The sequence below is a fragment of the Euleptes europaea genome, chromosome 6 (assembly GCF_029931775.1).
Source record: "Euleptes europaea isolate rEulEur1 chromosome 6, rEulEur1.hap1, whole genome shotgun sequence".
In the NCBI taxonomy this organism is placed as follows: Eukaryota; Metazoa; Chordata; class Lepidosauria; order Squamata; family Sphaerodactylidae; genus Euleptes; species Euleptes europaea.
In genome coordinates this window covers 105,417,365-105,488,999 of record NC_079317.1, presented here as the reverse complement: position 1 = coordinate 105,488,999, position 71,635 = coordinate 105,417,365, and the positions used below count along the sequence as shown (strand labels likewise).

The window sequence follows — 71,635 nt, the reverse complement described above, 5'->3', positions numbered from 1 at the left end:
GGCAGGATACTGTGTGCTGTAAAAACTACCACCTGTTCTTTGGATCCTTGCTTGCTTTTGTTCTGGCCTCAGGCTTCTAACCCCTCTTGTCTCCTCATGAGCAGAGACTTACCCTGCCAGCTACAGCTTGATGTGGTGTGGAGTACAGTGATAGCAGCCTTGTATACCAGTTGATCCAGCAAAAGCACCATTCCTCACCCTCAGATTAAATTGGCTGGGGGGCGGGGTATCAGTCCCAGCTGTTCTAAAATCAGCTTCTGAAATTCACTACGTCCTAATCTGACATGGCTGATGTCTAACTAGCTAGGTATAGCCCGATCCTGTCAGATTTTGGAAAGGAGACCACCAAGGAAGATCCTGCAGAGGAAGGCAATGGCAAACCACTGCTGCTTCTCACTTGCCTTGATAGCCCCTTGCTGGGGTCGCCATAAGACAGTGATGACTTGATGCCACTTTATATACACGCTATTAGACCTCTGAACGTTTCTCAGGTAGGGATACAGCTAATTGAAGATGTGGTGGGGCAGCAACTTCATGTATAACTGGATGACACATTGATTCTCGACCCATTTCAGGTCACAGTCACATGGCTTTTTTGACCCAGCATGAATACTGTTGGGAAGTGGTTTTACCCCCTATTTTCCAGCAATGTGGTACTTTCATGCATCAGGCCTGGTTAGGGGATCAAGGCAACTTTGACTGCCCTGGCTGACAATCTCTGTTCACAGCACAATCAAGCAATCCATCTGTGCTGATTTTATAAGGTCTGTCAGGGTCTTATGACACAGTTGATCATTGCATTCTATTATAGTGTTTCATGGAGTTAGTGTTAAAGGGATGGACCTTTGATGGTGTCTGTCACTGAAAGGATGCAGAAAGGTTTTCCGAGAAACTGATGATACGGCAAACGGGGGTTCGTGGGGGGAGAGAGAGACCTGCAGATCGTTATTCAAGAAAACAGTTTATTCTGGCAGCTGCGACCCAGAGCACTCTACCGAGTAAAAATCTCTGAGCCCCGATCGTACTGAGGAAGGGATATTTATCCAAATTCAAAATATGACAACCCATCAACATTCAGGGTAGGCCGATAGCACTCCAGACATCGAGGCGGCGCAGTAGCTCAGTTCTATCCAGTTTCTCCTATCAATGTTTACAGTTCACTCTGACTCTCCATGACTCTTAACCCACTTCCTTAGCACGCAGACATACAGGGATATTCTGCCCAGCAACAAGCCATTCCCTGGCTGCCCTAATACAGTTGACAGAAAGGAAAAGAGATTATTACAAATTGCTAAATCAGTGGAGCTTCCATAGTCAGGGGAAGTCTACCTGCTGTCACACTGACAATGCAATCCTAAACAGAGTTAAACTCGTATAAGTCCATTGAGGGCAATGGTTTTAGAATGGTGAGGCACCTGTTCCCCCGCCACCAGCCGCCGCCTGCACGAGGGCGGCCCCGCCATGCCCGGTGGCCCTCGGGGGCCTGGGTCTGCCTCTGGAACGGGCGGGGTGGGGGGAGTCGGAGACCCCTGGGGCAGGCGAGGGCGGCGCGTGGTCCGCGGGGCTCTGGCGGGGATGCGGCGGGAGACTCGGGCCCGGCCGGCCGCGAACCCGCCTTCCCAGGCGTTGCGTGCCGGGGCCGAGAGGCCGGTCGGGAAGAGCGACGGTCTGGTGGGCGGAGGACGGCGCCTGGCGTCTCGCCGCCACACGCCCCGCCAGGCCCAGATCCCTCCGCCAGGCCGTCCCGGCAGCCGGCCACCACCAGGCGCCGCCGCCATTGTCGGGCCTAGTGCCGGCGGTTGGACAAGGCCGCGGCGGCAGGAGGGCGCCGCTCTCGCGCGTCCCGCGTCTTTTTCAGGCGCAGAAACGGCTCTGAAGGGGGTCGCGGGAGAAGTCTCGTTTGTTTTCTCTTCCCCCCCCCGCTCTCGCGTGGAGTGTGACGTCACGGCCCCCCCCCCGCAGACACGGGAAGTCCTCGAGGAGGCGGCATGTGCGGCGGCTGCGTGAAGACGAAGTACCCGGCTCGGGTAAGAAGGCCGGAGGGTTCCTCTCAGGAGGAGCCATGAATGCTGCCGCCCCTCCCCCCCCAACCGTCGTCACTCGGTTGGGTGCTCCGAAACAATCAGCAACGCCCCCCCTCCCCCTCCCCCTCCCCCTCCCCCTCCCCCTCCCCCTCCCCCTCCCCATCTTTACTTACCGCCCTTCCTCAGTAGTAGAAAAGGGCCAGAGTCCAGTAGCACCTTAAAGACCAGCAAAAATATTTTCTGGCAGGGTCTGAGCTTTCGTGAGCCACAGCTCACTTCTTCAGATACAGCTTAGAAAGTGAATCCATCTGTCTTTAAGTAGAGGAGAGTGAATTCAGACAAGCATTCGTGTGTAAGTGTTAACAGTATGTAAATGTGAATAGCAGGCGTGATGGGGTTAGGGGTGGTATGCAGGAGAGTCTGATGTCCAGGGGAGAGATGGGGGTGGAGAAATCAGCATTGGTAGTGAGCCATGAATGCAAGGTCTTCATTCAGCCCGGGTAAATGCATTGACTTTAAAATATTGTCGAAGGCTTTCACGGTCAGAGTTCGTTGGTTCTCGTAGGTTATCCGGGCTGTGTGACCGTGGTCTTGGTATTTTCTTTCCTGGCGTTTCGCCAGCAGCCGTGGCCGGCATCTTCAGAGGAGTAACACTGAAGGACATTGACTTTAGTTTGAATATCAACTGTAATTCAGCAGTTTCTCTGTTGATATTCAAACTAAAGTCAATGCATTTACCCAGGCTGAATGAAGACCGTGCATTCATGGCTCATTACCAATGCTGATTTCTCCACCCCCATCTCTCCCCTGGACATCACAGACTCTCCTGCATACCACACCTAACCCCATCACGCCTACTATTCACATTTACATACTTTAACACTTACACACTAATGCTTGTCTGAATTCACTCTCCTCTACTTAAAGACAGATGGAGTCACATTCTAGCTGTATCTGAAGAAGTGAGCTGTGGCTCACGAAAGCTCATAACCGACCAGAAAATATTTTTGTTAGTCTTTAAGGTGCTACTGGACTCTTGCCCTTTTCTACTACTGCAGACAGACTAACACGGCTACCCACTGTGAACGCCCTTCCTCAGTTTGGCTCCTTTGTGGTGTTTTAAACTGGAGATTTTTGTTTGTTTGTTTCCAAATCGGGCCTGGGACTGCGTCATAAGTGGGAGAGTAGAGTAGGTGTGGAGTTGGTGACGCTTATCCTCAAGGATGGGCAGCTAAGCCGTAGCGTGGACCGGGTTGGGGTGAACCCCCCCCCCATTGTCTCGCCGACGGAGCACAGTAATTGGCCCTCTGTGATGTGTCCTTCTAAACTGATTCGCCCCAGCAGGAACACTGATTCATTCACCCTCCTTAGGAGGTAATACGTTTGTGATCATTATGTGATACTGGGAAAATTGATAAATTGCCCTAAAATTTGGGTTTGCCAGTGACAGGCCAATTTTTAAACAAATATATTCATATAATCTCTATTTTGTAAATTGTATTTTAACTTGTGTTTTGTTATTTTATAGTTGTGTGCAGCTAAATTATGGTTGATTTGAGCCATGACTAAATTGGAAAGGTGGCATATTTTTAAATTTTAATTTTTAAAACAGGACTGTTAGGTAAGCCAGTATTATCAGCTCTATATTACAGGGAAGTTGGCACAAATTGTAGCTGAGAGGTGGTGACTTGCCTAAGAAAAAGCATTCAGTTTTCATGGGTGGTTTGAAATTTAAACCAAGCTCGTGCTTTTAGCAAGTTTTACATCAGCTCTTAACGATTCTGTTCTATGAAAAGGGTGCTGTTAATGTAAACATATATTTTCTTTTCTGACTATTTTAGGGTAACATCTGCTTGGAGAATGGGTCTTATTTGCTGAACTATCTGGGCTGCATTGAATGTAAAAAGAGGGATTTTGTGATGATAATTAACAGAACATCAGAAGAAGAGGATGGAGAAGAAATTATCACTTATGATCGTAAGGAGATTAAATTCTTTTGCTGATTAAGGGAGGAGCAATGATGGTAACACCAGTAGGACATGGTTGGGTAGGGGCATCTCTAAGGAATCGATTGCCAAGCGTCTTCCTTTGTCTACTATCACTTTGAATCTGTGAATAACTTTGAAAGCACAAATTTGACTTGGAACGTTCTCTTGACTGGACTTCTAAGTGGTATTGCCTTCCATGCCTTTCTAAATCTCTTGCTTTTCATTTCAGATGTGTGTAAGACCTGTCACCATGTGATAGCCAGACATGAATATTCTTTCAGTGTAGTGGATGATTACCAGGTACAGACCCCTTGTAACATCTCTAAAGAGTTTCTTTATTAATGATGTCCACTGAAAACTCTAATTGTTGTAGCATTAAATTCCCATGTTTTGAAAGACTCTAAAGGCCATGTGTGCATATTTGATGTCACCTTTGAGTGAAAGTATGAAGGTGGTTTCTGTATTACATATTGTAGCTGTTAACGCTACTTAAAATTCAGTGTTTAGTGTGTGAAAGGTGAATGTGTGCCTTATTTACTTCATTTATGTCCTACTTTTCTCCCTAGTGGGGACCCAAAGTGGTTTACATCGTTCTTATCTCCTCCATTTTGTCCTTAAGATGACACTGTGAGGCAGGGGCTGAGCGTGTGTCACTGGCCCAAGGTCACCCAGCAAGCTTCAGTGGCTGAGTGGAGATAAGAACCTGGGTCTCCCAGATCCTGGTCCCACACTGTAACCAAAATGCCACATTGGCTCTCATAAAATAGTATCTAATTTGATACTTAAAGTACAATGAAGTCAAGTGAGAGAGAACGTTCAGCTTTCATCAGAGTTTTTCTTTAGAGTCAGTAGGCCCCATTCATGAGATAATTTGGGAATACACAAGGATAATCTGGGATGTAACTGGACCTTTGGACAAGTTTTAGATGATAAGCTTTGATTTTTCATCTTTCAAAAGTTCGTAAGTGTAAAAGACTGCAAAATACTTTACTCAACATATTGTAGAAATTATTAATCTGTAGTAATAATGCAATGTCAGTGTTGATGCAGAGCCGATCTGGCTTTACTATATTAGCCAAACTGAATACTGAAGCATTGTTTTAGGGCTTTCAGAGCTCATGTGGCTTTGTTGACTCTGATGTTCTGAATGGGTACTTTAAAAAGCTGAAGATGAAAATTCAAAATAAATTTGGAATTGTCCTGTTAGTTTCCATAGAACTTACTTCTAAGTGAGTATACTTTTAAACATTGCAGTCTCCCTATCTAAATTCTGTTGTTGGCATGAAAAACGGGTGGCTTTGTTGCTCCTTGTGAACAACAGGGGGATATAAAGAGCTTTTACACTTGATAGCAGAAGCTGTTCACTTTGTTCATGCAACACCTTTTAAGGCATTTGCTGCTCATTAAAAACACTACATGCTTGTTTGTCCCTTTAAACTGTGAAGGATTATAACTGCTAGAATAGCTCTGTATGCATTAGAACTAAGCTAAACCAAACTTATGAAGGTCATGGCCACAAGTATCATGGCGCAACTTTGTCTTGGGTTGTGTTGTGTAGGGGGTTGTGTTTTCCAGGCACTTTGAGGGGCTGGCTGATTTTCCACACCATTCTGAGACTGTGTCTAAGATATAGGTTTCTATGTGTGAGAGTATAGTTCAGTTTTCTCATTGTGCTCTGAAGCTCCTGAGAGCCTTTGTGCAGATCACACTCTCAGCCTAACGTGCCTCACAGGGATGTTGCAAAAGAGACGGGAACTGTAAAGCTTCATGTACACAGAAAAGAAATGATACCAACTTCAGTGAAGGATTTTGCATACTATGTCCCCAAGTACTTTACTTGTAGCTGTTGCTGCCCGGATCTGGCTTATGGAGGGTAGAGAAAGCAGCACCAGTCAATCCAGTAGGTATTTCTGTGAGAGCTAGGCACTGTGGTGGTTCATGCAGTAAAACTGGTGACAATTCAAAAGAGCAAAGGAACATGCAGTGTGTTTTCTGCCAGTGCCTCTTCCCTGGTGGTAAGCTGGCATTGTCAGATTGTGCTCCAGTCAGTTACTGAGAGACAAATGTTAGCTTTGCTGCTGCTGTTCACTTACCCATTGGGTCTGTAGGTCCTGCAGAACCCAGTTTCTCCAGGAATGAGAATGTAAAGGGACTAAATATAATCTAGCCTCAGTTCCAGATACGTGCTGTACGAGGCCTTGCTATAGTCTCTAGAAGCCTTACTGTAGTCTCTAGAAGCTTCTGTAATATAATGTAAATAGCTAGTTATAAATGTTTTATACTCTGCGCATCATGTAAGTGGTAATAAATTGGCGGCGGCTGGAATTTTGCCTTGATGGCATTGGCCAGTAGGGCTGTATTCTTTTGGTTAATTATGTTGAATGTTTGTCATAAATGTGTGTAAACAGGAGGGGGAACACAAGCAGAGTTCCGATTCTGCATACTATGCATGGCAGAATCTCGTATACAGCACAGTGTTGTTTCTTAGGCTCTTTGTTTCTAGCCCCGACTGTAAAAAAAAGTAAGGAAAATGTACCATAGCTGAAGACTTGGAAATTAAAGGGGATTGGGTGAGAGCTTCTCTGTCCTACTGTTTCACTGTTCTTTGCTTTTTGTGTATGTTGTTATTTCATCATTACTCTGAAAGCTGCATTGAGGCTATTTAGGTGGTTCTGTTCACAATTTCTTAGTCTTTTCGGGGTATAGATTTCCTTGGTGTATAATGTGGATTGAAAAGAGGAGGAGGTAGAGTAAGCATTGCCCTGAATTTAGGCAGCTATTTAGGGGCTGGTGTTGTCTCTCAGAGACTTTATATTTATTTATGTATTTATGCATGACATTTATTTCTGCCATTGTACTCAAAGTGGTTTATTTACAAACCAGAATAATTGCCTATAATATATACAATATAGAAGGATATAGGACAATTTGAGCTCAGGCGTCAACTATTACACTATATAATGTTGTCTATCTAAATCATGTGATTGTCATTGTAATAGTGATAAGTGGCCATCCAGATTAAAAAAAATCTGCAAGCAGGCACCACCCAGGTGTATGTTTCTGAAGTCGCAAATACACAGAAAAAAAATGCAAAAAGATTAAAAAGTGGGGAACACGCAACCAAGGTCCCCCTCTTGTCTCTTCTAATAGTAAAGCCTCTTTGCAATGATTAGTCTGGATGTATATCAGTCCAAATGGTCCATGGAGGTGCAGTCAAACCTAAGAAAATTAGGGTTTTCACCCCAGGATCTATTGACACTGAGTGGAGATCAGTTCAAAAAAGTAGTAAGGCAGAGAGTGGAAGACACTGAGAGACAGCATGACCTCGCAAGGTCGCCTGGTTTCATAGCCTCACAGAAGTTCAGACACCTGATGATGGTAGCCCCATATCTGATGACACTGGAGGTGAACAAATTTAGAAGGGCTTTTACGTTAGCCAGATGTGGGGCTTTGCCTTCGGCCGTCCTAGAAGGCAGATATAAAAAAACTCCTCTTTCCGAGAGAGTCTGCCCGTGCAAGGGTGAAGAAATTGAGACCCGCGAACACGTCTTTTTATACTGCCCTCTCTATCATGAGTTAAGATCTAAGACTATCCAAGAAATTTTAAGAAATAATATAGGGCTGCCTAATAAAACTTGTATCCCAACGACTACTGGAAGATAGTAACCCACAAACTTCGAGATGTGTGGCCAGATTTTGTGTTGCTGTATATATTTTATTTTGTGGACTCTTTGACTGATACTGTTTTTATTACAAATTTATGTTATTTCTGATTAGATGTGTTCTATTTTTTTGGTCAAATGACCATAAAATAAACTAATAGTAAAGTTGTGGCCTTTGCCAATCATGAAAACAGTAAAACTAGGTCACTGAGGGAGTTTGTGTGTGCTCTGGGTGGGAATTACCCAGATATTTGAAAAACATGACTTTGTAAATTAAGAACATCCCTCCCCCCAATAAAAGCCCGATGGGGGATGCAAATACAGTATTTTTCAGTGGAGGCTGTTTTGATGCTGATCAGGTTTTGAGGAATCAAGTAATGTGACATCATCTGCATGGGCATGTATGCTGGAGAGGCCTACTTCCTCCCTCCAGCCAAGGCTTAGTGCTTGTAAGCATCCATGCCTGGAAATAATTTCTACAGGAATTGGTGCACTTAATTTTAAGAAAATGGGGTGAAGATCAGAGTACCACAATTTGAGGACCTCTGTTTTTAGAAGAGGATCCTCTGTTGGTAAGCTGTTCCAGTGTCTAAACAATGTTCACTTTAATTGCAGTAATAAGGGCTAGAAACGTGCTTATTTGAAAGAGACCTGAGATTCTTGAGGTGCTGAATTTCATGTCCAGCACCATGTTCTTGGTGTGTCAGTAGACTAGACATTCTTGTTTTTCAACCAAGCATGACTAAAAGTTAACTGGCTGCAGCCCCATATGTAGGAAACAAGGCCCATCTTGAATACATGAAACACACTAACTTTTCCTGTGCTTTAGCCATCTTTACCTTTAAGCACCTTGCCAAGTCCTAGCATTCATTGGGCAGCTAGAAGTTTTAGCTAGGTGCAGCCAGTGCTGTGGCTGCATTAACTGCACATGTAACATGCTGTGGGGTTTACTGCATATTGCAGCAAAGAAAGTATGTGTATCTCCCAAGACACAATGTAAATGTGTTTTGTGTTTTGTTTCAGGAGTATACCATGCTGTGCCTGCTCTGTGGCAAAGCAGAAGATTCTATCAGTGTCTTGCCTGATGATCCTCATCTGATGACTCCATTGTTCTGAAGCTTTTTAAAAATCAGTTTTAAAACACTGCTTTGCTCCCAGGAAAAGATTGTTATTAAACAGATACATTTAAAAAATCACAACCACTCCATGTTTAGAGTGAAGTGGTATAATCCACCAGCAAGATTTTTAGGTTAAAACGTATTTATTTATTTACTTCATTTATATCCCACCTTTCTTCCCAATGGGAGAACCTAAAGTGGCTTTCATCATTCTCCTCTCCTCCGTTTTGTCCTCACAATAACCCTGTAAGGTTTGTTAGTTTGGGCTGAGTGTGGCTGGCCAAGGTCACCCAACAGACTTCCACAGCAGAGCAGCGATTTGAACCAGGGTCTCCCAGATCTGTGCTTGCTTACTTATCCATCCATATATTGTTCCCTGAACTTTCAGGTGGCATAAAAGGTGGCTGGCAGAGATAGCTATAGGGCATTATTGGTTCTTTTCCTGACAATGCTATTTGACCAATGTCTTAGCAAAGGAGAGTATCCATATTGCTTTATAATTAGCTTATTCACAAATGATGGAAGTAAGTGACGGCTAATGAAATTAACCATCAGGAGGAAAATGAGGAAGGAAGAATCGTGCAGATTCTTTGATAGTTAGCCACAGGAAGGTCCTGATTGACATGTGTGTTTTAATAAATTGCAGCAAGTATGGCAGTGAGTTAACTGTGAAATTAAAATTCTGTGCTGACCCTCTTTGACCTAGCAGCTTTCTATGGTTCAGTCATAGTAACATAATTTATGATTTAGTCATATGTGGTACAAGACCATTTCTGTCTGATTAGGAGGTCATTTACCACTGAACAAAGTTTGGCAAAGTATGCATCAGATGCAAAACCAAGGGAAGTGTGAACATTCACTCTTCAAGAATGGAGTCATGCACCCCTAACTACTAGGCTACTGTAAGAACACATACAGAGAAGTATGGTGCACTGGAGACAGCAGCTCCTTCGGAAGAATTTCCTATTGGATTCTGCTCTTCAAAGGAAACTCTCTGTTCTGACTGTCTGGAGTTTCTTAGACTTGTTATCTTAAACCGGTGTATTGATTTTTAGCTCCTGGAATGCCTGACAAAATGAAATCTTTTTACAGATTCATAGGGTGCTTTTTTAGATTAAAAGATCTGCTGTGAGCTAGTGTTCTGCCTGCACTCCTTATGCACATGTTTCTTTCCTCTTACATTTTAGAATTTCAAGGCCAACCATTCAATATGGCAAAAAAACAGAGAAAGATCTCATTCTGCAATTTCATGCCCTTCCCACTAAAAGGTTTGGCATTAAAACATGGCATGGTAAATGGGCCTGGGGTGTATGCGTAGGATGGCTGCATAAGTCACCACATTAATTCAGCAATGCACAGAGTGCATTGAAAGTAATGAGCCTGAAAAGAAATGGTGCTTATGCTTGGTACGCCCCTTCTATACCATGAGCATGGATTATAACACGGTTTATGTCCTTATTTTGCTTTTACCACTGTCTGACATGCAATGCCAAAAGAGCAGCAACTCTCCCACAGTTATACAGTTGGCTAGTAGTAGGGCCAGGAGAGAGATCCAACTCCCTTTTCAGCTCTCCAGCAATATGACTCCTTTACGAGTGGGCCATGTTGTCAAGGGGAGTCACGTTGCTGAATGGCTGACCCAATTTGAAAAAGCTGTCTTCACCATGCTAATATAGATCCCTACATGCAGGAAAAAGTGGGAATAGAAAAATAGTGCTCTGGGAGAAGTTTACTTTATGCAAGTGGTCTTTCTGCTATTTTACTCCCCATGGTATCTGTTATTCAAATCGAATAAATTATTTTCAAATTATTTAATGGAACTTTCGGACCCAGGGTAAAGGAGAGCATTTACTACGGCACATTTCCAAACGATGCCTTCAGCATTCACCCATGGTAGATATAAAAAAATTACTCATAACCTAACCTATGTCCCTGCTCCTCAGGTTCAATAGAGGATCTCCCACATATTCTGTTTAGTTGCCCATTTTACAACTCCGTTCGTTTTAAATTAACCCAGCATATCCCAGATGTTTAGATACAGTTGAGGGCAGAGTTAGATTTTTAATGGCAGACGTTAATTCAAAGATCACGCTTAGTGTGGCCTTTTATATCATGTTAGCTTCTAAGCTAAGGAAGAAATTTGTTGAAAATCAGACCCCGAAGTTGACACAGAATAATTTAGGAGAATTATAACATTCAATCAATATGTATATATGTGGCTGTCTGTAACATTTTAAAATTTTTATTCATGTAACCCTGGGTGTTGTGGGTTACACATTTTGTATGGTTTTAATCTGAACATTGTTAAGGTCTGTGACTAAAACATTAATAAATTGAGGGGGGGAAAGTTCTGCTATTTGCTGTCTACTCTGGCTGTAATGTGTTAAAGCTTTTAGGTAGTGATTGTAAAAATACGGGAACTGTGTTACATTCCTCTAGCTCTGAATCATGGGTTTATTGAGCAAGCTGGGAATTTATACAAAGACTAGGAGAAAAGGTGCTAGGCTGCTGGCACTGAGGAACTTCACTGAAATGGGATTTCCCTGTGAAAATGTCATTATGAGCCCCAACTATTAGGAATTCCTTTCGCAGGTCCTATAGATGCATCTATAGAAGTGAACTCTGAACAATACAAGCTTGTGCTGTAATAAATGCTGTTAACCTTGAACCTACCCTCGGTTTTCTGTTTTCTTTTGCTATAATAGATAACATGGCTACCCCTCTGCAAATGTCAGCCTAACATATTCGTAAGGAAAAGGCACCAGGTCTATGCTCAGTTTTGCTTTTTCCTTATTCATACAAAATTTGACACTTTTTTGCCAGCCTCTTGGTGCCTTCTTGTTTATCTAGACATTTGAGTATTTCAGTACTGTATCTGACGTTTTACCTGTGTGGCCTGTTCTCATTTGCTGTTTGGACAGCGTGCAGACAGCAGGGAGTGCTGCAGTCTGCCACTGTCAGATGAAGAGTTGATGATAAACAGAACTGCAGACATTTCATCTGCCTGCAGAATTCATGAAATCAGCTCAGCTTTTCTGCAGTGGCTGCCATGCAATTTGCCCTTAAATTGAAATCTTGGATTGTGGCATTTTGTTTACTACCCTAGATTAAAGATGGAATAAACAGTTCTCTTTGTGTGTGTAGGGAGAGTGGATGTCTCAGTTCGGAAACGTTAATGTTTCTAAGAATTGGATAATGGAATAGAAGAGGTTCCAAAGAGCTTGTAGTGTGACTATGAAAGTGACGGAAAATAGTAGCAACATGAGGAATAGGGCTTACCTGAGTTGAACCAGCATGATAAAAGTAGACCCAAGCAAAGTTTGAGATCATTGAGATTTTTTTTAGCATTTATGAAACCTTTAAAATTAATAAGATAGCAAACAGTTTGGGTCCTAGAATCTGAATTAGCTGTACCTTTCTCAGAACAAGAAGAATATCTGCCACTTGTATTGATCAGCTCTGATCACGAGCAAAGCTGAGTTGGTTTTAAGATAGTACTGAGGTCAAGCTGGGTTATTCCACTGGGCTTCTATCCTTGCTATGCTGGGACTCAGCATTCTCTTAAAACTGTTCACTGGAGAGAAAGTTACACTGATGCCTTCCAGCCCTCTTCAATTAGGATGATGGTACTATTGTGTTAAATAATTTTAGAATATTGTTGAAGGCTTTCACGGTCAGAGTTTATAGGTTCTTGTAGGTTATCCAGGCTGTGTGACCATGGTATTGGTATTTTCTTTTCTGACGTTTCGCCAGCAGCTGTGGCAGGCATCTTCAGAGGAGTAACACTGAAGGACAGTGTCTCTCAGTGTCAAAGTGTGTAGGAAGAGTAATTTATCCTGTGTCTCTGCATCGTAGTAGAAAAGTTAAAGAACAAAGTAAATGTGCTTTCTTGTTCCGAAGTGTTTCCAATCTCCGGGTCTGTTGAAATATTTCCTCCCCGTAGAGGCGTTCTACTACGATGCAGAGACAGAGGATAAATTACTCTTCCATCACACTTTGACACTGAGAGACACTGTCCTTCAGTGTTACTCCTCTGAAGATGCCTGCCACAGCTGCTGCCGAAACGTCAGGAAAGAAAATACCAATACCATGGTCACACAGCCTGGATAACCTACAAGAACCTATGAACTCTGGCCGTGAAAGACTTCGACAATATTTTGAACCCCTCTACGGGGAGGAAATGTTTCAACAGACCCGGAGATTGGAAGCACTTTCGAACAAGAAAGCACATTTACTTTGGTTCTTGTAGGTTATCCGGGCTGTGTAACCGTGGTCTTGGAATTCTCTTTCCTGACGTTTCGCCAGCAACTGTGGCAGGCATCTTCAGAGAAGTAACCTACAAGAACCAAGAACCAATGAACTCTGACCGTGAAAGCCTTCGACAACACATTTACTTTGTTCTTTAACTTTTATACTACGATGCAGAGACACAGGATAAATTACTCTTCCAACACACTTTGACACCGAGAGACACAGTCCTTCAGTGTTACTCCTCTGAAGATGCCTGCCACAGCTGCTGGCGAAACGTCAGGAAAGAAAATACCAAGACCACAGTCATACAGCCTGGATAACCTACAAGAACCTATAATTTTAGAATAAGTGGCGTGTAACAGTTATACATAATTCTGCTAGGCTGTGGTTTCACAACTGAAATTCTTTGGTCAGCCTGAATCTGATATAACCATTTCTAGAATTTGTTGAAAAGCTCAAATGTATCTGATGACTTTTTCCTACAAATGCCTATACCTCATTGGTCACCATCCAAGTGTCATGGGTCTTTGGTCTTTCTGCTGTGAAAGGCAAACAGCAATTCTTCTGGACTCATTTTTAAAAAAATAATGAGATACAAGATAAAAAATCTTGAGCCAACTTCAGAATGGGGTGTGTGTGCATTGGAGTGCCTGCATTTCTGTGGAACTTGAAAGTTTGGATACTGCCCCTCTAAATGAAGCTTGTTTAACAGAGATCGTTGCCTTACTGAGATACAAATAGCATGTATTTTAAAAAGTTGGCTCAGTGTAAAAATTGGTGGTATATTTGTATTTCATCCTGCATTTCTGGGGCCTGTAGTGGTTCTATGTTTGCCTCACTGGATGTAGCATGTAGACCTATTGGGGGCTTATGAATAAAAGGTACACAGGGAATTCCTGTTGAAAAGTTACTTGCTTACCCACACAACTTGTGTGGGCAATCAACTGAGTTTTCCTCCAGCTCCTGTTGACCTTTAGAAGGAATACTTGGGATCTTTTCTATTTGGTGGTTGAACGCTATGTAGTTGTTCGGAGTGAAACCTGATACCCTGCATCCCAGAGCTTTCCAGAGTTTACTACTACCTTGTAATGATCCTGCTGTAATGATATGGAAGGCAAGGCAATGTGGTCTTCAGAAGAACTATATCCCTTCAAGCTGTAAACATAGATGGTTTACCTGCTGCAGCTGCATATTAAGTTTGGAGCCATTCTACAATCTAGGTAAATATGTTGTTTAAAATTGCTTGCCAGAAGGATGGCACTTTATGTAATATTTATGTAATATTTGGGAAGTACGTATTAATAACATGTTACTGCCAAACATCTTCAAAACACTTGATATTGAGAGTTTTGTAGAAACAGATTTAGATATTAGTGGTGATGAGTAGAAAGATTTATCTCTTACATGTATTGTGTTGTTAAATACATGTGAAGGTTTTTACTGAATAATTAGCTAAAATATTCTGCCAAGGTGGCCTGTTGGTGGACAAGTGACTTTCTGTAAAAAGAGAGCATTTTCTTTCTCAATGTGCTGATGTCCCCAGCATTTGTAAATTCATGGCTAGGTAACGTCATTTGTAAAGCTGCTACCAGGGGCTGGCCCTATAAGACAAGCTGGAAGCTTCAAAGTCACTGAAGCACTGGGAGCACCTGTGTTGCCTACAGGGCACATTTCTAGGTGGTTGTTTTAACCTGCCAATATTTAAATGATGATTTGAGCCTTGCCTTAGATCAAATATTCCCTTTTATTTCTTTTTATGACAAGGACACTTACCCCAAAAGTGTTATTTGCATTGCTTCACAACCATATAATTTTCTGCTGGAAACAAAGTCCAGTTTTGTGCATTTTTTTGAAAGCTTCATTCGAGTTGGCTTTTGAGGGGCACTTCAAAAACTGATATGAGGTAACTTCAATTTTATAGCATTTTTATATGTTGGGAATATCTTGACCAAGTTGGCGTTATCATTCTTCCTGCGCTCTAACAATAGAAATCTTAAACTAATAAATTGCTCTGCTGTGATATCATCAAGCCTTGTTCACATTTCTTTGTATGATGTCAACACTTACTGCAAATGGAGAAAAGAGTGTCTGTGGCTTGTTAAGCCAAAACTGAGAAACAGCTAAGGTGTTCTTTTTCTATGAACTTTAAGGAGAAAAATGCCTTTTTAATGTCAGCTTAAGTGACAGAAGCCAAAATTCTCTGGATGGCCTCTACTAGCTGTTTGTTTAATTAAAAAAAACACACATACCCAATGCTTCAACTTATTTATTTCACTCATGAAACAAAAAGGACCCAGCAAACAAGGGCCAGACCAGTACCTTTACAACTTTCAGGCCCCCTCCCTTGAAATTGAGGAGAGCACCGTCACTCAGTAAAAGTCTGATGTTGGTGGTGGCAAGAGTTAGGATGAATCACCTCATACACTCAGTTGTAAAGGAAAGTGGAAGGCTTTAGGAAATGGATGTTTCTTAGGCCAGTTCTCTAGAAGGGATATTAGGGGACATTCACGATCACAGCATAATTAATTTCTGGAAACTTTTTTGACCTTCCTTGTTATGGTAGGGCTACTAACATCAGATTTTCCCTGCGACTCTTATTTGGCAAGCTTCAGGAGTCGTTGGATGTCAGGTTCGATGTTGGTGGCGAGGAATCTGGGGCTGTAGCGCTTGAAAGGCTCCCCTTCAGGCCCCACAAGGAACTTCTCGAAGTTCCAGGAGATGTCATTGCGATTTACTGGGCTCCATATGATAAACTTGGGTTCCATCATCAAGCAGGAGGGGTTGTCATCTGGGTATGGAAGTTTGTCCTTCAGGTAGGCAAAGACAGAGTGGGTGTTCTTTCCATTCACCTCACATTTCTGGCAAAGTATGAAATTGGGTTCAAATGCAGACCCAGGCCGCACATATTTCAAGCTGTTGAGGATCTCTTCATTAGTGCAGTTCTCCTATCAGAAAGACGCACAAAATATGTTGAGAAGTGGGAAGCTCTGCACAAAATACCATGCTTGGTCTGCTCCTCTTATTGACACTAATGTAATAATCTTGAAGTACATTGGGCTCACACTATCTTCAAATGGATGATGTTTGCAAAAGTGGTTTAGTTGCAGGGGCTGAACCTTATACAAGAAGAGCTGGGTTCTTCATTTCATCTACTTGTTTTTTAATTTCATATTTAATTAAAATCTGTTTTTTAACCTGATAAAGTAGGCTTAGCCAGTGATCAGGGGATATGATAACCATGTTCAAGTACTTGAAGGGCTGTCATATAGAGGAGGGTGCCGAGTTGTTTTCTGTTGCCCAAGAAGGTCGGACCAGAACCAACGGGTTGAAATTAAATCAAAAGAGTTTCCGTCTAGACATTAGGAAGAATTTTCTAACAGAGCGGTTCCTCAGTGGAACAGGCTTCCCCGGGAGGTGGTAAGCTCTCCTTCCCTGGAGGTTTTTAAGAAGAGGTTAGATGGCCATCTGTCATAGAATCATAGAGTTAGAAGGGACCACCAGGGTCATCTAGTCAAACCCCCTGCTCAATGCAGGAAATTACCAACTACTTCCCCCCACATCCCCAGTGACCCCAACCCTCCCCCTGCCATGCAGGATCCCACAATCAAAGCACTTCCGACAGATGGCCATCTAGCCTCTGCTTAAAGACCTCCAAAGACAGGGACTCCACCACCCTCCAAGGCAGCACATTCCACCCTCGAACAGTCCTCACCGTCAGCAATGCTGCTTCAGTGACTTTAGACAGATGATGAGAGGGAGGGCATCTTGGCCATCTTCTGGTCACTAGGGGTGTGTGGAGGGGAGGTTGTTGTGAATTTCCTGCATTGTGCAGGGGGTTGGACTTGATGGCCCTGGTGGTCCCTTCCAACTCTGATTCTATGATTCTATCTCATTTGCATTGTCTTCTAGTGCCAAGAAGAGTTTTTATGACTATGTGCCTTTTAATAGCTTGCCAAACTCCTATTCAGACTAGTGAACTTCCTTCCACTAAGACTCCTTGAACTGGAGGAGAGCTAAGATTGTTTGAAGGTAAGGAGGGAGCTCTGCTCATTGAAAGGGAGAAGACTCTACTTATTCCTGGGGACAGCAATGACAATTATGCCTACCTGATGACTATCTAAAGAGTTTTGACAGCAATGGTAAGGATGCCCAGAATTTATTCATATCACTGAACATGCAAGTAATTTTTATATAGTATTAGAAAAAGCATCCATGCTGGTTCTGAGTCCAGTCTCTTAATCACACTTGCCCTAATGGAAGGATGGGCCACATTTGGAGGCCACTGTATTTTTCAGGCAGTGGTTTGTGAGCCAGAATAATATTCTGTGTCCTCTTTCCACAAAGAATCCATCATGGTTGATGCCATCTGACAGCAAGTACATCATTGTTAGAGGGCAAATGCTCTTAGGCATAGTTGTGGAATTACTGGTATGTACAACATACTAAAGAGATAGCATTAAAAGTATGGACTCTTTGTTTTCCTCAGTCATGAAACTTGGTAAACATTTTACTAAATGTAGTAAGTCTGCCAGTTGGCTATCTTTGCCATATTGAACATTTATATTATGCTCTCTTAGCCTTTCCTCTTTGCCATTGGATTTCTCTGAGATCAGTTAAAGAAGCCAACACCTATTAGGGAATCCACACAGGCCTCTGGTGAAGAGACACAGAGTCTTCAGAACATGTTGGGTCTCCCTACCAAAGGCAAAGAACAGAGCTGCTGCATTGGACTGTTACCTCAGGAATTTCAGATCCAAACACTACTAAAGAAGTATCTTTTATTGGAACCAACTCCAAAGTCACATAAGTATTAGCAAACTTTTTCAACTACCCAAGTATCCCTCTGGCTGATGAAGAATTCTGGGGAACTTGAAAACTTGGCTGCCTCTTTGTCACATTTTGTATTGGTCCTAATAAAAGGGGTTTCACTCCTGTGTCTTTAGCTCAGGCCTACAGGTTTTATCTGAAACACCGTGGTTTGTCTCAGAATATTTACTGAACCAGTTTATTCGTGTGTAGATATGTCATCTAGAAGGGTATGGGAAGAGACCCCAGGTTGCAGGCATGCTTCCCAACATGTCCATTACATATTATTTAGAACAAAAGGCTTCTAGCTTGTAAATGTGTAAGATTCTGAAATAGGCTCCCAAAAGCAGCTGTGGAAACAATATCTTTTTGAAAAATGGGTGTCACTTTGTGGATGTCATGTTTTCATACCTAGAGATTAGCATCATATGTTTGTGCTACAGGGCCAAGACATGGCGGGGCGGGGGGAGGGGGCAGAAGACTGGTCAGAATAGTGGGGAGTCAGGGAAAAGTTTTTCGCCTGATGTAGTTGACAAGTACCCCCCTTTTCCTCCTGCTTTAAAGCCTGACTTTGTAGTGCATACATTCTTGCACACACTTCTAGAGTACTGTGGATTAATCTGGATGGATGGTGGATTCTATCCATGTAGAAGATTGAAGAACAATTCAACCACAAAAAACTCAATCAGAAAAGTACAGAGAGCCTCAAAGGTTGAGCTGGAAACTATAAAATCTATAACTTACTTATAAAATCTATAACAAAATAATTATATTTATTATCTGGTGTACACAATGTTTGTTAAAAACACAGGGCCCGGAATACAGGCTATATATAAACTGTTACAATAACGTCAAAATTGATAATACACTCATTATAAATGACCAATACAGGACCACAAGCGTTTCAGCCTATTGGGCCTTCCTCAGTGGTCATAAATACAAAACATGATTATTAAAGACATATCCGGAAATACACCTTACAAGGTATTTTATCTGATGTTAACTATTAAAACACACCATGGGTCTTGCAACATGAAAACTTGCTCACACAAAAATCTGGTATAAAATTACCAATTTTCCGGATGTGTGTAACATCAATTAGTGATAAAATACGTCTAGCTAGATCCTAGTGTGCAAATATGGGAGCTTCAAAGACGTTTATTGAATTGCTTCCGTTAACATAGCAAAGGGAGAAGTGTAATATACACACTGGCACCGTAGCAAAGTTTATCCCTGCACGAATGTGGGGTAGGAACCCATTCTAACAAAATACTTTCAAAGGAAAGTTACTAAATAGCTCTAATTATTTCATGTTGTTTAAAGAAAAGCCTCAGAACCAATCCACAAAATAGGGTGCAACATTCCTTGTTAGGCACAAAACAGAATGCTGAATAAAGTGTTCAAAATCGTTCAACAATTATGTTTTCTGCCCATTTAGTATCAACAGATGATTAACAGCACTGATAACACAGGGCTTGCAACAATCACCCCGCCACCCCCCTAAAAAAGGTAGGCACTGGCCTATAAGAAAATCCAAAAGGCCATGTAATATTTTATTAAGACCAACCAAACTAAAACAACAGGGTGTAAGCTTCTGCAGAAATAATAGTCAGCTAGCAGTGTTTGTGAGAGGGTTGCCAGCAGTTGCTACAAGGAAAGCTGCTGTATCTTTGAATACTGCCTGGTAGGGGGAGTAAATAGTTCTTTTTCATCAGGGTCCCACAAGGATAGAAGAAGCCACATCTGGAGAATGTCTTATTGGTGTGAAATAAATGCAGTAACATCCTTCAAGACCAGAAATTGGCAAGCGTGTTGATTAATGCTATGTCTGTTAAATAACTTTAATATAGTCAGTGTGGAGCAATGTTGGTAGGATGTTTTTCAATTAGTTTCCTTACTCCAATGCTGGACTTTATGTCCAGATTAATAACCTATATTTTAGATGGCACTTCAGATCCATGAATTCAAACTTTGTATCGATAAGTCACATTTAAACCACAAAACATGTCTGTAGAAGAGCCAATTTGAATTATATGCATGTCCCTTAATAATGCAACCAATGGAGGTGTTAATATAGCAGTTACATTATATCTATACACCACCTTTAGTTGTTTCTAGAGTACTTTGCTGCTGCTGTTTCTTCTTCCAATAATCATTCCAAATGACACTCTGGTTATCAAAAGTATTTCATAAGTGCAGAGTTCCCAAAGGGTAACGTTTGAGCCTCCTAAGTAGTTCTCAATGCTTTTAACCTGATCCATCCATCCATACCTACTGAGAAATAAGCCCTACTGAATTCAATGGGGTTTGTAATCCTTAGCCCTGAACAAGTGCATAGGGTTGCAGCTCCACTTTTTATGAACAGGCTGGAGAAAATGATCTTGCAATTGCAATGACAGGAAGGTGATCATGGAACCATCTGTTGCCAAGAAGGGAGGCTGAAAAGTTAGTGAATTAAAACACTTACCTGGTAGCCAAACTGGTTGCAAGGGAAACCCAGCACAACCAGCCGCCGAGGATATTTGCTCTGCAGCTGGTTCATGTGGGTGTAGTCCCTCACTGTTGTGCCTCAGAGGGAGGCAACGTTCTCTATCAAGACCACTCTCCCCCTGAAATTGTTGAAGTTCACTTTTTCTCCATGGAGGTCAGTGGCACTGAGGTCATAAAAGGATTTGGCTATGGGAGTCATATCTGCAGGAATGAAGAGCAGCAGCAGAGTACTGAGCACCTGGTAGGTAGAGTTACTTGCTTAAAATGCCTCCAAGGGCTCACGTGACTGTCTGCACCCAAAGGCCTTTCATCCTGGTGTGATATGCAGAAAGTGGAGCCATTGCCTGTTAGTGATCTAGCTTTTTGCTGATTCGGAACAAAGCAGCAGGTCAAGTCGGTGTGTGTGTGTGTGTTCCATTAGCAAAGTTGTAGTTCAGGAAGGATATCCAAGTCACTGTGATACTCAGGCTAGGTCTCAATTATTAATGCTGTTGAAGACAAAGGCACCTGGGCTGAGGATAAATTGAGAGGGCACGAATCAAGACTACAAGTGCCCACTACTACTGTGGTAGTTCTTACTGAGCAACTGAAGTCAGGGTCTGCTAGATTGCACACAGCAACAGGCTCAGCATTGGGTATTCCATTGTGCAAAGCATCTTGGACAGTCTGATGCAGACTCACTTACTAGATGAAAATAGAACTAGTAGTGGATTTTTTTAAAAAATATGATGGCATAGAGCAAGGAATGGGTCTTGGTTTAAACAATTTGTAGCCTGAAGCGAGAGAAAAGTGAATCTGCAAGTGTTTTGATCCCTCAACTGTAGTGCACACGTTGGCTGCAATACTCAAGGATTCAGGCAAAGCAATAAATTTTGCAGGCATGAAAAAATGAAGAAATGCTGGAGGAGCTGGCATGGGTGTGGGCCAACTGAAGCCCAGTTCTTCCATCTAAAAACCTAGGCTTTGGAGGGGTGTTTTTACATATCAAACTGAAAAAAAGTAATAGGTGTAGGTTCCACTAGCCATTCTACATGGAGAAACGGGTTAACATGACCAGTGCTGCTTTGATTTTTCTGCATATGATGAGGAAATTCTCTGATGTGAACACATGCAGGCTAAAACCTGACCTGAACCATTAATTGCATTTAAATCCTGTTGAAGGCCAATTGAGAATCTCATTTAATCCTTCCCTGTTATTTCAACTTGGAACTAAATTCTACAATTTTTCTGGTCAATCGGTTTTTCATTGCCCACCTGTTGTGAAACACACACCTAGACACATGAGTGCTTTTGCAGGAGCATTGATGTGACATGAAAGTGGAGGAAGTGCCTTTCAGAAAAATATTCACATTTCCTCCATGGTTAGCTAGCATTACCAACATATGAGCTGCCTTAAACTTTGTGATATGTATACCTCATGAACCATAATGCTGTAGCTTTTGCCTACAGTAAGGGGCATTCTTTGCTGAAAGACCTGCAGGGAGCAGGGAAATTCAATTATTTTAAACCATCATCTTATATTCTAATAGTGAAGTCAACCAAATCTTTGGATACTTAAATCCGGTGACTGGAGCTGTAAATGAGCAAGGCAGATCTTTTTACCAACTTGAAAAGGGCCCCAGGTTTGCAGAAAAATGTGAAATCTAAAAAAATAATACATGGGGGTGGGTAAAAAAAACCAAAAATGATAAATGTAGCTTTGAGCAACAGATTCCCTCAGTGGTTGTTGCTAGGCAATCACAGTATTTCAGGATGGAGTTCTGTGAGTAAAAAGGCAGGGGAAGAGGTCAGGGTCCTTTCCAGGCATATTTTGGCCTTTGAGGACTCACCGGGGTCAGGCTTGACTAGGATTGCCAGCTCCATATTGCAAAATTCCTGGAGATTTTGTGGTGGAGTCTGAGGAGTGCAGGGTTTGGGGAGGGGAGAGACCTCAGTCAAGTATAATGCCATACAACCTACCCACCCCAGAGCAGTCTCTTTCTCCAGGGGGACAGATCTCTGTTGTCAGGAGTTCAGTTGTAATTCTGGGAGATCTTCAGGTCCCACCTGGAGGTTGGCAACCCTATGCCTGGAAGCAACCTCTGGGTGACTTGATACCATCTGACTTGCATGACTCAACTAGACGTAGCTACTTGCTGCTGTTCAACAGCAGCCACCTGATGTGAATCCCCATCTTGCTGCAGAAGCTCACTGGGTGATTTTGGACCAGTCACATACTTTCAGCCTAACCAACCTCACAGGCTTGTCGTACAGATAAAAAGGAGAGGAAAAATAATGTAAGCTGCTTTGGCCCCCACTGTGGAGAAAGGTGGGGTAAAAATGAAGTAAATAAATAAATATAGCTAGATAAAAGAAAGGTTGGTAAATGGCTGAGAAGGAGAGACTGAGACAGGGTAAGGGGAGAGGATATGGGGGTTGCCAGAGGAAGGAAAGAGGAAATAGTGTGGGGAGGGGGATTGAGGGGAAAGTGAGGGGCCACGGGTACTAGGCCAGTGGGTCTGGCCCAGTGGCCGACGCCACACAACCGGGCCACAGTTTTCCTAGGCAGAGGCTGCTGGGGGGAGGAAGCAGAAGACAAAGGGGCAGATAAATGTAGGTTGGTTGTTGGGTGGGAAGGCGAGAAGAAAACAGGAAAAGGGGAGAGGCTGTGGGGGCTTTCAGGAAAGGGAAAGAGGAAATAGTGGGGGGGGGGAAATGTCCCCTGCCAGTCCTCACGGTTTCCATTTGTTTTCTTTTATAGTTTGCCTTTCTCACTGGGACCCAAGGCAGATTACAAATATGATACTGAAGTGCCGCCAATACAGGTATTTTACCTGGCACACGTTTGCAACAATGATGTACAGGCTCTTCCCTGCGTTGCTTAGGCTACAATCTGGGTGGAAAGGACCTTCAGAAACACCTCCTGACTAGAAAATGTAGTTTCTGTTGTTCCTTGAAAAGAACTCTCTGGTCAATTAGTCACTCAAAAAATTGCTGCTCTCTTGAGGCGGAGTAAAAAAAAAACCCGAACGTAAAAGGTTATTCGTGGAATCGAATCTAATTCATAAAGCCCGATGTAGCTTGGATTACTCATGAGAAAAAGGCCGCAGCATTGACAGCAGTTGTGTCTGCCCCTGACCGTTCAGCCCTCCTCCTGTCGACAAGCCCACTGTTGAGGCCCGCCCCCACCTCCGTCACAACTCCGCCCATCGCAGCTCCATAGAGGGGAGGCATCCGAAGGAGAGGGGGAAGGAGAAGTCCTATCGGGCTCCAAACCGCTCGACTCCACTTTCATGCAACCGAATGCATGGGGAGTTCTGCCTTGGATTTGCCGCTCTCTGGATGCACATTTTCCCCATCCGAATTCTCAAAACGCAACAATAAGCCCCCAATGCAGTTTTGAGAATTTGGATGGGGAAAATGTGCATCCAGAGAGAGTGGCAAATCCAAGGCAAAATCTCCCCTGCGTAAACAGCCCTTGTCTCCCTTTCTGCTTCGACTCGGCACGGTTCCCCCCCCCTTCCCTTTCAGCTTTGGATTCGTTTTCCCGTTGACTTCTGTTTTCTGCTTCTGTCCGCTTTCCTCGTTTCTCTTTTAGTCTCCCTCCCTTTTTGATGGTGTGTTCTGACTTGTTGCTTCGTCCCCCTTTGGAATAGCTCTTTTCACTGCTCCCCTCGTGATTTACGCTTGCGCTCCTTTTTTTCCTTCACCTCCATCTCTTTGTTTCCCCCTTATTTTTTCTTTCTTCATTAGTGCAGCAGCCAAAGCGCCCAAGGCCATTTATGCATGGGAGGCCGCGCATCTCTTGTAATCTTGCTGTAGAGATTTGGATTTGGTACGGCACTCAAGCGCAGATCTAGTGGCCGCGCAAAGCACACAAAAAGGGGCGGGCTTCTGGCCGGAACAAAAAAAACCCCTTGGCCAATAGTCGCCCCTGTGGGTGGGGAGATGTAGGAGAGGGAGGAGACATTTGCCGGGATGGGCGGGGAGAAGAAATCCGACTCCAGGAGTTTTTCATGGGACCCTCCGGCAGAAAGTGCGAGGCAAAGGGAAAGATCGTAGCAACACAGGTTTGAGTTGCTGCTGGTTTGCTGCGAATTTTATGGGCTACCTCGGGGCAGCTGTGAAAAATCGAAAATAAGGTCCAGACCAACAAAGCATCGAAACCGCAGCAAACAGCTATGAATAAATGACCTCTGTGTTCAGACCTAATGCATTTCTGCGTTGTTGAGTTCAGTAGCCAAGAAGTGACGATGCAGTGACAAGCTGGCCATCGCATGTTCAGAAATGTTTCAAATTGTAAAAAAAAATGTATAAAGGCGGGAGGGAACTGAACAGCAGTGTGATTCATTCTGATAGTTCAGTCTGTAGTAGTGATTCTTTCTGGTAAATTTGCCTGTAGTAGTTTTGTCTTGTGATTTTTGTCTTGCTCTTTTGAAGGCTGAAGAGACTTCCTCTCAGCGTGAACTGTTTAACTTTTGGAACCATTTGACTAATAAACTTGTTTAAAAAGGATTCCTGATCTCCAGTGCGCTATCTTAGATCGATCTACCTGGGTAGCGTTTTCTAGGCACAACAATACAAAAATGTAAGTCAGTCAGTGAGCAGATTACAAAATATAACATCAAGCAATCAGTGAGCAGACTACAAGATATGATGATATTGGAATCTAACAGCAAAAAATTCCTGATAAGACAGAATAATGTAGTTTGGCTGAGAATGTAAAAGGGGGGAGAGAGAGAGAAAAAGAACACATGCGAGCATCTCTGTTTCAGGCAACAAGACTATCAGCGTAGGGAAGACTTTATTTACTAAATAAAACTAACCTCCTGACTGCAACCATTATACCACAGCTTTACTCCTTCTACTAGATTGTATTCCTGGACAATTCTGTTTTGCACATTGAGAAACAACAGAGAAGTGTGGGGGCCCTTCCTAATAGATCAAAGTGTAAGAGCCACCAAAGAGGATGAGCATGACCGGGCAACTGCCAGTTTTATCTGTTTGTTGGCTGGCCCCTTCATAAGGCTTTGCTCAATAAGCGGAGATGTCACAATATAACATAGCAAGAGAGATAGCCCTGGCAGGTACGGGGGTCCAATGCCTTTAAGGGCTTTGTAGGTGATATAGCCAGCACAGTAGATTGAACCCAGTTAACTTCCTGGTAACTAATGAAATGTCTGCTGATGGTAGTTGGACTGACATTCTGTACCACCAGTAGTTTTTGAGTTCTCTTTAAGACTCAGGTAGAGTGCATTACAGTAGACCAGCTTTGAGTTAACCATAGCATGGATTTACATGGCCAGATCAGCAGTCAAGATAGGGAGCCCATTTTCTGGGTTAAGTGGAGTTGGTAGAATGCCTTCTTTGCAGCTTGCTTCAGCTTGCTTCTCCAGCAGCCAGGGTGGATCAAGTATCATGTCTAGCCTCTTAACTGAATTATCTGGACCCCATCAAAACTGGGGAGCACCATGTCTTTTCAGGATCTTGACCCTCCCAGTCAACATTACCTCCGTTTTGTCAGGATTGCACTTTAGCGTGTTTACCCATAGCCATCTAACTACAGCTGTCAGACACTGGTTTAGAGTACTGCATCACCCGGTGATTTGGATAAAGAAACACAGAGCTGTGTATTTTGTCCCTCATGCTATTCAATCTTTAAGGAGAAATCATTCATGGTTTTGGAATAGGGTGTCATCGGTATATATACTGATGACACCCTATTCCAAAAACCATAAATGTTTCTCCTAAGAGACTGAATAGCATGAGGGACAAGACTAACCATTGTGCAATTGCACAAGGCAGGTCCCACGTACTGAAAAACTTGTCCCCAACAGCAACCTTCTGTTGGAATGATTTGAACAATGTAGAACCACTGAGGAATAATTTGAACAATGTAGAACCACTGGTGTGGTTAGAGTGCCAGGCTAGGATTTGAGAGATGCAGGTTCAAATTCTCTTGGCCAGATGTTCACTGGATGACCATGGGCTAGTCACTCACTCTCACTCTAACCTACCTCACAGGGTTGTAGTTGTGAGGGTCTGCATGTCTGTGTCTGCTGGTCCTGGCTCCCCCTCCCTTTGAACTCGTAAAAGCAGTTCACACCGTTTGGCATTTCCTGGGTTCAGGCGCGTATCTGTTAGGCCCTGACTGGGATACCCTCCCCTCTGACTGATGACTCCCCTGCTGCGCTTTGATTCACTCCCTCTCGCCTGATTCACTCCCTCTCGCTAGATTCGGCCTTGGAGGCCAGATGGCCCTAACAAGCCCTCTGGGGTCGATTGATGTCTATATTGTACCCATTTATCTTGTAGCTTCCCATAACATAGGTGTGAACTCAGTTACCCTGTAGGGGATATAACTCTGTAGCTTTGGAATCTTGCTCACTTGCAACTTTTACCCGTGTTTGACCTGTAACTGTCTGAAGCCTTCAATAAACTCCTTGTTTCTGCATCAGCGTCTGAGCAAGTGATTTTATGGAGTTTGCACAGTTCAGTTAGGAACTCTCACAGTAGTGAGGATAAAATGGAGGACAGGCGGACAATGCTCTTGGCTTCTGTAACCTTCATCTGCTAAGTGGTTGATGAAGACAGCTCAGAGGCTCTGACAGCTACTTCAGACTGTTGTGGGGACATTGCTGCTGAAGGGCATAAATCAGCAGTGGGAATCGATACAAGCCTGCTAAACTGGACCCCTAATGGGTGCCTGCTGGACCATGGACCTTGGTGCAAGGGTTACGTAAATGTCTGGGAATTATTTCTGTGGAATGCACATTAAGGTACTGACAAGATAGTTCATTTGTTACAGTCTGTTGAAGAGATCTATAAAAGGGGTCCAGTAACAGTTGCGTTTTGACCATCTCTCTGTAACTGTATGATACAGTTAATCACTACCATGGCCTTGCTGAGACACATGATGATGAAGGACCTGCATGTCACAGATAACACAAACGCTGTTGCAGAAAGCAGCAGATTCCTCACGAACCTTTAAGGCAAAAAGAGCCATTGACATTGACAGCAAATCAGTCTCTCACAAAACATACACTTGCACCCATTCTAGCATTTGTAAACTGAACAACCAATCCATCTGAAAATAAATCACCTTTTAATTGATGCTGCTAAGGAGTCAATAACTAGCTGGAGCAAAAAAAATGATTTTTTAAATTTATTTATGAATGCTTGTTTGAAAAAGGTACAAAGTACCCACTGCATAGGAATACACATAGATCCCTGCTTATGTGACACTTTGTTGGTCTTAAAGGAACAGGTGAACTGTTTTCATGTAACAACGGAGTGAAAAAGACTGGCCCAAGGTCATCCAGCTGTTTAGGGATTTTGCACCCGGGTCTCCCATGTCCTAGTCCAATGCTCTAATCATTAGATATCACATGTGTAATTCATAATAGTAATATATTTTTGTCATTGCAGGAAAGCTGCAGATCCCTCCCACAATCATTTCATAGGCCAATGAAGCATGCACTTTTATGAGAATCATACCACAATATTGTGAAAGGGAAAGAAACAGTACCTTGTCCTAATGCTACAGTGAAACAGCCCCTTTCTCAACCCAATTCAACAATGAAAACCCTCTAATGAGAATTCTGCTCCTCCTGGCGTAAGGAGCATGCTGAATTATTAACAGATGGATCAGATTGCTAGTGAGCTCAAGCAACAGAACATAGAGCATGTAACCAGAGTACAGCAATCAGATAATTTTCTAAGGGAGAAAAGAACAGCAGAGGAGCACGTCTTAATGGCTTAGCCATAGCATTCCAAGGACACAGAACACAAAACCTTCCTATCCTCAGAATCTCCCAATTTTTCATTTCAATTACATTGACAACTACCTCCATCTCTCAGATTGAAGGTTCCCAACCAGACTAGAACTCCCTTGCCTGAATCTAATGAACACCAGCGGTCACAGGACATGACAGGTTTCAGCTACTCTATCCCTCAAGTCAGACTTCCCCTAGGTACACTCAGCTACTGCAGGGGCAGCCCAGCCTTTACCTTTCACTCCTTAGATTTTTTTTTTATTGCAAGTTTGTTTTGCTTGTTTATACGTGCCATCTTTTTGTTATTGCTATAGACATTGTTTTTCACTTTAACTGCTGGTAATATTAATTTTAAATCCTGTTTTTGTTACTGAACTTTTAAATGATATTTGCCTGCACCTGCTCTAGAGTCTTTTGGCCAAGAGTGCATCCTGAAAGTATGCCAAATAAAATAAGACGGGGTTGCACTGGATGAGGACTTGACGGTCTGGGAGTGGGAGAAGCAGGGTTTCATAAAAAGCAAGTCTCTTTTTCCCCCTGCTGTATCGCAACATGATATTTAGCATGTGGACTGCATAGCCAAATCAAATTCAGTGCATACAGAATACAAACTGACCCACAGTGGGTTAGATCTCCCTTCAAAAATCACCATATCTTTAGCAGACTGGGTAGTGATGTATTCTGCAGGGCTACAATCAGGCATGCATAAATGCATGAGACACACACACACACACAGAGACAGAGAAGGCAGTCAGCATTGATCTACCTCACTTCTATCTGACTTATAGAAAGAGGACTTGTCAGGATAGTTTATTGGATCCCACCATTGTAGTTGTAAGAATATGCATCTGGCTTCCGCCTCTGCACCAAAAAACATCTAATAAACTGGAACTTGCACAGTAGCTACTTTGACACCAAATTCAAATTATATCACTGAATGTTCCTAAATACAGAAATACATGCATATAAAGTTAACATCAATAGTCTATCTGTAGTGTTAAATAGAAGCCCTCCTAGCCTGTCCCTTTGGACACAGCTGATTGTGTTGATATCTATACCGGAAACACCCATTTCCCACTTGTTTTGCTGTTGCTCAGTTGCAAAAGCATGAATTTAACAAAGCTATGCCCACCCCATTCAGTTTTCAGAACTTCATGAAGGTTGACCTTACGCTCCCAGTTTCCTCCCAAGTCAAATGTTCAGCACCCACTACCACAGTCCCCCTTCTGGAGACGTCCCCTCATGCAGAGGCCATCTGTTCATTACCCAAGGAACAGGTCCCTTCTAAGGGATCATCTCCCAGTCCCTCTGTGCGATTCCTTCCTACCTCAAGATCCCCATCTGCCACAACCGGAAAGTGAAATTGTAACAGGAGATGAAGAGAGGGCAGAACTCCTCAATTCCTACTTTTCCTCAGTCTTTTCTCGTGAGGGAAGTGGTGATCAACATGGCATAAGCAGAACATGTGATGAGGGAAGGGATTTGCAGCCTAGAATTAGCATTGGGGTAGTGCACAAACACCTGGTTTCTTTAAATGAAACAAAATCCTCTGGGCCAGATGAATTGCACCCAAGGGTACTCAAAGAACTTACAGATGTAATTTCTGAACCTCTGTCCATTATTTTTGAAAAGTCTTGGCAAACAGGTGAGGTACCAGAAGATTGGAGGTGAGCAAATGTTGTCCCCATCTTCAAGAAGGGGAAAAAGGAGGATCCGGGTAACTACCGACCCATCAGCTTGACTTCTATACCAGGAAAAGTGTTTGAACAAATCATCAAACAGTCAGTCCTTGAGCATTTAGAAAGGATGGATCTGATCACTAAGAGCCAGCATGGTTTCTCAAGAATAAGTCATGTCAGATCTCCTTTTTTGAGAAAGTTACTACCTTGCTGGCTCAGGGGAATGCTGTAGACATAGTTTATCTAGATTTCAGTAAGGCTTTTGATAAGGTTCCCCATAGTATTCTAGTTGACAAATTGGGAAAATGTGGTTTAGATCCTATTATTGTTAGATGGATCTGCAACTGGTTGACAGATCACACCCGAACAGTGCTAGTTAATGGTTCCTCATCCACTTGGAGAGAAGTGACTAGTGGAGTTCCTCAGGGATCTGTGCTGGGCCCTGTGTTGTTCAACATCTTTTTAAATTATTTGGATGAAGGAATAGAGGGGATGCTTATTAAATTTGCAGATGATACTAAATTGGGAGGGGTAGCAAATATGGTAGAAGACAGAGACAAGATGCAGGACGATCTTGAAAGGCTGGAGAAGTGGGCTAGAACTAATAAAATGCACTTCAACAAAGACAAATGTAAAGTTCTGCATTTAGGTAGGAAAAACCAAATGCATAATTATAGGATGGGGGAGACTTGTCTGAGCAGTAGTGTTTGTGAAAAGGATCTTGGGGTCTTAGTAGACCAAACACTGAACATGAGTCAGCAGTGTGATGCGGTAGCTAAAAAGGCAAATGCAGTCTTGGGCTGCATCAACAGAAGTATAGTGTCCAGATCACGTGAAGCGATGGTATCGCTTTACTCCGCTCTGGTTAGACCTCAACTAGAGTACTGTGTTCAGTTTTGGGCACCACAATTTAAAAAAGATGTAGACAAGCTGGAACGTGTCCAGAGGAGGGCAACAAAGATGGTGAGGGGTCTGGAGACCAAGTCCTGTGAGGAAAGGTTGAAGGAGCTGGGTATGTTTAGCCTGAAGAGGAGAAGACTGAGAGGGGATATGATAACCATGTTCAAGTACTTGAGGGGCTGTCATATTGAAAATGGTGCCGAGTTGTTTTCTATTACCCAAGAAGGTCGGACCAGAACCAACGGGTTGAAATTAAATCAAAAGAGTTTCCGTCTAGACATTAGGAAGAATTTTCTAACAGTCAGAGCGGTTCCTCAGTGGAACAGGCTTCCTCGGGAGGTGGTAAGCTCTCCTTCCCTGGAGGTTTTTAAGAAGAGGTTAGATGGCCATCTGTCAGCAATGCTGATTCTGTAGGCAGATGATGAGAGGGAGGGCATCTTGGCCATCTTCTGGTCACTAGGGGTGTGGAGGGGGGAGGTAGTTGTGAATTTCCTGCATTGTGCAGGGGTTTGGACTTGATGACCCTGGTGGTCCTTTCCAACTCTATGATTCTATTCTATGATTCTTAACAGCAGATGTGTTGTCAGCACAGGAGTGCAATCTCTTCCCCCAGACATCTAAAGGTCTCACCTGCCCGTCTCAGTTCTTCCAGGTCAGCTCATCGCACCAAGGACATTCCTGTGACTTTAGACCTCCAGGAAGATATCATGCATACAGCACTCAATGCAGAACATCCCACCCCAGATGGATTTCAACCTTCAATTTATATTTATCAAACTACAGATACCCACTCACCACTTTTCTCTTACTCAACTGATTTACTTCCCTATCCTCCACTGCTTTGTCACTGGGGCTATGAGGCTTTGGTTTCAAGGGGTGTCTTTCTGTTCATCCTTTATATAGGCTAGTAGAGTGACCATCTCTTCTGTACATCCTTTAGTGCTTTAAAGGTTACCTGAAACTCCTGTGATGTACTGCTGCTTGGGTTCGCTGAGAGAGGCAATAGCCAAACCCCTTCAGTTTGCAGCAATCTCAGACATCTTCAGCAGAGGCTTCTAGGAAAGGTTTGCAGGCAAACTACAACTTCATCAGCCCTCAAAACGGGCTAGCCATTTCAATGAAAAAACATACAGCAGTCCAAAACTACTTTGAGAAGCTTTATTTAATAAAGATTTTGGTTTAAAATAATGAATTACAATGACAGGTCGTACAAGGAACCCCAGTCAAAGTGCAAAGTTCACAAATTACAGACACAGCAGAGGATTCAGAAGTTGTAAGTGTGGCTGGATCTCATGATAAGGTATGTGTAACAGTTTCTGCTACAGACAGACAAGTTGCTATGTCCCATCAGGGAGTCTCCGAACATTATATAGTACTCAGTTCCCATAATCCTCCTCAGTTTCCCACCCAAACACTGGCCTGAGATCAAGGAACACTTTGTGGCCCTAGAGAGCACTACTCACACCAACATTTCACTAAGAAAACGGGCATTGACTAGGGGAGGTACTTCCTCCCAGCAAAGAGCTGCTTAACAACCCAGAATGCAGTTCCCTGGATGCCATTAGGGCGATTCATTTTGCTCACTATTGAGAGCTAGAAGCTTTGAAAACAAATATTAACCGCCCCCAGAAAGAGCCACTGCTGAGTCTAAGCAAGAAGGTCAGTTCCGTCCACAGCTAAGCAAAGTAATCTGCTCCCTTTATTGTTGTGTGCTGCTTATTTGAGTTGAAGTCTGTTTTGTGCGTTGGCAACAGCATCAGCATCTCAGCTTCTATTATACTGGTGGAAAGACAGCTATGTTCTTAGATCTTAGGCAGAGCGAGGGGCACCAATGTGATGCTGCATTGCAAAAGGCAGGATATAGTTATGCAGGACATACCATACATGCCCTCTGAGGTCCAACATTTTTATATGTCTCTTAGGGAATCATGGTGACTTTGGTAATTTCCAGTGGCCTCATCATCCTTCACTGAAAAAGAATGGCATCTCTCTCTCTTTTCAGAAAGTTTTCTTGATGGAAACGCAAGCAAAACAGTTATTATTGTGCCAGAGACTAGGATATTAAAGCCTCAGGTGTCTGTTCACACATTTTGAACATGGCTGGCAAGCTTTTATACCACTACCACCCCATTGCACCGTGCATACGGAAAGTTGGCTACCCAAACACAAAGCAGCCGGCATGGCAGTTTTGCATGTTATCACCAGCCTTCCTGATGTGCGCTGTGAAGTGGCCATGCAAAATTGCAACTAATGTGCCTGTTCACCATGTGTTCAGTATCACTGGGGAAGAAGCAGGAAAGCATTCAGTCTTGTGCTCTATGTGAGCTTGCCCTTGGCCCTGATCTCGTCTTTCAAACAAACTAGCCAGTGATAGCTAGCAAGTCTCGAAAGAATCTGACTAACAGCGTTAGGAACGCAATAAAAATTAAGAACATCATCTCTTGCTTTGGCTCAGTCTATTTCTCTCAGTCACTCACTGCCTCCTTGCTCGAGTCAAAGATTCCTAGTCTTTCTAAAATATTCCACAAATGTCCCATTTCAAGGAAACAATTATTTTCAGCCTTGGTAAGAACCACACTTTTAGGAGCACATACACAATAATTCCACCAGAATGGCTGACTGATTTCTAGCTCGCGCCTACAAAGGTCTTTAGCTAGATGCTAGCTCTGGCAAAAAGTGGTCTCTGGTGGTCAAGTGTGTTATGCCTTTTTCACAGACCCTGAAGTAGGGACTAGTTGGATAGTCCCCAATTCAAGGGGGCTGTGTCCACAAGATCCCATTTTCCAGCAGCAGGCACTGTGTGTAGAACGTCATTGTTTCCCTGCGTCTCAGTGGCTTGATACCACTGCAAACCTACCCAGCATGAACAACGAGGAAGAAACAAAAAGGGGGGAAAAATCCGGGTTAATGTGCCACAACACAGTCAGCACTGTTTCCATTACACGCTATTCCCTTTCTTCCTTTATTTCCCCCCACCCTCGAACCTCATTAGCTCCAATAGGCCTTAGGAGAAAGCCAAGACAGAGGAAAGCAAGGGGCATAGGAATGTATATTAGTCTGCCATCTGGCGTTGGCTTGTGTCTAGGAAAAGGTAGTCAGTCACACTGAGAGACTGGTGCCATGAGAACCATTTTCTGTGGATTGAAAGGCTCACCTTTAAGGCCTTTGCCAGATACCGCAGCAGAAGGATTACTGTACTGCCGCCACATATCACACAAAGGCCCCTAGTTCAGCCATCCTTCCTAGATCAACAGCAGGTGGGGCTGTAGCCCACTTCTGGCACAAACTCAGGAAAGAAGAGTCTTAACATCCCTGAGGCATTGGCACACAGGGAGCAGCAACTCTGGAGCAGTCAGGCATATGGACTGGAATACCAGGGCATGCTGAGCATGTTAAGCCTCCCCCAACAAGCAAGACAATGGCCAGAAGAGAGGAGGATGCCATTGTAATATGCATGCAGCCAGGCTATAGTTATAGTTTGTTCTGACTGAGCTGCGTCAGAAGCACACGGTTAAAAACAACCCTGGGATCTTCTGGGTTACGTCTCAAGAGGCTGCAGAGAGGATCCCATATAAAGGGTCCTGAGCAACTTCTGAAAAGACAGATCTTGAGATTGAAAAAATGAGAATAAATTTGATGTACACAATGTCTATTTTTGTATCAGGGCTTTACTGGGAAATCATTCAAAGGGGCTCTTAAAACCAAAATGGGGCATGTGCAACATCGCTAGGTTCTCTGCTTATGTTAGTACAGAGATACAGCTTAAAATAACTAAAAAGGGGCCAAGGAAAGACTCCCCACAAAATGCTGAGCATACCACAAGCAAGGATTGTTTCTGCTCACCAAACAATAAAGGGGGTCTAAGGAACCGAGTCTGATCTGGATAAGAAGCAGCCAGTATTCCCTTCATGGTCTATATCACTTAAAGTTATAGCCCTGAATTTCATTGTATATCCCATTCACAGTGGGAGATGCTCCCAAGCTCTTATATTTATCAGGGGCCACAGACCACCCTGGCACTTTGGAATAAGTCCTTTTTTTGATGGGAAAAGAATTTTGAGATAGTAAACTCTAGGCAGCCCAGTATGAACCTGATACAGTTACTGCCTTTGAGACAGCCACAAAGCCCCATCACTAACGGCTCAGGACCTGCCAGAATGCTGCACAAAGTTGCACAAACATTAGGTCAGATACTGAAATAGCAAAGTATGTTGAGGAAAGACTTAACAAGCCACCTGCAGTCATGCTATAGATGGTGCATTAGCAAATGGCCTGCCTGGACAATAGTTAGCATTTTCCTCATTGAGGGCCCTGTTCAGAGAGGTCAGGCTGGGCCCTGTGCTGGCGCAGAACCAAATGGCTTACCTTGCCCAATTTGAGAGGGCCCAGCTGCAGATCATCTGGGGTCTGAAAGACTGCTGGATGGACCTCAGATATGACTGCAAACCGCAGCCCTTCCATGAAGATGGAAGGGTGATGCTCTGCATATTGGAAGCCGTCTGAAGAGATTTGGATCCAGGGAGTTTTGGGGACAATAGAAATCACCAAGAGAAACACCAGGGAATCCAAAGAGGATCCAGCAGGGTAGATGGCAAGCAGGCAGGCAACCAAAGACCAGAAGGATGGAGCACAGCAAGCCAATCCTCTCCAGGTGGCAGCCTTTCTGCCTGCACCGGGGGTTAGAGAGAGAGAGAGAGAACACGTGCACGCACACACTGGGAGACCTTCAGCACCAACAGGTCTTGGGAGAATGCTCTGTACCATCTGGCTTGCTTGCTGCCTCTTCCAGCTCAACCAGGTTCAGTTCGTCAGCTGCGTATGTGCGGAGTCCATCCAGCTCCTTCTTATGGGCCTGCAGAACCAGCTCTGTCAGACGAGTGAAAGACTACAGGAGGAAACAAAGGCAGAGGGGCAGATGTACCTCCTGCAGTGTGCACAACTACTGGTGCTTAGGTTTACAACACTCTTGCAAATGTCCACAATGTGCGTCTATTGATGTACCTGTTTTAGACATTTCTGGCACACTGAAAGCTTGAAAATTATTAAAAAGCAACTTGCCACTGTGTCTTCCATGCCTGGTTGTCTGGAGACAGTTTTTATTTCCCACAGCCAAGGATCTATTTACAATCTTGATTTATATGGGACCTCCAACATGATCTAAGTATAATATTTGCATTATAAAATGTACCTCTAGGCCAGGACGCTTCAAGAACATTCTCTACTATTCTTGTGACTATTTTAACTTGCTAAATTTATTTTTTCCAGTGTTGGTGGTTCAGAAAACAAAAGGGCTGCAGATTCCCCTTCAGTCTTGTTGACTCAGCCTTCCATCCTTCCGAGATCGGTGAAATTAGTACCCAGCTTGCTGGGGGTAAAGTGTACACGACTAGGGAAGGCAATGGCAACCCACCCCATAAACATAGTCTGCCTAGTGAATGTCATGATGTGACGTTACCCCATGGGTCAGTAATGACCTGGTGCTTGTACAGGGGACTATCTTTACCTTTACCATGTTATATTATTATTTGGTGAGTATCATTAGTTATATTTGCTTTTCTCTAGCCTTCTAGTACATACATGATCCAAAATGAAGCACTTTTTAAAATTCAGTTGATTTCAGAGGGAGAATTAAACATACCAAGCTATTTCTGTTGAAATCAGCTGCTGAATCATGCACTACCTGTTGCACCAACTTATGTGAACTGCTAATAATAAAACACACATTCCCCCCAAAAATAAATAGACCACTTCTAAATAAAACTTTCAGCCCTGACATTTTAAATTCAAAATGTGCATGGTAAGCGGTTGTGGCCACTTTTGTAGATTTTAAAAAAAATTAGATCACCTCTTTTCAATATATTAATTTTGCCTTCGCTCCCCAGAGTAGAGTTTCTATTGGTTGTGAGAAAGAATAGGATATCCCAGAGATTTTCTAGTACATTCTTTTCCTCATTATCCTAGATTATTCTACAAAGATAGTACTGGATCCAGTGGAAATTTTTGCAGATTGACTCCTCTCACAGCACTCTCTCCCCATGCTGTTCCTGGGCATCCTGCCCCTCAGAAGCAGAATCTGCTGGGCATTTTAGGCTGAAGAGGGAAATGAGGAAGTCCTGATCCCTTCTGTCAGCAGATATTTTGCACAGGATCCAGCCTGTCATGTCTGCCTCACATGCCAACCTCTGGACTCCCACCATGTATTCCTTTTAGACTACTTCTTGCCCCCATTCACAACACGGACTGGCTGCAGCAAGCACATCTTGTAGCCATTTGCGGTGGTTGTCAGTATGCTTCCAGACCCCCAATACAAATGCTTTTTAAGGCCCTAAATGGCTTGCATCCAAGGTACTTGGTAGACCACCTCCTCATGCTCATGCACCAAGGTTGGCAAAGGGAGCCTTATCATGGGATCTCAGTTAGAGAAATCCAATCAGTAAGAACCTCTACAAAGATTTTCTCAGCAGCCACCCCTGCTCTTCAGAACTCCCTTTCCCCTGTACAGCAGATGGTTCCTTCTTCAGCAGCTTTCCAGCATCAGCTGAAAACTCTCTTATTCTGGAAGGCCTTTTTAAGTTAAATTGCTCCCTGGTGCTTCCACGTTTGAATGGCTACTACCGGTATCTATATGAATTTTAATATTTTATAGGCTTTATAGCTACAAAATTGGACATGCCTGGTCAGTGTCTGGCGATCTCTCAAAATATTGACCACTGACCAAGGCAGGAACTTCGGTCTCTGCACAGATCTTTGCCATCTCCCATGACTAACAGAACCAGAAATGAAATAAGCAAATTGTACATAATTTACTCAGGTTGTAGAATCTGGCCCCCTTTTTTAAACAAAAGAAAAATAATATGCAAGCCCAGCCTACATCTTACAGAAAATATGTATCTGAGGTCCTTACCTCCTTGATGTTTAAATTGGTACAGGCACTTGTTTCATAGAAATCCATGCCATATTCTTTAGCCAGCTGGAAAAAAGAAGCACTTGCAGGTTTATGCATAAAGACATTGAATACTCATATATTGCTCCAATTTCTTCCAACCTATTTGCCCTACTTCTATCCCTATCCACTTCTAAATCTAGGGAGGCAAGCCATAGGTGTCAGTCAGCATTTCTTCCTACCTGGCACATGATCAACCCACATTTATACTAATACTTCCCTTTCCCTTATCCAGAGCAGATCTCCTTCTCCCTATTGTATACTGATCTGTAAACAATATGCAACATCTGGTTCAGTGGTAAAACATGTGCTTCACATGCTGAAGGTTCCACATCCATTTTTGGCATCTTGACTTTTAAAAATGGATCAGGTAGTAGATGACGTGAAAGACCTTGGAGAGCTGCTGCCAGCCAGCCAAAGGAGACAATATTGGACTGGCCCTGACAGACCAATGATCTGACCCACTGTAAGTAGCTACATCAGCCTGATATTATAAGAAAAGTTGATCCATTTTTGGCATCACACACAGCTATTTTCCATTTAAAACCTGCAGTTCAAATGGAATATAGAAATCCAGAAGTTTGATTGCAATCATTAGGAATGTGATGAATACTTAAATGTGTGCCTCAGGTGAAGAGATATTTTACTCTTCACTACTATTAATCAAAAGTTTGTACGTTTTACCCCCCACTGGGGTCTAAACTGATACAAAAACATGCATTGTTCATTCATTGTTTCTTCTGCAGTAAAACGAACCACTTCTAACGAAACCCATAAATCTTTATCTAAATCATCAAGAGTTTTTGTTGGTATGCTTGGCTGCGCAATCGTCACTTATTATTTAGTACTTTAATATTAATTTATTTTTCCTGCCCTTGCTTCACGGAGGTCAGGGCAGCATATATCATGCACTCTTCTTCCATTTTATCCTCACAACCACCAGGTGAGGTAGATCAGGCTGAGAGAGAGAGAGACTGGCCCAAGGTTACTCAGCAAACCTCACAGCAAAGTAAAACTTTGAACCTGGGTATCCCACACTTGAGTCCAACACCCTATACCCACTACATCCTGCAGGCTCTTTCATAAAGAAAGAGCCTAAGGGGCTGCAAGGTAGGTAGCCAAGGACCCAGGGAATAAGGGAAGACGCTACCTTTTCCAACACCTTCCATCTGCCCACAGACAATAGGCAGCTTATTCTTTGATGTCATCTACTACTCAATGTCTGTGTATGAGTGAGTAAGAAGGAAGGGTAGAAGGGGGAAAAACATGGGCAGTGGAGCAGTCCCCTAATACTCCACCATTTTTAGTAAAGCACCAACAGCTTTTGAATAGGAAAAGAACAGCACACCTGGTCTCTTCACTCACCCCTCGGTGGTGCAAACTTAGATAACTGGTGGACTGAGGTCCAGATCCAAATCCTAATTCCATCTTCTATAAGTAATGTAGCCATACCGTAAAGCAGAACTTGTGAGTGACAGAAGGAGACTGGATTTCAGATCCCTTGACTTTGAAAACGTTTAATGGTTTTCCAATGCCTGACTTTCTAGATCAGATTCTGATCTAGTTCTCACTAACAAATCATACGGTTGCAATCCTGTTTTTCTATCATGCCACTTCAGACTGTAGATGGGGTACTGCATGGTAAAATGCTTCTTCATATCACTCCCCTACCCAGAATCACTGCACTATAAAAAACAATACCAGGGAGAAGGTTAGGCTAGCACCATTCTCTTGCATTTTATGGCATTTTTCAGCTGCAGCAGTGCTTTATGGCAGAATTAGTATCGCTGGCATGAAGGAGTTCAACCAATATTATTGCAGTTTTGTGGCAAGGGTGTTTGTAGCAGAAACCAGTGCTGCATTATCATCTCAAGGATTGTGGAGGTAGCTAATCTGAAAAATAAACTAAACGTCTGAGTATTTTAGATGCCACCAGTTTAAACCTTTTGCTTTTGACCTTCCTATTGGGGGGGGGGGGAAGAGAGAGGGGGAGAGGGGGAGAGAGAGAGAGAGAGAGAGAGAGAGAGAGAGAGAATTCAGTTATGGGAACCTTCACTTTTCTGGAGATTCCCATGATTGAATCATTTTCTACCACCGCATTTTCTGTTGCAAATAGGCCTTTATGGAGGATGACTATGGTCTATTCAAGGAATTTACCTGAAGGCCTTGCTCTCTGCCTACTTGCCTCTTCTCTTCCTCATCTGCTTTATTGCCAATGAGGATCTTCTGGACACCATCTGGAGCATACTGGAGAAAAGGAGATAATGTGAGCACTTGTCCCATGACAATCCCAGAAACAACATCCACAGACAAGGAATCCAAAATAGAGTTGATTTATTAGGGAAAGTCTACAGGTTTACAGCAGCTATATAGGTAAGTTGGCACGAATGAGAACCAAAGGCACGGCCTAAGGCCTATATGGAAGAGCATTGGTCATATCAGATAGCGGTGGCAGCCATGGCAAACCCCCCCCCCCCATGAGGGCAGTTCCCACGGAGCTAGCGAGAGGAATTTGACAGTTAACAGGCTCGACCTTGGGCCGCACCTGGCGAAACCAAAACATGCATAGCCTGGCCGTCTCAGCAACGAGCAGGCCTGACAGATAAATGTTATCTGCTCCCAGTTCGCTCAGACAGTTACTAGGCAGCTGCATGATGCTTACACGGGATAGGATTTCTGTGCACAGTAGGGAGAATATTTCTCACACCACTGCAGCATAACCAAAGGCAAAGCAGCACCTTCTGATAGTCTTCATCCTACACAGCTATTACAGCAGGGTGACCACAGCCAATGCTACCTGGTCTTTAGAAAGCCAGTCTCAAAATCAGGGTGGGCCATATGAACATCATCTTAGGCACTTCCCTGGGTTTGGCCCATATAATCTTTATTCCAGGCCTGCACATTGCCTATCCATTTTCCCTTTAAACTCATTGCAGAAACCATGTAAGACTCTATATCTAGCTGTGGCAGAACATAAAAGGAGCCACCCACACCATTTCCCAGTATCCTAAAAGCACCTTTTATGTGCAAGAGCACAGAGGTGCCACCAGAAAGCCTATTCCAATGAGTCACTTACGCTAGGAACAACTGCCCAAGACAAGATACAGAACAGTCTCTTTTTTCTTAAGTAGCTGCACTTGTGAAATATGACTGAGTTAAATATGAGATTCAAAACAGATAAAAGAGAGTATTTCTTCACACAACACATAGTTAAATTGTTGAACTCCCTGCCCCAGGATGTGGTGATGGCTGCAAACTTGGAAGGCTTTAAGAGGAGAGTAGATATGTTCATGGTACATAGGGCTATCCATGGCTACTAGTCAAAATGAATACTAGTCTTGATGCACACCTATTCTCTCCAGTATCAGAGGAGCATGCCTATTATATTAGGTGCTGTGGAACACAGGCAGGATGCTGCTGCTGTCATCTTGTTTGTGAGCTTCCTAGAGGCACCTGGTTGGCCACTGTGTGAGCAGACTGCTGGACTTGATGGGCCTTGGTCTGATCCAGCATGCTTTTTCTTATGTTCTTATGGACTCAAGGATACAGGCATGCCAAAATGATGTGCTTCGAACAGCCTGACTACCCGGTAAATCATCAAGTTGACAGTTCATAGGCCTAATCAATTATGAACCAGGCTTACCTATCTGAATGACAGGCTGGCAAAGCACAGTGTGCTTCCTGCTGGACAAAAATGACCATCTCTCTTGTTCCCCAGCTGCTAAGAAAGGAGGAAGGCAACCTCCACTTACCTCATCCACATCACTGGCCCATTTCATTATATGCTGGTAGGAGCGCTCACTGCTAATGTCATACACCAAGAATATTCCCTGTAGAGAGAACAAGGTAAAGGAAATATAATAGCAGTTGGTGCCATGTGACCAAAAACTGAACCACTTTTACCCACAACGCTTCAAACAAAATTATTTTTATGTGGTTTGCCCTATCCAACTTCCTTCAGAAATGATATGGAGAATTGTGAGCTGGACACTTGAGGATTATTCTTTTGTCCTCTGTCCTTTACAAATATGATGTTTCTAGTTAAACAAGCCTGGTACATTCTGGCTCCAACAAGCTCATGAGGTCAGACAATGCCTCTTTCTCTGTATAAGCCAAGCTCAATGAAGACTTATCAGATGTGACCTTGAGCTACTAAACCAAACAGATTTTGTTTTCTTACAGTGTGCCTATGGATTTCTCCCACAGCAAGCTGCTATGATAATGGACAAATATGTAACAAAAAAGCAGGTTTACCCTAGAGTTGGCCAAGTTATTTGGATTCCCTGCAGAAACAACAGGACAGGCTCTTCATTTTAAAGAAAAAAAGTAAAGGTAGTCCCCTTGCAAGCACTGGGTCATTACTGACCCATTGGGGGGGGGGGGTCGCATCACAACATTTAGGAGGCAGTGTTTACAAGGTGGTTTGCCATTGCCTTCCTCAGTCATCTTCCCTTTACCCCCAGCAAGCTGGGTGCTCATTTTACCAACCTCGGAAGGATGGAAGGCTAAGTCAATCTTGAGCCGGCTACCTGAAACCAACTTCTTTCAGGATTGAACTCAGCTCGTGAGCAGAACTTTTACTGCATCTATGGAGCAGGGCCTCTAGTGGTAGGCAACAAGTGACCTATAGATCAAATCTGCCCTGCAAACAGCAGCAGCTGGTCTACTAATCTATTTTCTCCCCTAAAGAAGGGTCTATTTTTCTCTGCTGTGTAAATCAGAGCAGACATCACATGCAAGTCACATGTTCTGGGGGTCAGCATACTGACTGCAGCTACACCAGACAGAGTAGCAGGATTATAATAGTAATATTACTTCGAAATCCTCAGAACAGGAAGTATCTCTTAACAGAGGCATTTCCTCTTGGTGCTTCCTAGTTATACCCTCAGAGCTGGCCCAAATCTTATCAACGCTTCAGGTAAACAGGCCAGCAGTGAGCCCAGTCACCTGTCCACAGCTTCCTGTTCCTGCTGAGGAGGTTTACCAAAGATCCCATGGCAGCACTGATAATCCTGAACTAACACTATTGTCAGAGAACGAAGGAAGGTGTGCTGTTTCTTTCATTCCTGAGAGCTCAGCAAGAAGTGAAACTTGCAGCAGACAGTAGGGGAGGGACAGTAGGGGGTCCAAACCTTTTACTTCACTCAAGGTTCTTGGGATGAATGTCCCTATTCAGGCACTCAAACAGGGGAAGAGGATTGCGTGCAGTGCTTCATTAAATTTCCTCAGCAGAAGCAAAACGCAATGATAGCACAGCTTCTATTCTCTCCGCAAGAGGACTAACTCCTCTTCCCCACCTGTGCATATCATAGAAGTTTTACTGGAATGCTAGGCCTAGTCTAGCCCACACCCTTGTTTCCTGGAGGGGTGCTCTGAGAAGGGTGCAGATTCCCTCCAATTTGTTCCCCCACCTTTTGAGGCAAGCAGCCAGACCTGTGTCCATCACAATTTCAGATTCAAGCAATATAAACAGCCTCTTCAAAACTTGCTTTATGATCTGCCGGAAGCATCAGGAAACATATGAATGGTGGAGCCATTGCCTCTCTCCTTTCTGAGACAGGCAGCATGATATCATGGATCTGTCAGCATCAATCGTGTGTTAATACGAGTGGAGCAGCTTGTAAGAAAGGGGAGTAGAACATGGCCATTTCACCCCAATGCTAAGCTATTTACTAACTGTGAAGGTCAAACAAGCTGTTAAATGGAAACAATTTCAACACTGATCTTCATTTTAGTTCTGGGTACCAAAAGAGAGATTCATGTTATAAGAGGTGAACCGCAGGCCAAGCAAATTGGGACTGAGCAGATAAGGAAAGTGAGGATAAAGTAAAGAAGGATAGCCAGTCAAAGAGGCCAAAGGGCTGGAGCAGAAAAGGCACACACCAGAGATGTCTAGAGAGGGACACAGTGTGGAGGCATTTCTATGCAAAAGGCAGAAGTTTCTGACCCAAAATGGGGGAGTTGGAGTGCTTGGTCATAATGGAAAACATGTTGAGGTGGCTGAACCAACTAGAAACAGCGATTGCAGTGGTATCAAATTTAATTTACATGTATATGGAGAAATGCCAGAGAACTCCACACAAACACATGAAGCTGCCTTATACTAAATCAGACCCTTGGTCCATCAGTCAGTATTATCTACTCAGACTGGCAGCGGCTCTCCAGGGTCTCAGGTAGAGGCCTTTCACATCACCTACCTTCCTAGTCCCTTTAACTGGAAATGCCGGGACTGAACCTGGGACTTTCTGCATGCCAAGCAGATGCTCTACCACTGAGCCATGGCCCTTCCCCTCCAACATAGTCATATTTGACTTTAAAAGAACAATTGTCTCTAAAATGAGAAATTTGGTTAAAAAAAAGTTGAAACAAACAGTCAAGAGGGTCAAATCTCTTGATAAGGCTTGGGAGTTACTCAGAACTTCAATACTAGAGGCTCAGGTGAGGAAAAGTAGTACAAAGTCTAAGAGGTCACCAGCATAGCTAACAAGCAGGGTGAGAGAAGCTATTAGAGGGGAAAAGGCTTCCTTCAGAAACTGGAAGGCTTACCCAGATGAGGCAAACCAAAACCAACACCAACTTGCACAAAGGAAATGCAGGCAGACAATTAGGGATGCAAAAAAGGATTTTGAGGAACGTACAGTGAGGGGGAAAAGTATTTGATTCCCTGCTGAATTTGCCCGTTTGCCCTCTGACGAAGAAATGACCAGTCCATAATTTTAATGGTAGGTTTATTGTAGCTGTGAGAGACAGAATAACAACAGGAAAAACCCCAGAAACCCAGAAGACAAAAGTCAGACATTGATGTGCATTATAATGAGTGAAATAAGTATTTGATCCCTTTGCAAAAGATGACTTAGTACTTGGTGGCAAAACCCTTGCTGGCAATTACAGAGGTCAGACGTTTCTTGTAGGTGGCCACCAGGTTTGCACACATCTCAGGAGGTATTCTGTCCCACTCCTCTTTGAAGGTCCTCTCCAAGTCAGTAAGATTTCGAGGCTGATGTGCAGCTACTCGAACCTTCAGCTCCCTCCACAGATTTTCAATGGGATTAAGGTCTGGAGACTGCCTAGGCCACTCCAGAACCTTAATGTGCTTCTTCTTGAGCCACTCCTTTGTTGTCTTGGCCGTGTGTTTTGGGTCATTGTCATGCTGGAATACCCATCCTCGACCCATTTTCAATGCCCTGGCTGAGGGAAGGAGGTGCTCACCCAAGATTTGACAATACATGGTCCCGTCCATCGTCCCTTTGATTTGGTGAAGGTGTCCTGTCCCCTTAGCAGAAAAACACCCCCAAAGCATAATATGTCCCCTTCCATGTTTGACAGTGGGCGTGGTGTTCTTGGAGTCGTAGGCAGCATTCCTCCTCCTCCAAACACGGCGAGTTGAGTTGATGCCAAAGAGCTCGATTTTGGTCTCATCTGACCACAACACTTTCACCCAGTTCTCCTCTGGGTCATTCAGATGTGCATTGGCAAACTGCGGACGGGCCTGTACATGATCTGTCTTGAGCAAGGGGACCTTGCGGGCTCTGCAAGATCTCAGTCCTTCACGGCGTAGTGTGTTACCAACTGTTTTCATGGTGACTATGGTCCCAGCTGCCCTGAGATCATTGACAAGTTCCCCCCGTGTAGTTCTGGGCTGCTTCATCACCGTTCTCATGATCATTACAACTCCACAAAATGAGATCTTGCATGGAGCCCCAGACCGAGGGAGGTTGACAGTTAGGGTTAGGGTGGTCACCTTCTCACCAAGCTGCTTGGCAATAGTCTTGTAGCCCAGTCCAGCCTTGTGCAGGTCTACAATCTTGTCCCTGACATCCTTGGACAGCTCTTTGGTCTTGGTCATAGTGGCTAGTTTGGAATCTGATGGATTGATTGCTTCTGTCGACAGCAGAACCCTAACTCTAATCTGGCTGGTTGATAGGGGATCAAATACTTATTTCACTCATTATAATGCACATCAATCTCTGACTTTTCTCTTCTGGGTTTCTGGGGTTTTTCCTGTTGTTATTCTGTCTCTCACAGCTACAATAAACCTACCATTAAAATTATGGACTGGTCATTTCTTCATCAGAGGGCAAACGGGCAAATTTAGCAGGGGATCAAATACTTTTTTCCCTCACTGTAGTCCTAAAAGCATGAAGACCAACAATAAAGAATTCTTTAAATACCTTAGGAGCATGAAATAGGCTAGGAAAGCAGTTGGACCATTGGATGACAATGGAATTAAAGGAGCACTAAAGGACAATAAGGTGACTACTGAGAAGATAAATGAATTATTCTCATCTGTCTCCACTGCTGAAGATACAAGGCAAATACCTGTTCCTGAATGTATGTTGTCAGGAGGGAGGATGTGGTACTTATGCAAACAGCAGTGACAAGGGAGAAAGATCTAGAACTTATAGACCATTTGCAAACAAACAAATCACCAGGTCTAGATGGTGTCCACCCTAGAGTTCTTAACTCAAATGTGAAACTATTAATCTCATTAAGATATGTGACACATCCCTAAGACCAGCCTCTGTACCAGAAGACTCTTTGAGTGGCCCATTTTTTAAAAAGGATCCGGGGGGATCCAGGAAATTACAGTGTGGTTAGCTTATTGTCTCTTCCAGGTAAATTGATGAAAAGCATTAAAGATAAAATTGTCAAGCACATAGAAGGACAAGCCCTGCTGAATAAAAACCAACATGACTTCTGCAAAAGTAAGTCCTGTCTCACTAACCTTTTAGAGTTTTTTGAATGTGTCAATAGTGTGGACAGGAAGGAGCTGGTAGACATTGTTTATTTGGATTTCCAGAAGGCTTCTGACAAAGTCCCTCACCAAAGACTCCTGAGCAAACGTCAGAGTCATGGAATAAGAGACAAGTCCTCTTATGGATTGGAAATTGGCTAAAAATGAAAAGGAAGCTGATAAGAATAAATGGTCAGTTCTTGCAATGGAGGGATGTGTGCAGTGAGGTCCTTCAGGGATCTGTATTGGGACTGGTGCTTTTCAACTTATTCATAAGTGACTTGGAGTTAGGGGTAAGCAGTGATGTGGCCAAGTTTGCAGATGACACCAAATTATTTAGGGTGGTTAAGACAAAAATGGATTGCAAAGAGCTCCAAAAGGATCTCTTTAAATTGGGGGAATGGGAATTAAATGACAGATGAGATTCAGTGTGTGCAAGTGTAAAGTGATGCACATTGGGGCAAATAATCCCAAATTCCCATACACAGTGATGGGATCTGAACTGGCAGCAACAGACCGAGAAAAGGCACCCTGGGGTGGTAGAGGATAGCTCAATGAAAATGTTGACCCAGTGTGCAGCCGCTGTGAGAAAAAAAAATTCCACGATGGCCATAATTAGAAAGGAATAGAAAATAAAACTGTCACTATCATACTGCCCTTATACAAATGTATGGTGACCACACTTGGAATTTTGTGTACAGTTCTGGTCACTGCGCTTGAAAAGGCGCATCAAAGACCAAACAAAATGACCAGAGGGCTAGAGCAGCTTCTCTACACTTAGGGCTGTTTAGCCTAGAAAAAAAGGGAGTAAGGGGAGAGATGATAGAGATCTTTACAATTATGCATGGTGCGGACAGGGAGAAATTTGTCTCCCTCTCCTGTAAAACTAGAACCCGATGTCATCCACTGAAGCTGAATGGTGGGACATTCAGAACAGACAAAAGGAAGTGTTTCTTCACACAGCATATAGTTAATTTGTAGAACTCACTTTCACAGGATATGGTCATGGTTGCCAACTTGGAAAGCTTTAAAAGGGACATGGGACTGGGCTATCAGTGGCTACTAACCATTATGGATATCTACTCCCTCCAGTACTGGAGGCAGTATCCCTCTTTAAACCAGGTGCTGGGGAGCACAGGCAGGATGGCGCTGCTGCCGTCTTCCTGTTTGTGGGTTTCCTAGAGGCAGCTGGCCGGCTGGCCACTGTGTGAACAGAATGCTGGACTAGCTGGGCCTTTGGTCTGATCCAGCATGGCTCCTATGTTCATTTGGCACTGAACTCAATAACATTTTGCCAGTATTTTTGGCAGTGAAAGATGAAGACAGAGAAATGACACCTGAGATTCACATTGACATGACCCCTCCAACTAGCAACATGTTCCCCATTCTTGGAGCCCCATAGCTAATCTAGGAAAAAAATAGTTTTACCTGGGCTCGTCTGTAGTACTGCTTAGTGATTGTCTGGTATCGCTCCTGACCTGCAGTATCCCTGAGGGGGGAAACATATCATTACAGTGAGCAGGGACTTCTGTATGTTCCACAGACCCGAGCTGATGTGATCTTTTAGTGGACCCACTGACAGAAGCCTCAAAATCAACATCTCATATGGATACCACTGGGCATGGATCTACTGCAGATTTCCAAAACAAAAGCCTAAGTTCATTGTCAAGGCCAAACTGTGGTAGTGAATTTTGTTTTTGTTTTTCAATTTGCTCAGGGATCCCTCAGGGAAATTAGATGGCGTACCCACTAGGGTGGCAAACTGTTTGGGAAAATGTACTCACTTTGCACTTACCTGCTGCTTTCCCTTCAAGATCAACCTCTCAGGGATGCCAGAACATTTGCATTTCTGCAGATGCATTTCTGCCATCCAGAGCACTGAACAACATGGCTGTCCTCTGCAAAATCACTACGTCACTTCCTCCCTGCTTCACAGAGTACTTTTTTTAACTTCTAAAAAGTTTTGTGATTTTGATGACAAGTGCAAAATGAATGATAAAACAAGTAAAGGTTTTAAGTTTTTAAAAGTTTTTAAAAGTTTCAACAAAGTAGACCGCCTGACTAAAGTGGGGGAAAGGAGGCAAAATGGAGTACCAGACTGGTGTTCAGTTCACTGATCAGTATGTCTGTCAAGTGGGAGTCAGGCTCAAGCTGTGTGAGAGGGAAAAAGAGCAGCGAGCCTCAATTTCAGGAATTGCCTGGGCTAAGACCAGTTCTATTTCAGACACAGGGAAGAGGCGGCTGTTGAAGAACCTGAAAATAACTACTGAAGAACTGACCAGTAAACATCTTATTGACCAACAGCCTCGATTACGTGTTGTTGATAAATAACAGTAAAACTTTCCATTTGTGAACTGAAAAGTCTCTGTTCCTGTATCCTTCTCTGTTCTGTCTCCTCTTACCCTACTGACTCCTCCCCTAGTTGTCCTGGAATGGTCTGGACCATCATGTACAGGTCCTGACCAACATCTGAGCAGCAGCATCAGAAGAGGCATAAGTTGGTGTGAAGAGTTCCAAGGGATGTGCAGTGCAATCCTAACCATGTTTACTCAAGCAGTAAATCCCACTGAGCTCAATTGGGCTTTCTCTTTTGTAAGTGTGCTTAGGACTGCAGCCTAAAGTAGCACATTGCTGTTAAGAATTCATTGTGTGTTATATTTGTGTTCCCACAGACTGAGCAACATATACAGTATGGAAGTAGCAAGCTGGAAGTCTGTGTGAAGTCTGCACTACCACCTCTTCAAATTCTGCACTAGGAAAACCTATGTTTGTGCTGAAAATTAAGTGAATGTTGTAGGCATTTCATTTTATGTGACTTCAAACTGTGCCCTCAAAGTTCTAAGAGTAAAGGGCTAAGCCTGGAAATCAGCAGAATAGTAGAAAAGAGTATTCATTGACTCATTTATTGAGCACTGCACCTATATTGGGCCAAATAAGGCTAGCTCTCCAAGTTGCATGCAGCACAAAGACAGACTGAGGGCCACTTCATGCAATGCAGATTTTTGTTTTTGCCCTCATGAGCCTGGGTCACATAAGCAACTAAGCTGTGTGAAGAGAGCAGCCACCAAAATAGTCAGCAGCCATTTCCACAATCATCTGCATTCCCTGCGTCACCATATTTTCTGCCATACTCCCAGGAATTGGCGCCGTGTAGGAGTACAGTGAGTACAGAAGAAGAACCCCAAACCCCCAAAAATCCCATCAGGCCAGTCATCCCAGAGTATGTCAACCTTGTGGCTTGACAGCCACTTCTATGGCTGACTTGTTTCTTCATTCACTACTAACATTCTCACAAGGCGATTTCCTTGCGGATGTACCGAAGAGCACACAGAGAGCTTCAGTTTTGGAGAATGTGCCAGCATGCAAGGTGGCCTTGCCCCCTACTGGACAGCTGTAGATCATGGGACTTCCCCAATTTTTAAAATTTTTTTAACAAATAATCTTAAGGCTCTATTTTATAGACTTCTTGCTGGATTTTTTTTTATTTAAAAAAACCTGTCCCTTAAAGGCTTATGCCTTGCTTCCATGCTGGAATTCACACCACCCCTAATTTAAAAGAATGGCAAAACAGCAATCTCTTCTAGTGCGAGGCCACAGGCGCTCCCCCCCTTCTACTACACCACTGCCCTAGATGTACACCAAACACAAATATAGTCCTAAAAAGAAAGTGTGGGTTTTAAAAATCACTCTCTGGAAAACCCCTAATGAAGACTAGAAATCTGAGCTCTTAGAAATGATAGCTGATATCCCACGGAGGGGTCCCAACAGTACCCTGCACACAAGCTACAACATCCTGTCCCATTGCTCAGTAATGTGAGTAACCCCCATTCCCTCTAATCCCACTGGACATCTTTTATAGGTGTTAAATATACACGGTCAGATCCGCGGCCACTGTCATTCCTGCTTTACTGAGGACCTGAGAACCTACAACATGCCCAGGGTCTCACAATGAACCCATGGTCTTCTAGACTCAAAGTCCGCTTTCTGTCAAAGAACTCGTGTTGGCTCTGTGCCATAATACCTGCATCACTTACCATATCTGTATTCGGACCTTAATCCCATCTACTTCTACGGTCTTCATTTTAAAATCAACTCCTAGGAACAACAACAAAGATTACATTATCCAGTAAATTCTGATGTGTCAAAGAGAATAACCAAGAGGAAAGACAAATACATTTCTGTATGTATCCATTTGGGTGCAATACCTATATCTGTTCTCTCCCCCCCCCACACTCTTTTAATGGAAATGTAAGCTCTAGCCCTGCGGCAAACCCATAAACAGATTCCAGCAGATGGCAAGTCCACGAAAGCAGTTTTATTGGTTAGAATAGACAGGTTTCAGAAGCCATATTCAAAAGGACACTAGTAAGGGGCAAAGGCAAGGTGCATAGTATATATGGAAAAGCAAAAGGAGATAACTGGTAACCCAGGCAACCCCCCTCCTAGAGGCAGGAAGGAGCACTTGGCGATTCCCACAGTATGGGAATCTATGAAGACTAAACACGGGGCATAGACTGGCCTTGGACAGAACAGCACAACAGCACCTGGGAGCAGCACAATTGCACTACCGCATACCATCCTCATGGCTTGCTCCTGACATTCTGCCCCCCTAAAGACCCCTTCACCCTCCCACCATGGGCTTGTGAGGGTAGGCTGCATGAAATTCTTGTACTAAGCGGGAGGCGGAGACATCACAGGCGCGCACCCATTCATCCTGGGCAGGACTAAAATGTTTCCAGCGGACCAGGTACTGAAGGGCACCGTAGCGAATGCGAGAATCCAGTATTTTAGCTACTTCAAAATGCTCCTCCCCCCCCCCACCATTTCAGGCACTTCGGGTTGTGGTTCAGGATGCCATTTTTGGGAAGGAACAAACGGTTTTAAAATGGGGAACAGACCCACATACTTGGCACTGTGTTTATCACACAGGCGGGTGGATCGTAGGTTCTTGGTGGACAAATAGACAAGATCCCCCACTTTGCATTCCTTACTGGGGGAGCAATGTTTGTCAGCTTGAGCCTTGTAACGCCGTTTGGCCCGCTCTAGATTTTTAACCAGCCATGGCCAGGTTGTTTGAATAGAACGTTTGAACAGATCCGGCCACATCCGCTCCCCCCTCCTCCTCAGAATCCTCAACATGACCAGCGGGGCCAAACTCTTTACCATGGACAACCTGGAAAGGGCTGAATCCTGTGGATTGGTGAACCGCATTATTATAAGCATATTCAGCAAAAGGCAATAGGTCTATCCAATCATCTTGATGGTAATTAACGTAACAGCGTAAATAGCATTCCAACACCGTATTTACCCTTTCAGTCTGACCGTCTGATTGGGGATGGAAGGCACTAGACAGTCCTTGTTCTATTCCGACCAGTTTGAGAAAAGCCTGCCAGAATTTGGCCACGAAAGTTGACCCCCTGTCAGCCACTATCTTGCGCGGAAAGGAATGTAGACGGAAGACATGTGACACAAAGAGGCAGGCCAATTTCGGGGCAGAAGGGATACCTGCGCAGGGTACAAGATGCACCTGTTTCAAAAACAGATCAGTAATCACCCAAAGAACTGTCTTTCCCCCGCTAGGGGGTAGGTCTGTCATGAAGTCCATTGCAATCACTTCCCACGGTTTTGAGGGAGTCTCTAACGGTTGTAAAAGTCCAAGCGGTTTGCCCTGTGATCGTTTGGCCGCTGCACATATGGGGCAGCTGCGGATGAAGGAGTCCACATCTGATCGCATGCCAGCCCACCAAAACTGTCTCTGTAGCAAATGCAATGTTTTGAGGAATCCGAAATGTCCGGCGGTCTTGGCGCCATGAACCAAACCCAAAACCTCCCCCCACAACGCTGCCGGAACATACAATTTAGAATCTTTGTACCAAAACTCCCCGCGTTTAAGTAAAGTAGCTGGGAGGGTTTGCGAGGACAGTTCCGCTTGATAACTGCAAAGGAGAGTCTCCTTAAAGGAATCAGTCCTTCCACCCCCTCCAGAGAGGAGTCGGCAGGCAGCTTGACCGGGGACGGAGCTGATACAGGTGCAGGGAGCGACTGAACGGGGCGCTCGGGTCCCCGCACCTCAGGAACCGTGGCTGTCAGTCGCTCAGGGGGAGGAGGAAGCGAGGCGGGCGGTGCTGTTGGCTCAGCCGGGCGTGGGGCTTCCACCCCCATTGGGTCTTCCTCTTTTCCTACTGCCATTCAGATGCCACGACCATATATTCACAAACAATTTAACAGTAGATCAACATTCTAATTGTATTCCCTACTCCCTTCTCTTCTACATCCATCAGCAGCACAGAAACCATCTATCTCTAGACCTTTGGTACTGACAGCTTTTTTAAAATTTTAGAGCAGATGAAATGTTCACATACATTCTGTAATATTTCAGCATCTGATATAATACTAGACAAGGCTAATTCCAGTTGAAGCCAGAACTTTCATGGGCAATATTTAAGATAGTTTCACAGACTGCAGCCTGGGTTTATACTTTCCCCCGTTAACATGTTAATCTAGCTGGAAAGGGAGGTTTGACAAAACCATGGCTCTTCCAAAAACTCAGTAAGTACAGTTCTTCCAAAAACTCAGTATGCTACCTTCCTTTGTCTCTTTTTCACTATAGCACGTGCCCCCAAATTACCCAAAGCTGGCTTTGACGTCACACACACACACACACACACACACACAGTTAAGTCCTACGGTGCTTTCCCATCCTGTGTTGGAGGGATTGTTTGCCCTTGAGCAAATGATGTATCATATTAATCAATATTTCTAATTCTCAACATGGCCAAATCTGTGCGTGCTTATATCCAGAGATTGGAGCCATGATCAGACAAAATGTAACTTTCTACAAACCTAAAATTTGCCCCAATTTTGCAAGAAAAACCCACTACTGTAAAGTCTAAAAAAATAAATACATTGGGGGCTAACCCCCCAAAATAATGGAAGCAGCGCCTGTATCTTAAAAAAACAACAGTATTGCCTGCCTTCAAGCCTAGTTTTCTGGCAGTAAAAGGCAGGATAGGGCCCTTTCCAGGGCTATTTTGGTCTCTGAGGGAGGACTCATCAGGCCCAGGCCCGCCAGGTGACTTGATACCATGCAACTTGCATGACTCACCCAGGAAAGGTGAGAAAGGGGGAAATGAGGTGCCCCCCACAAGTGCTTGTGGGTTTGGCCCCAAGCATGTGGGCCCAGTCCAGCCACCAGAACGATGCAAGTGGGCCATAGTTTTCCCAGGAAGAGACTGCCAGGGGGAAGGAAAACTGAAGATGTGTGAGGGGAGGTTGGTTGGCTGGTGGGTGAAAAAGAAAAAAGGAACAGGGAAGGGGGAGATTCTACGGAGGCTTTATTTGAACTACATACCTCAGATATGTTTTACGTGAGGAAATTAGGGCTTGAAAAGGATGCTTTATTTATGTAGTCTAATGTAGATTCCTGTACTCAGAAATTTATTATTTGACAGCCACAACTTTGTGTTTACCACAGAAACAGGACAATCCTGCTGTGAATCCTGCTGAGAGAGGGGCCCACCCAAGGCCAGTCTATGTACACAGCTATTAAGCCATCAACAGTTCCTTTTCATTCACCAGAGCACAAACATTGAAGATTTAACATGCTTATCCTGCGTAAGTTAACTTCCCTGAAAGCTCATCCAAAATTCCTCTGTAGTCTCTTGCTCTCAAAATCCACAGCCTGGCTCCATACTATCTATCTGAAGGAGACCCAAACAGATATAGAAACCACTGAAAAGGCTGTTTCTTTGAAGCTTCCACGGTAGCCACTCAAGAGGGCTGAAGGGGGACGGCGACCCCCTTTTTTGGGGTTTTCATGGCAAGAGACTAACAGAGGTGGTTTGCCAGTGCCTTCCTCTGGACAGCAACCCTGGTATTCCTTGGTGATCTCCCATCCAAATACTAACCAGGGTTGACCCTGCTTAGCTTCTGAGATCTGATGAGATCAGGCTAGGTCAGGGCATTTCTGGTTTAGACACACATATAACCTTCTGACTCAAGCAAAGCTCAGATGAAACCTGTTTTTCTTGGTTTTGGCAGAAGCCTACTTTGTGGTGGGAAATGCCATCAAGTCACAGCTGACTTATGGCAACCCCGTAGGGTTTTCAAGGCAAGAGACATTCGGAGGTGCTTTGCCATTGTCTTCCTCTGCATGGGCTGAGAGAGTTCTGAGAGAACTGTGACTGGCCCAAGGTATTACCCAGCAGCCTACTTTACACAGTGCTAAACGAGTAGCCTTTTGTCAGTGTGATCCCACCCACTTTTCAAAACAGGCTGATTGGTCAGCCCTTGTCAAATCACAAAGCCAACTTTCTCTTCTGAACAGACTCAGAAGTATTTGAAAGGTTTTTTAACTGTAAAAAATAAAAATACTGACTAAAGCTTAGAATCAGAAGGGTTGGAAGTAACCACCAGGATCATCTAGTCCAATCCCCTGCATATTACAGGAAATTCACAAGTACCTTCCCCCCACACCCCCAGTGACCCATACTCCATGCCCAGAAGATGGCCAAGATGCCCTCCCTCTCATCATCTGCCTAAGGTCATAGAATCAACATTGCTGACAGATGGCCATCTAGCCTCTGCTTAAAAACCTCCAGAGAAAGAGAGTTTACCACCTCCCAAGGAAGCCTGTTCCACTGAGGAACTGCTTTGTTAGAAAATTCTTCCTAATGTCTAGACAGAAACTCTTTTGATCTAATTTCAACCCGTTGGTTCTGGTCCGACCTCCTGGGGCAACAGAAAACAACTCTGCACCATATGACAGCCCTTCAAGTACTTGAAGATGGTTACCATATCTCCTCTCAGTCTTCTCCTTTTCAGGCTAAACATACCCAGCTCCTTCAACCTTTCCTCATAAGACATGGTCTCCAGACCCCTCATGATCTTGGTTGCCCTCCTCTGGACATGTTGCAGCTTGTCTACATCCTTCTTAAATTGCAGTACCCAAAACTGAACACAATACTGTAGATGAGGTCTAACAAGAGCAGAGTAAAGCAATACCATCACTTCTCGTGATCTGGACACCATACTTCTGATGATACAGCCCAAGACCGCATTTGTCTTCTTAGCTACTGCATCACACTGCTGACTCATGTTCAGTGTTTGGTCTACTAAGACCCCAAGATCCTTTTCACACACACTACTGCTCAGACAAGTCTCCCCCATCCTATAATTATACATTCGGTTTTTCCTACCTAAATGCAGAACTTTACATTTGTCTTTGTTGAAGTGCATTTTATTAGTTTTAGCCCAATTCTCCAGCCTGTCAAGACCATCCTGTATCCTGGCTCTGTCTTCGACCGTATTTGCTACCCCTCCCAATTTAGTATCATCTGCAAATTTAATAAGCATCCCCTCTTATCCTTCATCCAAATCATTTATAAAGATGTTGAACAACACAGGGCCCAGCACAGATCCCTGAGGAACTCCACTAGTCACTCCTCTCCAAGTGGATGAGGAACCATTAACAAGCACTCTTTGGGTGTGATCTGTCAACCAGTTACAGATCCATCTAACAGTAATAGGATCTAAACCACATTTTCCCAATTTGTCAACAAGAATACTATGGGGAACCTTATCAAAAGCCTTACTGAAATCTAGATAAACTATGTCTACAGCATTCCCCTGATCCAGCAAGTTAGTAACTTTCTGAAAAGGAGATAAGATTAGTCCGACATGACTTATTCTTGAGAAACCCATACTGGCTCTTAGTGATCAAATCCATCCTTTCTAAATGCTCAAGGACTGACTGTTTGATGATTTGTTCGAAAATTTTCCCCGGTACAGAAGTCAAGTTGATGGGTCGGTAGTTACCCAGATTCTCCCTTTTCCCCTTCTTGAAGATGGGGACAACATTTGCCCACCTCCAATCTTCTGACACCTCACCTGTTCTCCAAGAATTCTCAAGAATAATGGAGAGAGGCTCAGAAATTACATCTGCAAGTTCTTTGAGTACCCTTGGATGCAATTCATCTGGCCATGAGGACTTGGTTTCATTTAAAGAAACTAGGTGTTTGTGCACTACCCCAATGCCAATCCTAGGCTTCAAATCCCTTCCCTCATCATGTGTTCTGTTTATGCCATGTTGAGCACCACTTCCCTCACAAGAAATGACTGAGAAAAATTTCAATTTCTGGTACCCGCAACGGGCTTATATTGTCCTTGTTCTTATTCTTACTCTGTACATATGAAAATAACCTTTTTTTGTTGTATTTAGCATCTCTCAATAGACAGCTCATACTGAGCTTTAGCTTTCCTAGCACTCTCCCTACAAGCACTAGTTATTTGTTTATATTCCTCTTTGGTTATAAGGCCCTCCTTCCACTTCCTAAAGGAGTTTTTTTTTTATTTCTCAACTCTTTAAAAAGCTGTTTATGGAGCCACCCTGGCCTCTTTAGACTCCTCCCATTTTTCCTTCTCATAGGGATGGTTTGTGATTGCGCCTTCAGTATTTCATTTTTAAGAAACTCCCACCCTTCTTGAACTCCCTTCTCCTGAAGTATTTCTGACCATGGGATTCTACCCAGCATAAGTTTAAGTTAAAATTTGCTCTCCTAAAGTCCAACCTATATGTCTGACTAAGTACAGTTTTTCTTTTCCCAAATATTGTAAATTTCAAGAGTACATGGTAACTACTACCCAGAGTGCCTACTACTTTAACCTCATCAACCAGTTCTTCCCTGTTGGTGAGAATCAAATCTAAGATAGCAGATCCCCTTGTTTCGCTGACCACTTTCTGGAATAGGACAAGCAAGACAAGCTAGGAATTTATTGGATCTGGCATTTTTAGCAGAGTTGGACTTCCAACAGATATCCAAGCACTTTATTTGCTCAAGAGTACAGCCTGCCTGAAACACAGAGGCGGGCGGGGTGTGTGTTGATGAACAGGAAGAGGTTATCACGATTTGATCCACATGCCATACAGGTGTCTTTACAGGAGACAAGATGTGCGCTTGTGTGCACTGAGGGTGGTGAAGTTCAGTCTACAGCCTCCCCGACCTCACAGGGTGTCTGTTGTGGGGAGGGAGAGAAGGTGATTGTAAGCCGGTTTGATTCTTCCTTCAGTGGTAGAGAAAGTTGGCATATAAAAACCAACTCTTCTTCTAAAATCCCACTCCTGTGACTTATTCACAGGTAGACCTTCCTTAACCTGAGGTTTACGAATGGCCATTAACCACTTTGGTAAAATATTGAACCTACTTGTTCAGACGTAATATTTATCTGATTAATAGATACTGGTAACAAACAAGAAGGAATTGCTACCATTATCATCATAATGTGCTGTTTGTGAGCTTTGGGGAGGGAACTATATGGACCAAAAAAGTTCTTATACTTTTAGAATCAAAGCAAGTTTTCTGAACTTTCTCCCCTAATAAAACATGCAGCTTTCTGGCAGTGGCTCAGATATGGACCAAGATTCAGCAGGAAGAAGCTAAAGATGATCCTTTTTATACTCAAAAAGATACTTCCCAAGCTCTCTGAGGTCACAATGAGAACTTCATCAACAACTGAGGTGACAAACCACTAGTCATTGTGTAGGAGCACAGGACCATTTTGGAGAAACTATCAATGTAAGCAACAGATTCCATTGCATATCTATTCATAGTTTACTCAGATTCTAACCTTTTAACTGTTACATATTAGGACGAGTATTGTATGGAGAAATTTTATGCAGATAATTAACTTTATATTAGTGTTTTTATCTGTTTTGTTATGCTTCTGAATGGCCTGTTGGTCATAATGACTGACTAGGTATTAATACTTAATTCTACTTGGTAAAAATCAGCTGCAGTCAAACAGAGCAGATTTATATTCTAACAGATCCAAGCAGCAGGTTACACTAGAACAACCGGCTTTTCAAGAACGGCAGCCCTTCTATAACTTCACCTTTCTGTCACCCTACTAAATTCCCATCTCAGGAGAACAGACAAGTGGGAGCTGGAAGCCCAGCCCAGTGATATTCTTGTCTGCCTACCTAGTTGAATTAAGGTCACTTCATATGCTGCGCTTTGTTTGGAGATAGTCTCCATACAGGAAGAAGCACAAGCACCATCATGAACTGAATAGGGGAGATTTTTGGCACCTTAAAAACCAACACATTTACTGTGACATAAGCTTCCATAAACCCGAGCTTACTTTGTCAGATGCATTAAGTATTATGCTTAGTTTGTAGCTATACACATACAGCTTAAAAAGCAGAAAGGGGGGAAACAGTCTAAAAACTTCCTCCCTGCCACCCTCCTTCCATTATACAGTATATCAGTCATGATATATCATCACTCTAATGAAGTGGGCTCTGGCTCACAAAAACATACACATTAAATTAGTCTTTAAGGTGCCCCAGGACTCTTGGTTGTTTTGGTGGCAACAGACTAACACGGCCACCCCAGTGGAATCATGAACAAGTTCATTTTGATGCATTCCCACAGACTGAGCAACCAGCACACACCCTCCCATACTAATTAAATTCAGGAACTAACACTAGAGATGAGTGAACCACTGTGCAGCAGCAGCACATCCTACTATGGTTAACTGTCCTCGTTCCCATGGTAAATCCACGGTAACAGCTCTACCCTGGACAAGTCACAGGTCAAATCAGAGACACTTTGGGGGGGGGGGAGAGAAGAAATAACAGACAAGAAGTGGAAGGAGGGCTCTGCAACACAGCTGCCAGTGTGCATGGCTGGTCTAGGAATCAGGCACAGAACAGGAACCAGTAAATGGGGTACAGCAGCCACCTTAGTTTCCAAGCAACAGCAAGTAAAGTTCCTAGGAAACACATGAAGTTTGGCACCTGCAGTAACATTTGCACAAGTATTTTACCACTTGTTTGACATTAGCATGACCACTAGGAAGTGTCCTTTTACTCTGCACTTCATTTGTGTCAGTATGGTGTTCAACATGGTTATTAATGGAGGATCCAGTAGTAGATAAAAACATCAAGGCCTTGAGTCTCAGCAAGAAAGGTGGCCTATAAAACAAGGTGAGTAAATAAACAAATATCTCAAGGATGCTTCGAACATTTTCCAAAGGGTGACACAGGAAGCATGAGCGACTAGTACCTTCTCTCTCTGCCTTCTGGACTGTTTCCTAAAATAATCTCAAGAGGGAGATGCACACTCTATCCTTGCCTAAGAAAAGCATGCATCTCCCTGTTTAGGACACACATCTTACCTCTTCAAGTAAGACCCAGCAGCATGAAGAGAGAAAGACCAATTATTCCCTGATACTCCCTCTTTCACCACTTGCTGATAACACAATAGAAACAGCAGTGAATGCTGGAGTTTCAAGATTCCAACTAACTATTTCTGCCAACCCAATCAGAGAGTGATGGATCATCTTCTTTCTGTATGATGTTGTTTCCATTTGCATCAGCTATACACCCTCATATTGTAAGGAGATATCAGACACAATAGTCACAGTACCTTTTCCCATCACAAAATATATGGACTGGGAACAAATAATATGACATAGCAATAATTAGATCTAAATAACTATGTCCATGCAGGAGTGAGAAACACTGAGGTTATCTACCCCAACAATTTATTTGGGGAAAAAATCAATTGATTTCAATATAACATACTTTCAAATAAGTTTACTTAGCATTGCAGCCTCAGGGATAAGTGTAGCTTTAGTTTATTAAGAAGTTCCCAAGAATCATTGCACACTTTATATTTTTAGTGAATTCACACTGCAAACTTGCTCTGCATGCTTACTAGAACTGTGATGTTGGAAGAGCTGCTGCATTTTTAAAAACAACAACTGTTTACTTATAAGGAATTGTTGTTATGTCCAGAGTGGACAGCCACCTTAACTGATATAGTTAGAACAGGTACACACTTCTACTATAGAACCCATTCTGCTAACATTGTAATATGTGAACCTTTCAGGGATAACCAAAATGCCAGAGGTGCCACTAAGAGGGAAGTAAAGTAGCTTCTTTCACACCACGAAACATATAGGCATATCTTGTGTGTGTGTGTAAAGTCCTGTCAAGTCTCAGCAAACTTACGGCAACCCAATAGGTTTTCAAGCCAAGAGACGTTCAGAGGTGGTTTGCCATTGCCTGCCTCTGCATCACGCCCCTGGTATTCCTTGGAGGTCTCCCATCCAAATATTTGCCAGGATCAAGGCTGAGAGTGTGTGACTGGCCCCAAGGTCACCCAGCAAGTTTCCATGGCAAAGCAGGGATTAGAATTTGGGTTTCCCAGATCCTAGTCCAACACCTTAGCCACTACACCATGCTGGCTGTAGGCATATCTTAGAGACGCATTATTGCAGTTTACTATCAACCAAGATACACTGAGGACTTGCGGGAGCTTTCTGACCACCCCAGAAATTGCAGCGATAAAGGAGCTGCCTCTGTTGTATTATGCAAATTATTATCTGACATAGGTCTGAGTGCTCTACCATGAGACTTTTCATTCAACTGACACAATCAGAACTGGAGACTTCCATATAAGCTCGAAATTCTGGCTGCCTTTACAGACAAAAATGGTTCTCCATGAACTTGAGGCGAAGACTAATTCAATTTTGTGCTTTCTGCATACAGTGTTGTTTCAGCAGGGATTAAACTATTGTTCCTTTTGTTCTATCTGCATTGAAAAAGGGCATATATATGCAGGACAGATACCATATTTTCTAATTTATATCTTCATTCTTCAGATACCTTTTTAATACTACAGATACATTTAATAACAATCTTATTCTACTATGTGTCTCAGCTCTATGTCCTAAAATAGTCCATGATGGGAAATTACTCCACTGCCCAGAAAATTAAATACTGGAATATTCAATTCTAGCTGATCAATAACTAGCAGTAACATGCCACTTAGAGATTGCAGAAGAAGTCAGGAATACAACCTGAATCCCCGTCCTGTCCACCCACACAGCTTCTCTCCAATTTCTAAACAAACTGAAGCGACAAGTTGAAATGCCAAGCTATGCTAACAATTGAAGAAACCCTACAGAAAATCATGCAATGTTGTTGCTGTATCCCAACTTACATTTCAAAAAAGCAGTGGCAGCCGAAGGAAACCTCTGACAGCATAAACCTAATAGCTCCACCAGGAGCCTAGGGTCATAGGACAGGAGAACCATGATCACATTCCTGATCTGGGTTTTTAAAGGCTAAAAGGGAATATGTGTCAGGAGCAGGCCATGAGGATGGTATGCGGTAGTGCGATTGTGCTGCTTCCAGGTGCTGTTGTGCTGTTCTGTCCAAGGCCAGTCTATGCCCCGTGTTTAGTCTTCATAGATTCCCATACTGTGGGAATGGCCAAGTAGTCCTTCCTGCCTCTGGGAGGGGGTTGCCTGGGTTACCAGTTATCTCCTTTTGCTTTTCCATATATGCCATGTACCTTGCCTTTGCCCCTTACTAGTGTCCTTTTGAATATGGCTTCTGAAACCTGTCAATTCTAACCAATAAAACTGCTTTCGTGGACTTGCCGTCTGCTGGAATCTGTTTATGGGTTTACCGCAGGGCTAGAGCTTACATTAGGACACTTGTCCTATCCTTACTTGCTGACCTTGGCTGGAGCCCTAGAAAGTTCACCTAGACACTCGTCTCCTCGGTTTGGGGCACTGGACGAGCTCCCCGAGGACCCCGACTTTCTGTGTGCCGTCTTGGAGGAGGCACAGCAGACGTACGCGGAGTCCACCCGGCTGGTTGGGCTGGTGATTGATCAGTGGAGTGGCCTGGCAGCGGCGACCCCCTGGAGGACTCAGGACGCTGATCTACATGCCCACAATGACCTTTTGGGACTGGATACTTTGCTGGAGGAGTCCCGGTTAGCGTAAGAGGACTTTGCTCTGCTAACTCGGTTACTGGCTGAGCTTACGCTCCGCGGGGCGCAACAGGAGTCGGCGGCCCCAATCCAGGGGCTCAAGTTCTGTTTCCCAATGACGGGGGCTTGGGAGGGAGACGTTCCGCAAACTGTTCCGGATCCCACCCTATGCCGCCGGGAAGCACAGAGTGTTGCCACCAGGACAGTCCTGGTCCTCATGGACTTACCGCCAACCACGGCAACTGATGTCGAGAAGGTACTAAACCCTGAGTTCGGTGCTTCCTCTGCGGATCTTGCTCAACAGGTCCAACAGCTGTTGGGCCAACACAAGGAGATCCTAATGCTCTTGGAACAAGCGGCCGAACCAATTGTGATGGCCGCCGCGGTCGCCAAACTCGAGGCTCGCTGACCAGAGGCGGGCGCCAAACTAGAGCGCTCGCTGACCAGAGGCGGGCGGAAGAGCAACTGTTGGTGGATGTGGCCACCGCTCGGGCACAAGTGACAGCAGGGACTGGAGCGCAGTCGAAAGTTAGCGGGGGACTGGACTGGTCTTTCCCCTCGTTCTCTCCGGACTCCCCGGAACCTGGCCTGCCCCAGGAAGTAGCACGCCGGCAACAGCTCACCTTTGCTCCTGATGTGCAAGAATATTTGGAGGAGGTGGACTTGTATACAGAAGGGGGTGACTGGAATACAAACTACCGAGTCAGCCAAGCCCGATGGACTGGGGGGGCTGAGGAGGAGATCCATGCCTTGAGATTTCAAAACCGAGAGCTGTTGGATCATATGGCCCGTATGCAGGACCAAATGGACTTGTTGATGAATTAGTATGGTCGCCTACAGTGAGCTCAAGCGGTGCCTGCACAGGCACCGGTCCCAGGCCAACAACCCCCTGGCCAGTAGCCTTTGCTACAGCCAGCTCCAGGGCAACCTCCGGTGCAACCGCCTCCGGGACAGCCGGCCCCGGTGCAACCGCCTCCAGGGCAGCTGGCTCCGGTACAACCGGCTCCCGGGCAGCCGGCCCCCAGATAACCACCAGCATCACCCCCTGTGGTCCCGGTTGTGCAGTGGAAGCAACCCCGTTTACGAGTGACATTTGATGGCTCCGCGGACGCGTTGCCCTGTTTTCTACACCAAGTGGACAGTTACATGCGAGAACAGGGGCATACCTTTCCCACAGAAGACAGCCGAGTAAGGTTCGATTCCTCACTTTTGGCTGGAAAGGCTGCAGAATGGATGGTGCTCCAGTTTGATACCCGGGCCCGCTCCATACGGTCGCTTAATGAATTCATGCGAGCGTTAAGGAGACGAGGATCCATTTCAAGGGGAGAAGGCCAAAGCGGCCCTCCTACAGCTCCGTCAAGGATCCTCCTCAATCTGAGTGTTTGCGGATGAGTTCCAAAGACTCGCTAATAAAATAGTGGATTGGACTGAAGCTACCAGGGTGCATTACTTCCGAGCAGCGTTGCATCCTGAGATACTAAACTGGGCATACACGCAGTGAGACCCAGCCACCTTGGAAGAATGGATTTTGCTGGCAGAGGAAGTAGAAAGCCGCTGCCAGTTTATTTCCCTTGCCCGATGGCAGGCCAGGGAGGGGGGAAGCCAGAGAAACCCTCCCAAACCTGCCGCTCCTCAGGCCCCGCGGAGGCCGGCTCTATCTCCGCAAAACCGAGCGTTGCATTTTCAAAGGGGAGCCTGTCTTGTTTGCGGTGCTATGGGTCACTTCGCTGCCACATGTCCGTCACGTTCGGGACTGCCGAGTCCCACTCCCCAACCAGAGGGGACTCCTCGCGGAAGAGGACGCGCTCGAGGAAGGGACACCGCAGCCCAGCGGAGCATCGCTCCAAGACGAAAAGCACCCCCAGCTCTGCACGTCGGAGAAATGACAATGGATTTTTCGCCAGCGGACCCGTCGGGGTCCAGGATTACAGTTACTACTCCTGGGGAGGGCAGCTCCGCTTCTTCAGAGGAAGGTGACCACTGGAACTCCCCAGCTCTTAACTTGGAGTCTCCCCTCGAACAGCCAAAAAACGGACTGGGTCTGCGGTAGAAGGAGCGATACCGCAGACCTCCACAGGTGTTCCTGCGAAACCCAAGGCTCCTGTCATGGTGAGTGAAGTAAAAGAGACTGTATATGTAGATGTAATATTACGACATTATAGAAAAGGTCCTCAATTACAAGTTAAGGCCCTAACAGACTCTAGGTGTGCCCGCTCGTTAATTAACAAAACCACCTTTAAGGCGCTCCAGGTGAAATCAGTCCCTTTGACGGTACCTGTTCAATTTGCTCAAATGGATGGCAGTGATTTTGCGGGGGGGGGGGCAGTCGACCGTCACACTGACGGAGTGGCGATAGGAATTGGCCACCACTGGGAACAAATCAACTTTACCCAATGTTCGATATGCTGTGGTGTTAGGAGAAAAATTGGCTCAAAGGACACAGTCCCACCATAGACTGGGAAGCTGGGACTTTAACGTTCAATAGCCCGCTGTGTGAGTTGCACCAATATGAAGTTAAAACCGTTAAAACCGTAATCAAACCAACTCCTGCTCTGGCCTCAGACAACTCCAGTCCGACCCAAGACCCAAGTGCCGCCCGAATATCAGGACTTTACAGATGTGTTTAATGTGCAGGAGTGTGATGTGTTACCCCCCCACCGCTGGACGGACTGTGCTATTGAAGTGGTGGGGGATGGAAAACTGCCAAAAAGTAAAATTTATCCAATGAGTCCTACGGAACGGATGGTGCTCCGCGAATTCTTAGATAAGAACTTGGCTCGCGGTTTCATCCGACCCTCCACCGCACCCTGTTTGGCACCGGCTTTCTTTATGCATAAGAAAAGGGGATTTGCGTTTGTGTATTGACTTTCGAAAACTCAATGCTGTTACTCAAACGAATGCTTATCCCATCCCCCTCATTTCTGATCTCTTGGGACAATTGAAGGAGGGACACATTTTCACCAAATTGGACTTAGTTGAGGCTTATTACAGAGTCAGAATCCGGGAGGGAGATGAATCTCTGACAGCCTTTTCCAGTTGCTTTGGGATGTTTGAATTTATGGTGATGCCTTTTGGATTAAAAGGGGCCCTGGGAGTCTTCAAGCAATTCATTAATGAGATCCTCCATGATCTACTATTCAAAGGAGTTGTGGTTTATTTAGATGATATCCTCATTTACTCTAAAACCATGGATGAGCATGTTGTCTTGGCTCGAGAAGTGTTGCAACGTCTCAGAGACAATCAGCTGTATGCTAAAGTGTCTAAATGCGAGTTCCATAAAAAGCAATTGACTTTCCTACAAAAGGTGCAAGCAGTACTCAGTTGGGAACCACCCTCTACTCGTAAACAGGTCCAAAGATTTCTCGGGTTCGCAAATTTTTACAGGGCGTTCCTCCCACATTTCGCTCAGATTATGCTACCCATCACGAACCTCCTTAAGACTAAGGGAAAGGGGAATACAGCCACCTTACCCAACACCCGGGTAGAGTGGACCCCCCAGTGTCAAGCCGTCTTCGATAGTCTTAAACAGCTTTTTACACCCGAGCCTGTTTTGCAGCACCCAGACTACAGTCAACCATTCATAATGCATGTAGACACTTCCGACGTAGCGATGGGGGGGTGCACTCCTGCAGCGGGGGGAGGATGGGCACCTGCATCTGTGCGCTTATTTTTCTAAAAAGTTCACTCAATCCGAACTCAACTGGGCCGTTTGGGAAAAGGAAGCCGCTGCAGTAAAGCATGCCTTGACAGTGTGGAGGCAATTTTTAGAAGGTTCCAAGGTGCCCTTTGAAGTATGGTCCGATCACAAAAATCTGGAGGCCCTAACGGGGGCTCGCAAGCTGTTCGGAAGCACGTACGCTGGGCGGACTTCTTTGCCCAATTTTGATTTGTCCTAAAATATGTACCAGGGAAGCAAAACCTTCTGGCTGACGCTTTATCTAGACTTCCCCAATATCCCACCAAGGTTGATCGGCCCACAGAGTCGCTTTTCACCCCTGCCCAACGAGGTCTGTTGCCCACTTTGGCCGTACAAACCCGTTCTCGGACCCGGTCCCTCCCGCCACCGCTTTCGATGGAGGGGGAAGCCCCACGCCCGGCTGATCCAGCAGCGCCACCTGCCTCGCTTCCTCCTCCCCCTGAGCGACTGACAGCCACAGTTCCCGAGGTGCGGGGGCCTGAGCGCCCCCGTTCAGTCGCTCTCTGCCCGCCGACTCCTCTCTGGAGGGGGTGTAAGGGCTGTCTGATTCCTTTAAGGAGACTCTCCTTCGCAGTTGTCAAGCGGAACTGTCCTCGCAGACCCTTCCAGCTACTCTAATTAAATGTGGGGGGTTTTGGTACAAAGATTCTAAATTGTATGTTCCGAAAATGTTGCAGGGGGAGGTTTTGGGTTTGGTTCATGGCGCCAAGACCGCCGGACATTTCGGATTTCTCAAGACATTGCATTTGCTACGGAGACAATTTTGGTGGGGGGGCATGCGGGCATGCGGTCAGATGTGGACTCCTTCATCCACAGCTGCATCCAAACAATCTCAGGGCAAGCCGCCTGGACTTTTACAACCGTTAGAGACTCCCTCGAAACCATGGGAAGTAATTGCAATGGATTTCATGACGGACCTACCCCCTAGTGGGGGAAAGACAGTTTTTTGGGTGATTACTGATTTGTTTTTGAAACAGGTGCATCTTGTACCCTGTGCAGGTATCCCTTCCATCCTGAAATTGGCCAGCCTCTTTGTGTCACAACTTCCGTCTCCATTAGTTTCAGCGCAAAATAATCACGGACAGGGTTTCAAATTTCGTGGCCAAATTTTGGAAGGCTTTTCTCAGGTTGGTCGGAGTAGAACAAGGACTGTCTAGTGCCTTCCATCCCCAAACGGATGGTCAAACTGAACGGGTGAATGCGGTGTTGGAATGCTATTTACGCTGTTACGTTAATTACCATCAAGATGATTGGGTAGACCTATTGCCTTTTGCTGAATATGCTTATAATAATGCGGTTCACCAATCCACAGGGTTCAGCCCTTTCCAGGTTGTCCATGGTAAAGAGTTTGGCCCCGCTGGTCATGTTGATGTTTCTGAGGAACTGGGGGGAGCTGATGTGGATGAATGGATACATTCAATTCAAACTTCCTGGCCATGGCTGGTTAAAAATCTAGAGCGAGCCAAACGACGTTACAAGGCTCAGGCTGACAAACATCGCTCCAGTATGGAATGCAAAGTGGGGGACCTCGTCTATCTGTCCACCAAGAACCTACAATCCACCCGCCCGTGTGATAAACTCAGTGCCAAGTATGTGGGTCTGTTCCCCATTTCCCGGATTATTAATCCAGTGGCTGTGGAACTCTCCTTGCCCAAGTCCCTCCGGAGAATCCATCCTGTGTTCCATGTCAGTCTTTTAAAACCGTTTGTTCCTTCCCAAAAATGGCATCCTGAACCACAACCCGAAGTTGTTGGATTCTGGATTCTCGCATTCGCTACAGTACCCTTCAGTACCTGGTCCGCTGGAAACATTTTAGTCCCGCCCAGGATGAATGGGTGTGCTCCTGTGATATCTCCGCCCCCCGCTTAGTACAAGAATTCCATGCAGCCTACCCTCACAAACCCAAGGTGGGAAGGTGGGGGGGCAGAATGTCAGGAGCAGGCCATGAGGATGGTATGCAGTAGTGCGATTGTGCTGCTTCCAGGTGCTGTTGTGCTGTTCTGTCCAAGGCCAGTCTATGCCCCGTGTTTAGTCTTCATAGATTCCCATACTGTGGGAATGGCCAAGTACTCCTTCCTGCCTCTGTGAGGGGGGTTGCCTGGGTTACCAGTTATCTCCTTTTGCTTTTCCATATATGCCATGTACCTTGCCTTTGCCCCTTACTAGTGTCCTTTTGAATATGGCTTCTGAAACCTGTCAATTCTTACCAATAAAACTGCTTTCGTGGACTTGCCATCTGCTGGAATCTGTTTATGGGTTTACTGCAGGGCTAGAGCTTACAATATGAGAAAGAATCTGGATTGGAACAGCAGCATGTGGGGGGGGGAGAATGAACCATCTTCCTCCTTCTGCACCGTGGTCTGGATCACCTTCTCACCCCTTGGTTGCTGTTTGCTTTTCAAAACAAGGGACAGACAATCACGGATCTGCCACAGTTACATTCAGTTTGGCATTTATGGGCTGGAATAATTGAGAGACATCATTAACCAGTGACCCTACTTCTTCAACAACCTGATAGTTTCCTTCGAGCAAGTTGACTTCTGCTATATTCAGATACTCATTGGATACTCAAAACTCGCACCGCATCCTGCACTGAATGTACTTTTGCCTCTAACCCAAGTGTGGTGAGCAGAGTCTGCACAAAGATATCATCACAGTGCTGCCTTCATGTATCAGCAGCACCATCACTTAGTTTCTGTTTAAGGGCTTTTCATCACACTCCCAATTCAACTGAACCACGGTTTCCTCACACTCCTGTTTCAAGTCAACGGACATCATCACAGATACTACCATAAAACACCTTCATTCCTGGGCTGATGGCTCCTAGATTCCAGCCTGAGGAACCAAGTCATAGGCTGGTCTTACCAGCAAGCAACGATATCACAGAGATTTTAGGAAGGTGATGGTCTCCACAGAAGTCCCCCCCCTCAACACCTTTCATTGATATTTCTCATAACAAGTAGGATCAAAGGCTGGCACCCAAGTACATGCTATCATACATCTCTAACAACAACTGTGTGCCATCAAATTGCAACCAACTCATAGCAACCACAAGACCATGGGGTTTTCAAGCCAAGAGAAGAGCAGAGGTGGTTTGCCATTGCCTTCCTCTGCATAGCAGTCTTCCTTGGTGGTCTCCCATCCAAGTACTAACTGTGACCAGCCCTTCTTATCTTTGAAGCTCTGATGAGGGAGGGCTAGGCTATCAGGCAGGCTGCATTATCTCTAAAGATACCCTATTGTGCCAGCAGGCTCCATACCTACCAGGCTTAATTTCTAAAACGAAGAACACTAAAGCACAGGGTTCCCTATACTCACGCCTTCTCCCCTAGAAGCCCCTCCCCTACTAACTACAAAGGTCTGGCTGAGGGAACCTCCACTCATACTTAAAAATGCTGCATTTTTATTTCAAGCACAAAACAGCTAAGGCCTGCTTCTGAAAACAGATTCTGATCTAAGACCAAAGCACATCACCCGTTGAACCTTGACCATTTTAAGTAAGCTCTGTGTGAAATAAAAACACTCAGAACCCAGGAAAACGAGGCACTCTCTTACTGAACCAATGCATTACATCACTTAGGGCTGCTTCATACGTTGCGTTATTAGCTCATTAATGTGTTCCCACAAGTCACTCCTGTGCCTACATGGACTTATACAGTAGCCGCTGTGGGCTCCACATTCTCAACATACCTACTTGAATGAATTCTTACTCCCGCAAAAAAGTCACTGCTCAGAAGCAGGCCTATTCCACGCAAAGGTTTTAGATGCAGGCGTGATTTGTACGGCAGGGTTAAAATCACACGCAGGGAGACGACTTTCATCTCTACAACCATCATAACAATACTGGCAATTTCAGAAACTAGAAAGCAAAGGATCGTCCACTTGCATTCTCTCCCCCCACCCCATATGACTCATGGCTCAATGCCCACCTCATGTTTTAGGATACTGACGTCATTCTTATTTTACCCTTTGAGGTGTGCTGGCATTACTGCACCAGGCAGCGGAGGCAACACGCAGGGTAGCTGGAGAGCCTGAACTGCTATTGGGGGCTGGGGGGAACCCAGCTCCTCGCAACGGAGGCAGCAACAGCAAGGCCTGGGTGTCGATCTATCTAACAGGTAACTGGCTGCCCGGGCACGGAAGGAAAGGGGTTTGGGGCGCGGGGCGGGGGGGTCAGCCCCGCTTCAGGCAGCTTGGTCCTCTCTCTTGTCCGCAATGGGCCACGACCTGCTGGCAACGGGCAGGTGCGTCCGTGCCCTGACCCGCCCCAAAGGCACAGCGGTCTTTGCGCACGACGCAGCCTGGATCGCGCGTGTCGCCCGCCCGCATGCCCTCCCTCCAGCCGGGCACCCGGCCGGTCTCCCAGGAGGCGCCCCAAGCGCAGCCCCCCGCCCCAGGCGAGCCCCCGCGGCCCTCCCAGCCCTTTGTCCCCGGGGGAGAGGCTGGGCTGCCCTCCCCTGCCCTCCCCTCCCCTCCCCTCCCGCAGTACCGATGGTGGAGATGTGCGACGGGTGGAACTCGTTGTCGGTGAAGCGGCACAGCAGGCAGGTCTTGCCCACGCCCGAGTCCCCGAGGAGCAGCAGGCGGAAGAGCACGTCGTACTGCTTGGCCATGGCGGGGCCGCTCCGGCTTCAGCCCCGCGCCAAGCCCGCTGCCATCCCAGCCCCGCGCGCCGCGCCTGTCTGCTCGCGGCGGGAGGGCGAGATCCCTCCGTCCCTCCCTCGCAGCAAGAGCGCGCCAGTCCGAGGAACGGGCGCGGGGGTGGCCGCTGGTGGGCAACCACCACCCCACACGCACCCGGCGCCGCTCCCTGGCGGAGAGGGAGGCGCAGGAGCGGTGCGCAGCCCGCGCGCCTCGCCTGCCTTGCGCCTTCCCGGGGAGCGAGCGAGGGAGCGCGCTGCCTCTGCAGCCACGTGCCCAGCAACCGGCAGGAGGGGCGGAGGCATGGAAGGGGGCACCCGCCCGGGGCCGAGCGGGGACCGCTTCAAACAGATTAGTTTCCTGAAAAAATGCGACTGACAATTCATATTTTTTTAATTTTAAGGTAAGTACCACAACAGTGCTATGGAATATAATTAAATATAATCTCTTATAAAAAGTTTTGTGAAAATGCATCCGGTTTTTATTTGTTCTACAAGACATCTGTTTGTTTGTTTTAATTGGTTAGCAGTGGCTGGGGTGGGGGGAGCGACGCACAAGTAGTTAGCCTGGCCTAGGGCGCAAAAATAGACTGGCACCGGCCCTGAGCGCACGGCACCGGCCCGGGAGGTTGTTTTCAATGCCGGCTGTGAAACGTAGGGGAAAGATTAGGGGAAGGCGTTTCCTGAGCAGCCATAGGGTGCATCTCCTTCATGGTGAACAACTTCAAAGAAATCCCACCCAACGCGTGACATCAGGGCAAAGGGCTTCCAGATCGGAGTGGCTGGGTTTCTCCTGTTCTATAAATCAAGCACCAAATGTCATGCAAATTCTGCACTGCTTCATCTGATCTTGTTTGTCTCCTTCTTTATCCACCAAACCACATTTGAGATATCAGAATTATGGCTTTTTTATCTAAGAGGTACAGACTTCAATGCTAGAGGCTAAATTCTAGAGAATATGGGAAGTATTCAGGGAGAGCCTAAACACATCCCACCCACTATATCTGGAATTGGAGACAAAATGGATTTAGGCACAACCTAAGTAACCTACAGTTTAGGGCTTCTGGTTATGATGGACCTCTAAATACAATTTTTGTGGCTAAATTATCATATTTGATAATGCTATGGGACCTCTTAAACTTGACATAGTTTAGGGCAGGG

General features: G+C 44.7%; 3 protein-coding genes across 3 annotated transcripts; 1 reads left to right on the top strand and 2 right to left on the bottom strand.

The window, feature by feature from the left end:
- Window positions 1-1,983: 1,983 nt before the first annotated feature.
- Window positions 1,984-8,802, top strand: CHURC1 (churchill domain containing 1). The gene is made up of 4 exons (XM_056850866.1): window positions 1,984-2,027; window positions 3,866-4,001; window positions 4,242-4,312; window positions 8,698-8,802. The coding sequence occupies exons 1-4, from the start codon at window positions 1,989-1,991 to the stop codon at window positions 8,788-8,790; spliced, it is 339 nt and encodes a 112-aa protein (XP_056706844.1). The 5' UTR covers window positions 1,984-1,988; the 3' UTR covers window positions 8,791-8,802.
- Window positions 8,803-15,632: 6,830 nt separating this feature from the next.
- Window positions 15,633-20,538, bottom strand: GPX2 (glutathione peroxidase 2). Its single transcript, XM_056850865.1, has 2 exons — window positions 20,317-20,538; window positions 15,633-15,988 (listed from the first exon to the last, which is right to left on the bottom strand). The coding sequence occupies exons 1-2, from the start codon at window positions 20,536-20,538 to the stop codon at window positions 15,638-15,640; spliced, it is 573 nt and encodes a 190-aa protein (XP_056706843.1). The 3' UTR covers window positions 15,633-15,637.
- Window positions 20,539-34,785: 14,247 nt separating this feature from the next.
- Window positions 34,786-70,499, bottom strand: RAB15 (RAB15, member RAS oncogene family). The gene is made up of 7 exons (XM_056850864.1): window positions 70,324-70,499; window positions 50,384-50,444; window positions 47,778-47,838; window positions 41,368-41,445; window positions 39,773-39,862; window positions 37,577-37,642; window positions 34,786-35,557 (listed from the first exon to the last, which is right to left on the bottom strand). The coding sequence occupies exons 1-7, from the start codon at window positions 70,445-70,447 to the stop codon at window positions 35,399-35,401; spliced, it is 639 nt and encodes a 212-aa protein (XP_056706842.1). The 5' UTR covers window positions 70,448-70,499; the 3' UTR covers window positions 34,786-35,398.
- Between the last annotated feature and the right edge of the window lie 1,136 nt (window positions 70,500-71,635).

Coding starts and splice junctions, on each gene's coding strand:
- RAB15 (XM_056850864.1), bottom strand. CDS start 70,447: ATGGCCAAGCAGTACGACGTGCTCTTCCGCCTGCTGCTCCTCGGGGAC. Junction 47,839..50,383: donor AAGGTCCGAATACAGATATG/GTAAGTGATGCA, acceptor TTCCCCCCTCAG/GGATACTGCAGGTCAGGAGC. Junction 39,863..41,367: donor GGGCCAGTGATGTGGATGAG/GTAAGTGGAGGT, acceptor CCTTTTCTCCAG/TATGCTCCAGATGGTGTCCA.
- CHURC1 (XM_056850866.1), top strand. CDS start 1,989: ATGTGCGGCGGCTGCGTGAAGACGAAGTACCCGGCTCGG. Junction 2,028..3,865: donor AGACGAAGTACCCGGCTCGG/GTAAGAAGGCCG, acceptor TGACTATTTTAG/GGTAACATCTGCTTGGAGAA. Junction 4,002..4,241: donor AGAAATTATCACTTATGATC/GTAAGGAGATTA, acceptor TTTTCATTTCAG/ATGTGTGTAAGACCTGTCAC.